Source organism: Hibiscus syriacus, unplaced genomic scaffold, assembly GCF_006381635.1.
Source record: "Hibiscus syriacus cultivar Baekdansim isolate YM2019G1 unplaced genomic scaffold, ASM638163v2 tig00111745_pilon, whole genome shotgun sequence".
In the NCBI taxonomy this organism is placed as follows: Eukaryota; Viridiplantae; Streptophyta; class Magnoliopsida; order Malvales; family Malvaceae; genus Hibiscus; species Hibiscus syriacus.
The window spans coordinates 1-68,614 of record NW_024063168.1 but is presented as its reverse complement, the minus strand read 5'-3'; the positions used below and the strand labels follow the sequence as shown (position 1 = coordinate 68,614).

The following is a 68,614-nucleotide window of genomic DNA, read 5'->3' as shown; positions in this document are numbered from 1 at the left end:
TACTGGTTCCTGAACATCTTCCTCTATGATACCGTCCAGATTTACAATTTGCTTCCAGTAAGAAACCAGCTTTCCCCTCTCTCTTTCTCCCTCCCTGGACTGCTATTTTTAGAGGGGTTTTCTTCTTTTCTTCTTCTTCGAGACAGAAAAGAGAGAAAAAGAACACCTATAATAAAGGGCAAGAGGCCCTTATCATGGCTGGGGTCTGACTATGGCCATTGGTTGTCACTGATAGGCCTTCTTGGCATGATTTTGGGTTGCTCACTGAGATATTGACCCAATGAATCCTGAAATACTTGCCCTTCTAGCCCGTTCTCGATGAACTCCACCGGGTGCCAATTAAATGAGAAATTTTGTAGATAACTAAAGGAGGGATTATCTTAATTTCTAACTCCTTCTCTTGTAGTATGATTAGGTTGTTTGAGTTAACCAGTTCAAACTCGATTTAGTTAAAACTTGTTAATTTTTTTTATAACTTTTTAGTAGTTATCTTAAAAAATTATTTCATTCAAAAAATTACTATTTTATTAATAAAAAATAAAAACATATGATAAATTATTAATTTTATAATAAATAATAAATAATTAAAATACTAAATTATTAATTAATAATTATTGTTTTACTACACGCAAAAATTAAACTCTAATTATTATTTTAATGTATTTATGGATTGTTATTTTGGTGTTTAGACTTTGAATTTGTTTCATACACTCTTTTGATAATTTTTTGGTTAAATTTATTAATTGATGTTTATATTTTATATAGTATTAGTAGATTTTACTTATAGTTAGAAAAATAAAATAAAAAATTCGGTGAGCTTAAAGAGCAACGAGGCGAGCAACAAGCTTAACGAGCAACGAGACAAGTAACAAATTTTCTTAACAAGTATGAGTCGAGCAAAATTTTAACAAGCTTAGCGAGCAACAAGATTAAAGCAAAATTTTAACATGAGTCGAATACTACCCAACTCGCGATCTACTCATTGCATAAACACCCCTAGGTATGATTAATGTAATTCAATGGGTAAATAATGGGTTAAAGACTTAAAATGCCAAAATTAGAGCAGAAAATATCCAAGATTTTTTTTCATCTTTATATTTGTTTGAGATTTTCTTTTATTTCAAAAGTCAAACCTGATGGTATATATCATATAAGTGAGAGATTTGTATGATACTTCAATTTAATGAATTTTGCTGTTTTTGTAAAATAATAAGTGAACGAAGCCATAATTTTTGGGCGCTGTAAAATAATAATTTCAAAGTCAAAATATAATTATTTTGATAATTATTTGTTAAATTTATTAATTTATATTTATATTAAGCTTTATATAATATTAGTAGATTTATCGATTCATATTTTATTCATATTATTAATTCATAATATTAGTATATTTATTAATTCATATTTTCATATTAGTAGATTTATTAAAATTAATTCATATTTTATTACACTCAAAAATCAAATCTTTTTTATTATTTTAATATGTTTATCATTGTTACTGTAGAATTTAGAATTTGAAATTGCATTATACATTTTTTTGATAATTTTTTTGTTAAATTTATTAATTTATGTTATATTAAGTTTATATAATATTAGTAGATTTTACCTATAGTTAAAAAATAAGGCAAAAATTCCGGTGAGCTTAATGAGCAACAAGTCGAGTTGAGCAACAAGTTTTTTTAACGATCACGAGCTGAGTAAAATTTTAACGAGTTTAACGAGCAACAAGTCGAGTCAAGCAACAAAAATTTTTAACGATCAAGAATCAAATATTTTCTAACTCGCGATCGACTTTCTCAATAAACACTCCTAATAGAAAGGATACAATTAATTTTGCTAATATGATTTGGTGGATGTGCCTTTACCCAAGTAAGCATAATGGAGAATTTTAAAAATTTTCAAGTAAATTAAAAAAGAATTATAATGATCTAAATATTTTATTGAAATCACACTTGTGCGATATTTCAATAAGTGGATCAGTTCGATAGACATGCGAATTCTTTCTATCAATGACATCATTTTTAAAACTATTTAAGGAATTAAGTGATTATTTACATGATTGATTTTCTTTCAATTTATTATAGAGATAAAACTGTCTCTGATATTTTTGGGATTAAAAAAGTGTAGACACACTTTTTTGACCGGAACATACATATATACATATTATATATATTATATATGTATTATTATTATTTATTAATGAATATATATATTTTGACATTTACAGGCTCAATACATCAACATCCCAGCAGCCCGTTTGGCAGACCCAAATTCACGTGGGCGGCCCAGCAACAGCTTCCAAGCTAAACCCGTGCAGACTCAGGGTTGCCAGAAACCCTAACCCCACCTCGTCCAAGCCAGCGCCGCAAGCTTCCCTCGCCTAAGATAACGCCTCCCTCATTTCACGGAGCCAACATCAACAACACCAATGAACGTGTTTTAGTAGGATTCCATCACCAACAAACAAAAGTAGTAGAGTTTGATTAGGACACAAAGATGTCATTTTTTGTGTATAAATATCAGACGATGTAGGCATTACGGGGAAGGAGGAAGCAAAAAAGGAATCACACGAAAATCTCAGAGAAAATAGCAAGAAACATTTGTATTTTTTGAGAAGGGGGATTGTCTTAGATACGAAATAAAAAGCAGAAATTTCGAGCAAAATTAGGGGAAATATCAGAGTAAAAATCGAAACTTTTTGTAAGTTTTGAGAAGAACAAAAGGTAAAAGTCCATACCTTGCGTCGTTTTTGTTACTTGCATGTCATTGTTGATGTTCTTTTGAACCCCAAAAAATCATTTTCCGGCCGATGAACGAAGTGAGGCTTTCTTTTCGAAACCTATTTCCCAGATTTGCGTTTTTTTTTAAAAGCAAAACTCCAGAAGATCTACTGGGATTTTTGGTCTATGGGAAGAGAATGGTTTTTAAAGAAGCGTGTTTCAGGGTCGACCATCGCCTATGAGCGGCGGCGAGGCGGTGGCCACCATCCTCAGACGGCTCACGGCCTCGGTTCTTGGAAGCTCAAGAACATTGCAGAAGGGAAAGGGAGATGGCTCGGGCCTTTTGAAATGAAACAAATAAACTTTTTTCTTAATTTTTTCAGCATATGTAATCAGACCCACGTGTTTCTAAATAAATTAGGGTAAACTACCCTTTTGGTCCCTCGTATCTTTTGGAGAGTTATTTCACCCCCCAAATTGAAATTAACCCTTAATATTGCTTTGAATTTTGACCTCTAGCCTGCAGTTCTTTCATTTTAATCCTTTCTCTGGATTTTAGTTTTAATTATCTTAATATATTACATTATAATATTTATATATTTTATATATTATCAGTTTTTTTGTGTTTACATTCGTATGTATTATTATTAGTATAGTATTATTTTACTTATATGTTATATATATATATATATATACATATATATATATATATATATATATATATATATAATATATGTACACATTTTGTATTTACCCTATTTCTTTACTTCTTTATTATTATATTTATTTACATTATTTATTTTTGTTCTATTATTATCATATTTTGTTTTCTCCTCCCTCTTATATTTAGCTATTATATATATATGGTATTGATGTTATTACATGTTTTTATTAATTTTATTTTTTTTACTTTATACGCTATTATGTTACAATTTTTTAGTCTTTCTATTATTGTTATATATATATATATATTTTCTTATTTTATTTTCATTATTTTTATTATTTTACATGTACATATTTGATTATGGTGATTTATTTTAGTTTTTAGTTTTTATTATTTATTACTATTATATATATCTTTTTATTTTTTCCCATTGTTTATATCTTTATCATTATTACCATCATATACATTATTTTATTCTATATTTCCTCATCTTATTGTTTTCCATTTTACCTTAGGTGTTTTATTTGCATTCTTTATCTAATATGTGTCTTGATTTTCTAAGGGTACAATTTAAGCAATCTAAGGTAAGTAATTTGGATCGTCATTTTACATTTTAATTTAAATTTACAACTTTCTTAATTAAAGACAACTGGAAATTATATAGTACCGAAAGGGCAGTTCAAGGGTGTTAATCCTTCCTTAGCTGTAAACGACTCCCGAATCCGACATATCTTTGGTAAGACGCAGATCAGGTAAGGTATAAGGTATCCGATTAACCTATTTATTTTAAATAAATAATCGGTGGCGACTCCAATCAACTCATTTCAAGTCGAAGCCCAATTCTGGGGCCCAACCGAAAGACGGTTGCGACAGCTTGGCGGCTCCACTGGGAACAAGGTAAGCGAGTCAGGCTAAGGTAATTTCCAGTTGTCTTTTTAACGAAAAGGGTAAGTTTAAATTTTAAGGTAAAATTTCGATCCTTATTGCTTACTTTTGATTATATTTTTCGAGTAAATAGTTGTACTAATCGTTTTCTCATGATTTCAGCTTTCCAAACATTTTTCATCTAAGGCTCTAAACCCGAGCTCCGAACCCGTTTTAAGTGGGGGGTGAAAGCGACGCCTTCGTGTGAATTTATTCACCGTATGGGCCTAGCAAGTAGCCTTCGGGATTCATATACCTTATGCCTTCGTGTGAATTTATTCTCCGTATGGGCATAAGGGAATGTGTCCCCTCGAGTTTAACTTAGTCCACACAAGCTTGTGATGGGTTTCGGACTAAGGGTCTGGTCGGTCCAAGGGGACGCCAGCAAGGAGAACTCGAGTACCGTTTTTAGAACCCAAACCGGGAGGCTTTGAATATATAGAGCCTACCCCAAAACCACATTCCAAAACCTAGGACATTTTTTTTCCTAACCTTTTTTTTATATATGTTTTTTTCATTTACCATTTATTTTTATTTATTTTTATCTATTTCTATTTTACTAACGTTTTTACCTTTGTGTTTGTTTTCTAGCATTTGCATCATTACAAGAGGCTATTGATCCCTAAAAAAACGTTTGTTATACACAAAATAATTCGAGTTAATGGACAAAGGTGTTGTAATACAAGAGATTGAAAACGCTGAGGCACGACTATGGTCCGAGAAGGCTCAGAAAGAGAAGGGAGACAGTCTTCAGGGAAACTATGTGTCAGAACTGGTTAGTTATGCCGCTGTCAGCCTGAAACAGAATAATGTCCAGGAGCTGCGAAACATTTGGGACAGTTGGAAAAATGACAGAAAGCAGAAGTTCAGCCAACGATATGGTGATATCGCCCTCTTGCTCCATGTCAAGACTGATGAGCCCTTACTCCGAGCATTAATTCAATTCTGGAATCCGGGATATAGTTGTTTCACCTTTAACCAGGAAGACATGGTGCCTACTATCGAAGAGTATACTACTCTACTACACTGCGAAAGCATCAAGCTTGAGCGGGCCTACATTAAACACATCAAAAGTCAGCCCTTCAAGAATGCACTGGCCAAAGTTGCAGGAGTAGATGAGAAATGGGTAATCGATCGGACTCAGCGTAGAGGCAGTGGAGAAGGAATTGAATGGATACACATAAAGCAACTAATGAAAAACCACCCTGATGAGTGGAAGACTATAGACCTTTTTGCATTGGGTCTGTACGGTTTGATTATCTTTCCGAAAGCTTTGGGGTGCATTGACGTTGCCGTGGTGGAACTATTTGAGCAACTTTCTAAACGAGTTAACCCAGCACCGGCCATCTTGGCCGAGACCTTTCGATCGCTCAACCATTGCCGAAGAACTGGCGGAGGAAGATTTACCGGGTGTATTCAGCTCCTTCAGGTCTGGATTCACAGCCACTTCTGGAAGACTAACGGAGTTGCCTACCGCCGTTTCAGCACCACCTATTCACCTCTAGGTGAATTTATTACCTTAAAATGGCATGAAGGCGCCTCGAAAGAAAAATGGATGAAGGTATTTACGCATCTTCAAGACCGAGATATTGTTTGGAGAGCCCCTTGGTTATTCCTCAGTGATGTTCTTTTTCGGTGTGGTGACTCCGACACTGTGACCTTACTTGGACTTTGGGGAGCAGTCGGGTATGCTCCGCTATTAGCACTTAGACAGTATGGAGCACGTCAGTTTGTCCAAGTAACATGCGGGTTAGCTAGGTCAGAGTTTGAGTATCACGGCGACAGCTATAAGAAGATGATCAAAGAGGCAGCCGATTCGTGGAGGAAAGTATTCCGGATGGATGTTGTAGCTGCCAGAAGCATGCTCACTCTGGATTATATGGAGTGGCGAAGATTGAGAAAGAATGACAATATCCCGGTGCCAGACTGTGATGACACCCGGACCATGGAAGAACATCTCAGGCATGTCCCTTCTGAACTCGAGATAGCCAAGACCGAGTTTGAAGCCGTGAATAATGAGCTGAAGCAAAGAATAAAGGAACTTGAAGCTGAACGTTATCAGTGGAAGCTTGATGCTGACTCTCAGAAAGATCGGGCAGAAAAACTGGAAAAAGAACAAAAAAGAGTCCGTTTTGAGCTCGAAGACTTGAGAAAGGGGTATCAAGATAAGGTCAAGGATAACTCCAAGTTGAAGGTAACCTCTGAATACTGGAAAGACGAAGCTCATAGCCTGAAAAGGAAGTTTGAGGGGCCTGATGAGAAAGCTTGGAAGGAACAGATGAAGACTGCCCAAAGACGCTTGGCAGATAGTCAATATCAGAACCAGCACTTGAGAGTTCGGATAGCTGACTTAGAAAAACAACATGAGAAAGATGGCAAGACAATAGCTGAGTTAGAAGCTATTGTATATGGGTTCAAGAGGGAAGCAAACGAGCTTCAGATAGTGCCTTTCGACGGAGGATTACAATGGCGTTTCCGTTGGGAACAAGCACAACGAAGGGTGAGGGCCCGAGACGCAACCATACGAGATTTCCTGGATCAAGTGCAAAAAGCAGCCCGTCATCTTCACGGTCTAGCAAGGGAAGCTGGTGTGGTTCGACAAGACATTCAACCAGTGACAGATGAAGGCAGAAGACTTGTCAACCTACTGGAAGCTGTTCGGGGTCTAGAGGATTTAGTCCAAATGTACCTTTAATCTGTTTTTATGTCTCTAAAAAGATAAAACATTTTGTCTGAATAAGGATTATTTATAATAATGAACACTTTTCTGGATCAATGCCTCCAATTGCATACATCATACATTGCATTTCTTGCATTTTATATCTCATGTTTATTTATTTTATATTTTCCATGTTTTTACATTCGTATTAACTAACAGAACATGTCTCAGACACCGAGCTTACCACCGCAAGCATCAGATACACATCACCCGCACAATACTCGAGCAAAAAGGAGACAAATGGAAGCCAGAATGGAGAATATCGAAGAACACATGGCAAGACTTCAAAAGGAGCTAGAAGATAAGATGGCTCAGAACAGTGAAAGTACTCTTGAGTCCATCAAGAAAAATCAGGAGTCCTTGGTCGACCAAATCGTAGCCAAGTTGTCGGGTCTACAACAAGCTAGTGCATCAGGGGGCATTCTTCGAGGGGGTGGCCATACCACCAACCCCGCAAGTGGTTCTCTCACCCGGAATATTACCCGGGGACGCATCTGCTACTAAAGGGAAAGCAGCACTACCCGGGGACTCATTCGTTACCAAAGCGAAAGTTGCACCTGCTGTGAAGATACAAACTTCTACAATCATCCCTGATGATCATCTGGATGATTATCACGTCCCAGACTTTGACGAGGAAGATAAAGCTAAAAAGATGGAAGAGAAGATAAAAATATTAGAAGATCAAATAAAGATGGTCCAGGGAGACCATGATTATTATGGAGTGGACGCAATGGAGCTGAGCCTAGTTCCAGACTTGGTGCTTCCACCAAAGTTTAAAGTTCCTGAGTTTGAGAAGTTTGACGGGAACAGTTGCCCTTCAGCCCATATTACTATGTTCTGTCGAAAGATGACATGATATGGCGGGAATGACCAACTCCTGATCCATTGTTTTCAAGAGAGCCTGTCCGGTTCAGCTATTCGGTGGTACAACCAGCTTAGCCGAACTCATATCAAGACGTGGAAAGACTTAGCCAAATCTTTCTTGGAGCAGTATAAACATATCAACGATATGAGACCAGACCGGGTCATGTTACAAAGCCTGGAGAAGAAACACAATGAGAGTTTCCGACAGTACGCACAGAGATGGAGGGATTTATCTGTGCAAGTTCATCCACCTTTGGATGAAAAGGAAACTAGAAAGCTGTTTGTACAGACCCTGAAGGCACCTTACTTCGGGCATTTGGTAGCAATCACATCCGGGAGTTTTTCAGATTTAGTCATGGCCGGTGAAATGATCGAGTTGGCCATTAAACAAGGAAAGATTGAGGGAGGAGACTCCAGTAAAAGGCCTCCCACGAAAAACAAGGAGCGAGAGATCAACAATGTGAACACCTACAACGTCAACAAGGGGGTTACAATCTCAAGCTCAAATTCCACAGCAGCTGTACCATCCGGTACTTCTAGACAGAACCAGAGAGAACCGAGAAGAGAAAGGGAAAGGGAGCAGTTTGACCCCATTCCCATGACGTATAAAGAATTATACCAACAGCTCTTCGACACTCATGCAGTGTCGCCTTATCCTATGAATCCAATAAATCCCCCTTACCCGAAATGGTATGACGAGAGCGCTCACTGCGAATACCATGGCGGTGTGCAGGGGCATTCGATTGAAAGTTGTCTTGCATTCAAGAGACTTGTGCAAAGAATGAGAAACAAGAATTGGATCACTTTCAACTCCGGAGCACCAAACGTCGCTCAGAATCCCTTGCCCAATCATCAGGAGACAGGAATCAATGCCATTACTACTGAAAGGGGAAGGAGAATAAATCAAGTGTTTCAGAGATCAAGTCTCCTTTGGCTTGGGTATGGAGCCAAATGGTGAAGGCAGGGCTTCTTGCACAATATCCAGATACGACAGAAAATGAAGATGGTAACCATTGTTGTTACCACAACAAAGAAGGGCATAAAGTGCAAGATTGCCCAGAGTTCAAATTGTTAGTCCAGCTCATGATGGATCGAAAGGAGTTGGAATTTTACGAAGAAATTCAAGATTCTTGGGAAGCAGATGTTTGTGCCACCGGAGAATCATCAGATAGAAAATTTGGTAGGGGTAGTCCTTTGATAATTACCCCTAAGGCAAGCATGACAGTGACAACACCAGCCAAGGTGGTAATTTCCGCACCGCGGCCTTTTCAATATAAGGACAATCGGCAAGTGCCATGGAAGTACGAGTGTCAGGTGAGCACTTCCGGAGGAGGTAATAGTAAAGTGGGGCAAAGACCACTGGAGCCATTCAAAGAAGATGTGCTAGTCGTCAATGAACCTATAAAGGAGGAAGAAGCTAAAGAGTTCCTCAAGATCTTGAAGCACAGCGAGTACAACATTGTAGAACAGCTCCACAACTTACCTACACGTACTTCAATGCTAGCACTATTTTTAAGCTCGGAAGCACACCGAGAAGCGTTGTTGAACGTCCTTAATCAAACGTTCGTGCCACAAGACATACCAGTCAGCAAGATGGATCGACTGGTGAACAATATTCAAGCTGATAATCTCATCTCGTTTTCAGATGATGAGATTCCATCCGGAGGAAGAGGCCGAACGAAGGCGTTACATATTACTACCTACTGTAAGGGGCACGCTTTACCAAGTGTCTTAATCGATAATGGTTCAGCCCTGAACGTGATGCCTTCGATTACATTGAAGAGGCTACCAGTAGATACCTCTCATATGAGGACTTGTCAGAATGTGGTCCAAGCATTTGATGGGACCAAAAGAGAGGTAATTGGAAAGATTGAGGTACCATTGACCATCGGACCAGCCACCTATGATGTTGAGTTCCTTGTGATGGATATCATGCCGTCCTATAGCTGTCTTTTGGGAAGGCCGTGGATTCATCAAGCAGGTGCAGTACCCTCCACGTTGCACCAGAAAGTTAAATTTGTCATTGATGGGGCCTTAGTAATTGTCAACGCTAAGGAAGATATCGTAGCAAGCGTGACCACAGAGGCTCCATACATCGAAGTAGGCGAGGAAGCGGTAGAATGTTCGTTCCGTTCCCTGGAATTTGTGAATGCCACATTCGTGGCAGAAGGAAAAAGAATCCCAAGACCTCGACTCTCCAAATGCACAAGGATGAAGATCAAGCAAACCCTAGGCCGAGGCGCAAGAACCGGGAGAGGTTTTGGGAAATATTTGCAAGGGATGATCAATCCTGTCATTCCTATCCCAAAATCAGACCAATTTGGGCTCGGTTTTCAGCCCGGTTATCATGAAAAGAGAAAGGAAATCCAAAAGAACCGGGAGAGAAGGTTAGCTAGATTGACTGGAAACGAACTCCAATGGAAGCCTATGACATTCCCGCCGCTTTTCAGAACATTCAAGTCAGGTGGTTATGTGTTTGAGACCACCACATCCGAGTTAGAAACGGCTCTGGAAGATCTGAACGTTAATGCCGTGACCACAGAAGATGTTGACAACGGAGATAGATCCGGGATATGCCTTCTGCCACATGGGTTCGTGCCTAGCAGTTGGTCGGTGGAAGAACTACCTGTGGTTTACAAGAATCTTTCAGAGTAATATTCGAATTATCCCTATTTGCCTATACCCGGGGCAATAGGTGATCTTTTGTAAGGGTGAATAAATATTTTGTTTAAGTTTAATAAAAGATGCATTTTTCTTTTCCATGGCAAACAAACTTTTCTTTTATTTTTGAATTCATTCTCTATCTCCTTCATTCCAGTACTTCATTTCCAGTTACTCTCAAAGTTAATTTTTGACCATTCCGTGTGGGATATTATCCTCTCACACATACACATCTTCCTCCTTTCAGGTTCCCAGATAATGATAATGTGGGCACTAATGACCCTGATCCGGAGGTGGATTTTGAATCAACCATTTGTCTTGGGGAATTTGAAGAATGCGATAATGAAGAAGGGTACAACTTGCCTACCGAATTGTTGAGAATGATAGAAAAAGAAGAAAAGCAAATACTGCCACATGAGGAGGCGATCGAAATCTTAAACTTGGGCACTAAGGAAGATCGAAAGGAGGTTAAAATCGGCACAACTCTTTCGACTGAAGCAAGAAAAAACATGATAGCCTTACTTCAGGAGTACGAAGATGTGTTTGCTTGGTCGTATCAAGACATGCCGGGACTAGACACAGATATGGTAGTTCACAAACTACCAATCAAACCAGAATTCAAACCAGTGCAGCAAAAACTGAGAAGAATGCGACCAGAAATGCTTCTTAAGATCAAGGAAGAAGTCAAGAAGCAATTTGATGCCGGTTTTCTCCAAGTAGCCAAATACCCTGAGTGGGTGGCCAACATAGTGCCTGTGCCGAAAAAGGACGGGAAAGTACGCATGTGTGTCGATTACCGGGACCTTAATAAGGCCAGTCCCAAGGACAACTTTCCTCTGCCACACATAGACACTCTGATGGACAATACGGCCGGGAACGCCTACTTTTCATTCATGGATGGATTTTCGGGGTACAATCAGATCAAGATGCATCCCGAAGACATGGAGAAGACCACTTTCGTCACAATGTGGGGAACTTTCTGTTACAAAGTAATGCCTTTCGGATTAAGAATGCTGGGGCAACATATCAGAGAGCTATGGTGACCCTGTTCCATGACATGATGCACAAAGAAATCGAGGTTTATGTCGACGACATGATTGTCAAGGCAGAGACCGAGAGTGTACATGTCAAGAATCTGAGGAAGCTCTTCCAGAGATTGAGAAAGTTCCAGCTGAGACTAAACCCTAGCAAGTGTACCTTCGGGGTAACATCTGGAAAACTACTAGGCTTTATAGTCAGCAGGAGAGGCATACAGGTCGATCCTGATAAGGTTAAGGCTATCCAGAATCTACCTCCACCACGAACCCAAAAAGAAGTCCGAGGTTTTTCTGGGCAGACTAAACTACATAGCTCGGTTCATCTCTCAGTTAACCGACAAATGTGACCCCATCTTTCGTCTCCTCCGAAAGAATAGCCCTGGAGCATGGGATCAAAACTGTCAGATTGCATTTGAGAAGGTAAAAGAGTACTTGTCTCACACTCCTGTCCTGATGTCCCCTATCCCAGGAAAACCTCTGTTTTTGTATCTTTCCATATTCGAGAACTCCATGGGTTGTGTTCTGGGTCAACACGACGAGTCTGGGAAGAAGGAAAGAGCCATCTACTACTTAAGCAAAAAGTTCACCGATTGCGAGGTCCGATATCCTCCTATTGAGAAGGTTTGTTGTGCCCTGATATGGGCTACAAAAAGACTTCGACAATACATGTTGTATCACACCACTTGGCTGATTTCCAAGTTAGACCCACTAAAATACATGATGGGTGTACCTGCTCTATCCGGAAGGTTAGCCCGATGGCAGATTCTTTTGTCTGAATTTGACATCGAATACGTGAGCCAAAAAGCGGTAAAAGGCAGCGCATATCCGATTTTTTGGCAAGCAGAACTGATGAGAGCTATGAGCCGCTGGACTTTGATTTCCCAGACGAGGACTTAATGGCCATATCTTTAGAGGAAGCAAGCATTTCAACAGACGGTTCCTGGAGAATGCACTTCGATGGGGTATCAAATGCACTAGGACATGGCATCGGGGCAATACTAGTCCCCAGAAGGGAGTCACTACCCATTTACGAGCAGACTGAACTTTGATTGTACCAATAACATGGCAGAATACGAAGCCTGTGTCTTGGGAATTCGGGCTGCACTGGGGCAAATATAAAGACTTTACGGGTGTATGGAGACTCAGCCTTAGTAATCTATCAGCTCCGAGGAGAGTGGGAAACTAAGGATATAAAGTTGTTAGGGTACCGAAAACTAGTATTGGATCTGCTCGAAGAGTTCGACAAAGTCACCTTCCACTACGTGCCTAGAGAAGAAAATCAGATGGCTGACGCTTTAGCTACATTGGCAGCCGCATTCAGGGTTGGTGGGGAGTCTGAAATGATGCCAATCAACATGCAATCGTATGAGTACCCAGCATTGTTACCAAATTGAAGAAGTGAAAGACACAAGCCTTGGTACTACGACATTCTGCAGTATATCAAGCATCGGAGTTATCCAGAAAAAACCACTGAAATTGAGAAGAGAACCCTTAGAAGGTTGGCAGCTGGATATGTCCTTGACAGAGAGGTTTTATACAAGAAAAGCCATAACCAAGTTCTGTTAAGGTGCGTCGATGCTGAAGAGGCAAAAATGATAGTGGAAGAGGTACATGATGGGGTTTGTGGAGCACATGCAAACGGGTATATGATGTCAAGACAAATAATGAGATGCGGATATTTTTGGTCCACACTGGAAAGTGATTGCATCAACTATGCTAGGAGATGTCATAAATGTCAGATTTATGGAGACAAGATAAATGTTCCACCCCATCCACTTCATGTAATGACGTCACCCTGGCCTTTTCCGTGTGGGGCATGGACGTTATCGGGCAAATCCATCCGAAGGCTTCGAATGGTCACCGTTTCATTCTCGTAGCAATTGATTATTTCACGAAATGGGTAGAGGCGTCATACGCCAGTGTCACTCAATCTACTATTTGCAAGTTTCTGAAGAAAGAAATTATATGTCGGTATGGTCTACCTGAAAGGATTATCACCGATAACGCAACAAACTTGAACAACAAGATGGTGAGTGCTGCTTGCGAACAGTTCAACATAAAACATCACAATTCCACTGCTTACAGACCAAAGATGAACGGAGCAGTAGAAGCAGCAAACAAAAATATTAAGAAGATAGTGGAGAAAACAACTGAAACCTACAAAGACTGGCATGAGAAGTTGCCTTTTGCTTTGTTCGCTTATCGAACCTCGATACGTACATCGACTGGGGCAACTCCATTTTCACTAGCCTATGGAATGGAAGCAGTACTACCCATTGAAGTCGAGATTCCGTCTCTCAGGGTCTTGTCAGAAGTCAAACTAGATGATGCAGAGTGGGCACAATCCAGATATGATCAGCTTAATCTGATAGATGAAAAAAGACTGAAAGCCATTCATCATGGTCAAATCTATCAGAAACGAATGATCCGAGCACACGACAAAAAGGTGCGCCCGAGAATATTCCGTGAAGGGGATCTAGTGCTAAAAAGAATTTGGCCAGTCCAGAAAGATTTTCGAGGAAAATGGACGCCAAATTGGGAAGGACCTTATGTCGTGAAGAAGGCTTTCTCCGGAGGAGCCCTTATCCTGGCTGAAATGGACGGACCTGAGCTGCCACATCTCATTAACTCGGACGCAGTCAAGAAATACTTCGCTTAGGATGAAAAACCCGAGAGGGCGTCCTAAGTTGAAAAAAAAAAAAAAAAAAACGTTTGGGGTGAAAACCCGAAAGGGCGCCCTAAATTGAAAAAAGAAAAAAGAGGGAAAAAAGAGAAAATAAGGTGGGTTCAAGATGAAAACCCTCAAAGGGCGTCTTGCAACTAAGGATGGGTCCAAGTTGAAAACCCGGAAAGGGCGATTTGGATATTAACGATGGAAACATCCCGGCACATGAATCTTCTACGAACTCAACAAACCGGAGAAATATTGCACCCTCCCAAACGTTGTCGCTTTTTCAAAGATCCTTTGGCAAAAGCTGCATTCAAAGTCACCAAACGGCTTTTCAACTCAGAAGTGCCCACGTTATCGAGATCTAAGACATTCATTTACACATCATTGTGTATTCGTTTTCTAGAATGTTTGCCATGTATTATTTGTTCTTCTCCTCCTTTATGAATAAAGACCATCTTTCCTCCAATCCCTTTTGAGCATCTTGAATTAGATTTAAACCTAATGGTTTATTTATTTTTATGAAAGATAATCGCATATTACTGTACAAAGATTCATTGAAAAGTACAGGTACCCAGAAGCCGATCAAGGCTCATGCTTGAGATGGTTGAGGAGCATCTTCAAAAAAAAAAAAAAAATCATCAGACATTTGAAGAATTCAAGATCAGAGATTGAAACTTCAAGCTCAAGAGTCAACAACGACAGGCCACCGGAGATCGAGATTACTCTCCAGAGCTCAGAATAACATATGTTGCATATGCATTTTAGGCATACCTAAGAGCATGACATCCATAACATCACATATATGCATATCTTTGCAGGTTTTACCCAGAGCCAATTTTCAACTTCACAACGAAGGATATTGGACTCCAGACAACGTAAGTTCAACTTCACGACGAAGGGACCGCTGGTTGTCAACAAACATTTCTCAATTTCAGAGCCAATTTCAACTTCACAACGAAGGATATTGGACTCCAGACAACGCAAGTTCAACTTCACGACGAAGGGACCGCTGGTTGTCAACAAATATTTCTCAATTTCAGAGCCAATTTCAACTTCACAGCGAAGGATATTGGACTCCAGACAACGCAAGTTCAACTTCACGACGAAGGGACCGCTGGTTGTCAACAAACAACTTCTCAATTTCAGAGCCAATTTCAACTTCACAGCGAAGGATATTGGACTCCAGACAACGCAAGTTCAACTTCACGACGAAGGGACCGCTGGTTGTCAACAAACAATTTCCCAGTTCCAGAACCAATTTCAACTTCACGGCGGAGGATATTGGACTCGGAACAATACTACTCACTTGGATTTCAACTTCACGACGAAGGATATCCAGTTCCCAGGCTCAACCTCACGACGAAGGGGCCATATACAATTCCAACTTCACAAACAGATTGACCCAACTTCACGACGAAGGAGTCATCTGTAACACCCCGACACCAAAGTCTTCAGGTCAAGTTTCACCTTCGCGATGAAGTATCTTGAGCCAGAAGACGGTTCAGAGGCCACTTACCAAAAGCTTTGAGCTCATTTTCAACTTCACGACGAAGGATTTCGTGCTTGAAATATTCGAGTTTTGACTCAACCTCATGACGAGAGAGTCATTTCGTGATTGACAAACCATTTTCAGCATCGGGTTTCAACTCTACGACTGAGGATAGTCGAGGTGGACGAAATATGTGTCTTTTAATCTTTGCTCTATTTTCGTTACACGATAATGAGCAAAGAGGGGCAGCTGTAGACACACTTTTTTGACCGGAACATACATATATACATATTATATATATTATATATGTAATATTATTATTTATTAATGAATATATATATTTTGACATTTACAGGCTCAATACATCAACATCCCAGCAGCCCGTTTGGCAGACCCAAATTCACGTGGGCGGCCCAGCAACAGCTTCCAAGCTAAACCCGTGCAGACTCAGGGTTGCCAGAAACCCTAACCCCACCTCGTCCAAGCCAGCGCCGCAAGCTTCCCTCGCCTAAGATAACGCCTCCCTCATTTCACGGAGCCAACATCAACAACACCAATGAACGTGTTTTAGTAGGATTCCATCACCAACAAACAAAAGTAGTAGAGTTTGATTAGGACACAAAGATGTCATTTTTTTTGTGTATAAATATCAGACGATGTAGGCATTACGGGGAAGGAGGAAGCAAAAAAGGAATCACACGAAAATCTCAGAGAAAATAGCAAGAAACATTTGTATTTTTTGAGAAGGGGGATTGTCTTAGATACGAAATAAAAAGCAGAAATTTCGAGCAAAATTAGGGGAAATATCAGAGTAAAAATCGAAACTTTTTGTAAGTTTTGAGAAGAACAAAAGGTAAAAGTCCATACCTTGCGTCGTTTTTGTTACTTGCATGTCATTGTTGATGTTCTTTTGAACCCCAAAAAATCATTTTCCGGCCGATGAACGAAGTGAGGCTTTTCTTTTCGAAACCTATTTCCCAGATTTGCGTTTTTTTTTTTAAAGCAAAACTCCAGAAGATCTACTGGGATTTTTGGTCTATGGGAAGAGAATGGTTTTTAAAGAAGCGTGTTTCAGGGTCGACCATCGCCTATGAGCGGCGGCGAGGCGGTGGCCACCATCCTCAGACGGCTCACGGCCTCGGTTCTTGGAAGCTCAAGAACATTGCAGAAGGGAAAGGGAGATGGCTCGGGCCTTTTGAAATGAAACAAATAAACTTTTTTCTTAATTTTTTCAGCATATGTAATCAGACCCACGTGTTTCTAAATAAATTAGGGTAAACTACCCTTTTGGTCCCTCGTATCTTTTGGAGAGTTATTTCACCCCCCAAATTGAAATTAACCCTTAATATTGCTTTGAATTTTGACCTCTAGCCTGCAGTTCTTTCATTTTAATCCTTTCTCTGGATTTTAGTTTTAATTATCTTAATATATTACATTATAATATTTATATATATTTATATATTATTTTTTTTGTGTTTACATTCGTATGTATTTATTATTAGTATAGTATTATTTTACTTATATGTTATATATATATATATATGTACACATTTGTATTTACCCTATTTCTTACTTCTTTATTATATTTATTTACATTATTTATTTTTGTTCTATTATTATCATATTTTGTTTCTCCTCCTCTTATATTTAGCTATTATATATATGGTATTGATGTTATTACATGTTTTTATTAATTTTATTTTTTTACTTTATACGCTATTATGTTACAATTTTTAGTCTTTCTATTATTGTTATATATATATATATATTTTCTTATTTTATTTTCATTATTTTTATTATTTTACATGTACATATTTGATTATGGTGATTTATTTTAGTTTTTAGTTTTTATTTATTTATTACTATTATATATATCTTTTTATTTTTTTTTCCCATTGTTTATATCTTTATCATTATTACCATCATATACATTATTTTTATTCTATATTTTCCTCATCTTATTTGTTTTCCATTTTACCTTAGGTGTTTTATTTGCATTCTTTATCTAATATGTGTCTTGATTTTCTAAGGGTACAATTTAAGCAATCTAAGGTAAGTAATTTGGATCGTCATTTTACATTTTAATTTAAATTTACAACTTTCTTAATTAAAGACAACTGGAAATTATATAGTACCGAAAGGGCAGTTCAAGGGTGCTAATCCTTCCTTAGCTGTAAACGACTCCCGAATCCGACATATCTTTGGTAAGACGCAGATCAGGTAAGGTATAAGGTATCCGATTAACCTATTTATTTTAAATAAATAATCGGTGGCGACTCCAATCAACTCATTTCAAGTCGAAGCCCAATTCTGGGGCCCAACCGAAAGACGGTTGCGACAAAAAGAAAGTTCAAAAATAAATTCCTATAAAATGAAATTATATTATTTTGAATAATTAATTTGATCGATACCCTTCGCACGTGATTACACCGGAGGAAATTGAGATTCATCTGGATTTGTCATATGAAGAGAAATCAGTAAAGATTCTAGCACATGGAGTCAAAGAACTGAGAATACGTTTCCACTGGTAAAAGTTCTTTGGCGGAACTATAAAGTTGATGAAGCGACTTGGGAATGAGAAGAATATATGAAAAATGAGTTTCCTCATCTGTTTGCGTCAAATATGTAGATATGTATAGAAAATTCGAGGATGAATTTTCTTTAAGGAGGGAGGAATTGTAATACCTCACATTTTGGCTGGTGACTAAAATGTAAGTTTTGGAAGTTTAGTGGTTAAAGTATAAACTTTGTAAAAGTTTAGGGACCAAAAATGTAGTTGTGAAAAATTATGTATTTTATCCCATAAATGAATAGTTTGGCCTGAAACAAGAACTTTCATTGTCATTAGATTTTCGAAACGAGATTTGTGTTAAAAGCTATAAATCGATAAAGTTCAGTATAGAAATCGGATAATCGGATCGAACCAGAATTTTACGAAAATTTGAAGGATGATGGATAAGGGTTGGAAATGTTGTTTTCATATTTTATATTTGAGAAATTTAGCACAAATCAGTGTAATTGTTCAGATTTGGCATAATAGTGGAAAATTTAGTGACTAAAATGTAATTTTTGAAAATTGCATGACCAAATTAGAAATTCAAAGGTAAGTTGATTCATCTTTGACTATGAAATATTTTAATGGAAGATATGGCAATGATATATTGTAAATATCAAGTTTCATTAATGGTATTTTGAGGATTTCTCAAGAATTGAATTTTAAATTCAATTAAATTATATTTAATGCCAAGTGTATTAGTTGTTAAATACTAGAATAATCAAGAAATTAAGCCAATTTTTCAGCTCTTCATCTACCTAGGCCGAAACCTCCATTGCCATTAAGGTAAGGTTTTATTTTTTTATTTTTGAAGGTACATACTTGATTTTTGGATTAAGTTATTAAATAGAGAATTAATCTACATTAAATTCTCTATCATTTGGTATAAGAAATTCATGTAAAGCATGTTTGGATGTTGAGATTTGATGATTAGCATTTTAGGAGATTGATTGATTTTGATTCAATTTGATATTATGATGGTTGGAATTGCATGAATTTGATCATAGGAGGTTGAATTAATACTTGAAAATGAATGAAGTCCTTGACTTAGTGCATTGATTAGGTTCGACCATAAGGAAAATTTGGGGGGGATAGTGAAAAATTTCTTATGGTCTAGAATTGATATTAGAAGTATTCTATGTGACTTGGAGATCAATTTGGAGCCTTGAGATAGTAAAAGGTCTTGTTTGCAAGTTATGAGAATTGTGGGAATTAAATGTATAAATGTGCAATTTGAGGTACTTAATGTTGATTTTTAATAAGCATATGCTGGAGTTTTAAGTTGGAAAATTAGTTGGAACCAAATTACAATTTTATTAAATTGTAATGGTGGAATTCGAAAGGTCCCAAAACTTAGGGACTTGTTTATGATTTTGCAAAGGTGTTGGTACTGTTATGAACAGTAAATTTCAATGTTGGAAATATTATTGATATGCTGGTTTCTGAGTTTAATTATTGAGTTGGGAGCAAATTACAAGTTTATAAGATTAGGTGGTTGAAATATAAAGTTTAAGAAAGTTTAGGTTGGAATTACAATGTTTTGAATGTTGAGGTATTAATTAAAGTGTTTTGTTAAAGTGCTGGAAATTTAGTAATTAATGTGCAATGATCATAATGATGAAAGATCATTATGAATTTAATGGAAAAGTTGGGGTGAATTCAAAAAAGAATTCACAATTAGTGGCTTGATTGTGTAATTGGCAAAAGATGAAGGGTTAAGAAGGAAAATAAATATTTAGGGATTTGAATGAGTATTTTGAGAAGTTTGAAGTTATATTGGAGATATAGTTTAGTTTGATATCGATTAAGTTTTCGAATTTATTTTATAGACTTTTAAAATATTAAAGTTAGTTTATGTTAGTATGATACTAACATGTAGTTCGAATACTTTGTGTTATTATGTGATATTGTCATATCACGATAAATCTAGTGATTCGAACGATCTGAAAAGGAAGGACCAAGCGCGTAATTAGGAGTATCGTATAAAAAGTTCGATAGTGAGGCAAAGGTGAGTGCAGTTTATTTAATCAATTATTTTTAATTGATGACGACTTGTGATAAGTTAACCTCATATTATTTTAAACGTATGATTTATGTCTTATTTATGGATTATTTTCATAATATCTTTTATAAAATTTTATGAATGATTTAGGATATGAACTACACAAGTTATGATTTTTATGACCGTGAAATAAAAATGATTTTGATTTTTGAAATGTTGGTTATTAAATGATTATGATACGAACTAAAGCTCGTTGTATGTTGCATTGAGAATCATTGGTACAATTGACATGCCATGAGGTGGAGTGACTATGATTCTGATTTGGTACATCCGTATTATGTATAGTATCGGCGGTACGAATGATATGATTGCACTTGTAGTACAAAGACTAACTCTGATAATAACATTGAAGTGCTTATTGTGCATACTCGTTTAACTCACGTACCTTGCATTATCTTAAATATACTTTGGGCAATGAAAATGGAATATGAATGTTTTTTAAATGTGTCTGAATGAAAATAAATGTTTAATGATTACTCTATCTATTATTGCTTATTATGATTTTTGAGAAAATTATAAGTTGATTATTTTCAGGTTATGATAAAGAAATAGCTTGAGCTAATTGGTTTGAACGTTTGAAGACTTTATCTATATTATTTTGAATATTTTAATGTATTTGTGATATATATATATGATGTTACTTTTGGAGATCGTCTATACTATCAGTATTAGTAAGATATCTATGATGTTACTTTTGACTAGCAGTGGCCTGTTTATTTATGTTATCAGTAGTTTATTTGGAATTAAGTTAAATGGTCTGTAATAGTAACTAGGACTATTTTATTTTGACTAGACTAGTCGTATTCGTATCTATGAATGAACAATTTAAACAATGTTTAACCATGTTTTACAATATTTTTATATAACAAATTAAGGTAAAATATTTTTTGGACTTGATTGAATTTGTTCAAAGTTTTCAAAAGTTTTTTAAAAATAATTCAAAGTTTCATTAAAATAGAATTTGATCACAAAACTGTTTTTTTTGGGTATGTAGTACTGATACTGTTCTTACAGTTCCGATACTGCATGAACAATACCGATATTCTTCACGTGGTATCGATACCAAATGTAAGAGAAGTATCGATACTCTCTAGGAAGTATCGATACTCTCTAGGTAGTATCGATACTACCAGTGTTTTTCCAAATTGCTCAAATTCCAGAATGCAAAATAGGTACTGATACCCAAGGGGGGTACCGATACTAGTTTACACAGTAGTATCGATATCATGAAGCATAGTATCGATACTGGTCAAGCCCAACGGTCTTTAACGGCTAGTTTATTTAAAAATTATAAAGATAGTATCGATACTCATTAAAGGAGTACTGATACTCCATGTCCATGGTAGTTTTATTTTGCAGAAAATTAATCTACAACAGCACCAATTTATCCCCAACGACTTGAAACGGCCATAAACTCATTCCAACATATAAAATCAAGTTGAGGAAACTTGAATATGGTTGGTGAACACCTATCCAAGCAATCAAACATAAGAGAAAAGCTTTTCATTTCTCTTGTAAATATTTGTGTTTTGAGCTCATTGCAAATCTTTTATTTGTTTTTAGTGAGCCTAATTCTTGTAAAGACCCTACCTTTTGAGATGTTTTCTTGTTTACTTCTTTTAACCTTGTGAAAAGGGGATTGGTTCTAGCTAAGCCTTTGAAAAGCTAAAGAGTTGTAAATGTTATCTCTTTATCATGCAAAAAGAAAGAACAAATTAGTGAATTGTTAGAAAATCCTTAGTGAGGAGCTAATGTAGTGGATGTAGACTTGGTTTAGAAGTCGAACCACTATAATTCCTTGTGCAAATTGTCTCATTTTTTTACTCCTTACTCCCTAAACTCAAAAAGTCAATTCACCACCTCTTGGCATTATTCGGTTATTCAATTGAGCTTCATCGTAATCCCAACAAACAATTTATGATTATATTCTAAAATGGTTTTTAAACGAAATGGTGATTAGGCAATTATATATAAGTTAGAAAACAATATTAAACTACTTAATTGTTGCTTGAAAACAAATCTATTTTTAATGATTAAATATTATTTTATGTTTTTATAAGTTTAATGGAATAATTTTAAAGTTGGAATAGAAATGTTTTAAAACGAAACAAAATTTTAAGCATTTATGTTTAGTGAAAGTCTGTAAAGTTGATGTAATATCTTTAGCTCGTATTTCGAAACGTGTACGGGCTATGGGTATTACTAGTTGAGTTATTCGAGTTCATATTAAAATTTAGTTGTAAATATTTATAATATTATGATACTATTTGATTCCAATTTAAACGGTTTTCTATAATCATATATTCCTTCATATTTTTTTCATATGTGATATGCATGTATCATACAGAGTCAAGGGAATCGAATCAAACTTGAAAATTAATCTACTAGTTACTAAGAGTTCCGAGTTATTCGAGTTATTCAAGTTATACTTTACAACTCAAGTTGAACTTGAATTTTTTCAACTCGAGTCAAGTTTATGAAATTACAACTTAAAGTCAATTCGAGTCAAATTTTTTCTAGTCGATAAATTGATTTTTCAAGTCGAAATCGAGTTTTGTTCATCCATATTGTAGGATATGTACTGTATGTGGTTAAAAAAATTAAACATATATTATCATATAATCACGATCATTTCAGACTATTAAAGAAATGATTACCAATATTTTTCGTGCCTAGTTTAATGAGTATCTTATAGGTAAATTATATATGACTTTATGTTTATAATTGATTTTTGTAATAATTTGAGGTGATTGTAAGGCAATATCTGTTTAGATAGACACCCTATATACAAAAGTAACTGTTTGAACCTAAGATCTACATGGAAAATATTATTTCCTTTTACCACTTATGTTTATGTATATAATTATGTTATCGTATTTTAGAAAATTATAATTCAACCTAAAATAATAACGTGTACTATACAATACTCCATCTCTTGCATTCATTTTCTACCAAATAGTGTTGTTGCGAAGGTGTGCGCTGCTCTCCTGCCTACCAAACAGTCAAATGCGTTCATAAATTAATAATAAAAAATAAAAGAATAGAAAGAAATAGCAAAAATTAAAAGAAGAAAATCAAAGGGTGTGAAAAGCTCAACCTTAATGAAAAAAAACCTTAATCAAAGGACGTGAAGAATAAAAGTAAATAAATGAAAGATAATTTTATAAATAAGTCAAATAATATATATTAACATTTTAAATATGTTGGGTCAGCTTAGATCAAATATTTTTATCTTAAATATAATTTTTTTTATAAAATTTAATTTAAATTCAAATTTATTAAAAAAAATACAATCTTATAAGGTTAGATTAAATTGAAATCTGTCAAATCTAAATAAAATAATCGTCCTTATTTATAACAGTAATAGAAATTGGGGCACACTCCGCGGATGAAAAATATCAATAATATGAAAAGGTGAAAAATATTTATAACAATAGTTATAATAAATTATTTTAATATTATTTAAAATTGAGTTATTTTTAGTGGTAATAATAAAAATATAAATTTCTTTTACATGAATCAAGTCACCATAGTGATGAAAATGACTGGTTAATGTTAGATGTCTCAGATTTAAAAACGAAGGTACTATCTTATAATCATCTCGATTAATTAAAAAAATATTAAAATGATAAAATAATTACATTAGAAAATTTGTAATTTTGATGTCTCATAATGTTACAGATGAAATTGATCTTAACTTATAATACCAAAATCAGTGAAGGCATGGACGGAAGTATAAATTTATGTCCGGGTGTGCATTTAAGAATTTGTATTAAAAATTATAGGGGTACAGAGTTATAAAATTTTAGAGAGTGTGAAATTAGATAACCAATATAAAATATAAAGAAAAATTTTAATTATAAGGAAATTTTAAAATTTTAAAAGATACGAACGCATCTAACACCAGTCAATCAATCCCAGAGTGATGGGTTGTATGAAGTTTTGATATAGATGATGCGACAAAACAATAGTTACCAACTGTCCAACTTACGAGGTTCGTTAGGAACGGTGAGTTAACCACGTGCGTTGGGAGAGCATTGTTAAGTGGACCTACACGTCAAGAATTGTGAATGAATTAGAAAGTCCTCTGCTTCTAAATTCCATATCACCGTGACTTTTATTACACCTACATGCACACGTCCAAATCTTATATATAGGCTATCACCCTCAAACTTTACCACAACATACATGGAGAACAGGAGTTGCTTTAAGCTAAAATCAAATCCAAGTTTGTCCACTTCCATCTTTAGAAAGCAATGGGGTCGGAATCTAAAATCGTTTGTGTCACCGCCTCACCGGAGCATCCGGGTTCATTGGATCATGGCTCGTCATGAGGCTCCTCGAACATGGTTATACAGTTCGAGCCACCGTCCGTGACCCCGGTTCGTTTCCTTCTTTCCGGCCATAATTCATGTTTCAAATGTATACTTTTCCCTGAAATTCTTTTTCTTTATATATAACAGATAACGTGAAGAAGGTGAAGCATTTGCTTGATCTGCCAAAAACCAATTCCCACATGACTCTGTGGAAAGCTGATTTATCGGAAGAGGGAAGCTTTGATGCAGCCATTAATGGCTGCTGTGGAGTGTTCCATGTTGCCACTCCAATGGATTTTGAATCCAAGGATCCTGAGGTTTGGTCTTCAATCAGTTGTTTACGTATTTATGTATGCAATTAGGTTCATTTCTTTCTTTCTTTCTTTCTATTTATGTATCCAATAATCTATTTTCAATTCGTAGAATTTTACAAGTTCATTCCATTCTTTCTTTCTTTCTATTTTTATACAAATATGGGTTTGGTCCCTGTATGTAATATGGAATCAACAATTAGGGAAGTCAAGGTATATGAAAAAGGATGATATATAACTTTCTTTCTTTCTATTTTTATACAAATTTGGGTTTGGTCCATGCTAATAACAAGTTAGTAAGTTTTATTGTTTGAGATTTTTACAGAATGAAGTGATAAAGCCAACCATAAATGGAGTATTGGACATCATGAAAGCATGCCTGAAAGCAAAAACAGTTAAAAGGCTGGTCTTCACATCATCTGCTGGAACTGTCAACGTTGAACAACACCAAAAGCCCCTTTACGACGAAAGTAATTGGAGCGATTTGGAATTCGTCTACGCCAAGAAAATGACTGGATGGGTTTGTTCTTTTTACCATATTTAAATTGTCCTCCCCCCCAAACCCTGTTTTTAACATCCCTTTCTTTCTGGTTTCTAGATGTATTTTGTCTCCAAGACATTGGCTGAGCAAGCTGCTTGGAAGTTTTCTGTGGAGAATAACTTGGATTTCATCACTATAATCCCAACTCTCGTCATTGGTCCATTTCTCATGCCATCAATGCCAACTAGCTTGATTACAGGCCTTTCACCAGTTACTGGTACGCACTGTTATTCATGGAAACAAGTTTATCTCGTCAGTCGTCGGAAGAAGTATATATGGTATATTAATTATTCTAGAGCTTACGTATTGCAGGGAATGAAGCTCATTACTCGATCATTAGGCAAGGGCAATTCGTTCACTTGGATGATCTCTGCATGTCTCACTTATTCTTGTTCGAAAACCCTAAAGCTGAGGGCAGATACATATGCTCCTCCCATGCCGCTACCATCGTTGAACTCGCCAATATGCTTAGAGAAAAATACCCAGAGTACAATGTTCCTACAAAGTAACCCACTTACAATAAAAAAAATCTTCAATTTTATCGCTTTTCGTCCTTGGGATGGCTAATCATATAAATGCTATTGGTGCATGCTCAGGTTCAAAGATGCAGATGAAAACCTGGGAAACGCGTTCTTTAGTTCAAAAAAGTTGATGGACTTGGGTTTCCAGTTCAAGTACAGTTTGGAGGACATGTTTGTAGGAGCTGTCGAGACATGTCGAGCCAAGGGTTTGATTCCAGTTCCTATTAACACGAGTGTTCCTGCTTCCATTGACCAGGTTGGCAATGGGAGCACCTCTACTTCCACTGACAGAATGGTGAATGGCAAAAGATAGACGAACATCTATTTAACATAAGATCTCATGTTGGTTTTTGATTTTGTTTGAATAAAATTGGATGATTTCTCTTGATTTCTCCGGTTTGATTGAATTTATTATGAGATTAGATTTAGATATTATTGCTGCTGAAATTATTGTTTTCTTAGAGAGATCATCTATTTTAACATAAGATCTCATGTTCGTCTCTGATTTTATTTGAATAAAATTAGAAGATTTCTCTTGATTTCTCCGGTTTGATTGAATTTATTATGAATAAAAGTGCTTTTTTAAGTTTGCAAAAACATTTTTCTGAAGTTAATAGCAGGACATAGCAAGACTTTATATTAAGAGACGAACTTAAATTTAAGGGATAAACATTGTACTGTTTTATAACGGTTCTAATTTAATTTTAGAATTGATCTACTGATATTAATAGAAAAAGGAAATTTTTTTAGGACTCAAATTTGAATACTTATATCTAGGGCGGTTCATGGATAGTTAACAGTATTGTTTAGCCTAAACAATCAATTAACCGTTATAACAGTTATGAGATTTTTCTAACATTAACTTAACTGTTAAGAAACGATTAACCGCTAACGGTTAACCGTTATTAACGGTTCAGTTATAGGTTAATCTACTGTTAACCTATTACAATTATTTGTCAATTTTTTTCATAATTCATACTATAAAAAAATGTAGTACTTAACACATATTTACACCGGTGTAAGTGAATAAAATAAAAAAGTGTAGCACTTAACACATTCTACACCGGCGTAAGTGAATAAAATAAAAAAGTGTAGCACTTAACAAATACTTACAACTTTGTAAGTAAATAAAATAAAAAAGTGTAGCACTTAACACATTCTTACACCGATATAAGTATGTACATCTCCGAATATCTCAGTACCTAACAATAAACATATAATTATATTGATGTAAGTATGTTTCTATATTTTCAAAGAAATAAAAAATTTAAAATAATATATGAAATTATTTGTATATAAATTTTATTAAATATGTATATATATTATAAATAATAGAAACTTATATTAAGTTATTTATGTAAAAATATAAATAAATTAAAAATATAATTATAAATTTAATTTATTAACGGTTAACCAAATCGTTTCTCAAAATTCGTAACCGAAACCTTAACCGTTAACCATTATTTTTAGCGGTTCGATTAATCGAAACCGTTTAGTATTAACGGTTTAGTTAATTAACCTGTTAAATATAATGATACAGATTAACGATTACGATTAACGATTTCAGGTTTTTTTAAAACACTCCTAATTATGTTTATAGGGTGAGTGCGTGTTGTCAATATACAAAGAAAAATTTTAAATATCTTATGATCACTTTAGATTATTAAAAAAAATAAATTCGATTTTATTTTATAATGATTTTACATAATTTTAAGATGATTTATAATTTAATTAAATATTAGTTTCGACAAATCTTTAGTTTGGTTGAGCTGTTTAGCACGTGATTTTTTTGTTTACAAGGTTTAACGGGTTCAACTTTTTTACAATCAATTTTCTATAATTTAAGGGTGCTGTACAATTTAACCAACATACAGATATTAGTGAAAAATCAGCAAATTCCTAGACTAGAAGCCTCTTTGTATTTGATGATTAAAATAAATACAAGAGTTAGGGGACTAATATTGTAATTTACTTTAAGATTAAGGGTAAAGTATAGTAATGATCATTAAACTTTTCTGAAGCTTTCATTTAGATCCCCTAACTTTTAAAACTTACAATACATTCCCCCATCATTTAGTACATTTGCAATATGGTCCCCGACGTTACACTGTCGTTAGAAGACGCTAACATGGTAGTGAGATCACCGTTTGCAGTTATAAAAATTAGGGTAAATTATATAAATGATCATTAAACTTTTTAGGCACTTACATTTAGGTCCCTCAACTTTTAAAACTTGCAAAATAGTCCTTAATTTCATTCTAAACCCCAAATTCCAAAATAATTCAATTACATTCTAAACCCCAAATTCAAAAATAATCAAAATAATATTGAGTTAACCAAGATTTATATATATATTATTTTTTTGATGTTTTGATTGAGTTGTATTCAGTGAAAATTGATTGTTACTGTTCGATTGAGTTCATGTGCAATTGAATGGTGGGGTATGCATGTGTAAATGATGTATAGTTCATGTGAAAATTGATTGTTACTATTCTAAAAATTTATAGATTTAAGTTCATGAAAAAATGTTTCACATTTAAGTCTCAACAACCAATATTTAAATATCATCAATGTTTACAATATTTTATTCAAACTCAGTACCCAATACACATGCAACACAATATGAAAAAACAATAAGAAATTAGAACTCAATATCCAATACCATCAAGCGTCATTTACACATGCATACCCCACTATTCAATTGTAAATGAACTCAATCGAACAATAACAATCAATTTTCACTGAATACAACTTAATCAAAACATAAAAAAAATAAAAGAAATTTATATAAATCTTGGTTAACATGAAATCTTGGTTAACTCAATATTATTTTGAAGTATTTTAGAATTTGGTATTTAGAATGTAATTAAATTATTTTGGAATTTGGGGTTTAAAATGAAATTGAGGATTGTTTTACAAATTTTAAAAGTTAAGGGGCTTAAATGTAAGCTCCTGAAAAATTCAGTGACTATTTATATAATTTATCCTAATTTTCATAGCTGCAAACGATAATCTCATTGTCACGTCAGCATCATCTAACGATAGTGTAATGTCGAGAATCATATTACAAACAAACTAAATGTTAAGGGATTGTATTATAAATTATAAAAATAGGACCTAAATGAAAGTTTCAAAAAATTTACCCTAAGATTAAAGAACCTTTTGAGATGGTGTTGCATGATCAAAACACGGCCCCAACTTCAATCCTAATCTGGAAATTTTAAATGAAGCTTGTAGAAATGAAATCAAATCGGGTCAAAAACCCATCGAATTCAAATTATTTTGCATCAACTGATCTCCCCGATACAGCCAAGAAGTTCTTCATTCGTTTTACAGTCAACTAAAAACTGAGCTATTACTTATTACAATCTCGCCATTTTCCATTAAAAAATTAAAAGTAAAGCCGCGCTCTAATTCTCGAGACGAAGGAGATGATAAGCTACAACGCCCCTTTTTCTCTTATCAACCCATTCTTAAATTTCTCGACTTTTTACAGATTTTGATTTCCTCTACGTTGTTTTCAGATTTTCCGATCAGGTATCCGATGCGTTTCAAGTTTTTGTCCTTTTTGAATTTTCTATTGCCTTTTAGTTTTCTTTTTGGGTTAATTTTCACCGATTAACGAATCGTAGCCGCCGTAGATAAAATGGAGAAAGTGGTTCTAGCCCAAGCGGATTCGGTTGATTGGGTTTATAGAGGTGAAGGAGCTGCTAATCTTGTTCTCGCATACACTGGATCATCTTCCGCGTTTGTAAGTTAATTCGATAATTTTTTCTTTTGAATTTTGAATTTATCCAAAAATTGAAATTGTTAATATATGTTTGCTTATATTCTTCTTTTATTCGTTTGAAATATTGTTGATATGATAATAAGATGGGGAAAGTGATGAGAATACAGAAGTCACAACGTAAAGGCAAGAGTAGAGTTCACGAAAACGAAGGTTTAACAGCACATGAGCAGCTTCTTTGGCGAGAATATAAGGAATTATTGGTGTGGCCAAACCGAGAGATTGTACAGCAGCTTTACGTCAAGCATGTAATGAGCCCATTGCTAGGCCCACTACATGTCGATGCCGGGGTACAGTCGAATTGATATATGTACTGCTTATCAAAATTCTGATTTCCTTTTTTTTATGTGCTTTCTAATTGCCTATGTTTGAAACTTAACTCGTTTGGTCCTGAGCTTGGCAGATGCGTGTTCATGTGACTAAGGAATTCCTCCTGTCTGTTGAGAAGAATGTGACTTGCCGCCGGCCTGCTTGTCGAATTGATTCATCACAGGTTGATGTGAATCGTGATTCTGTTCTAATAATTTCGGATCATTCAGTCTTTATGAATGGTAATTTCGTATTTTCCTGATTTAGTTTGATGCGATTTCTCATGTTTTTACAAATTTAAAGGATGATATATTTTTTCTCACTCTTGTAAATAGCAGAAGATGGGACTTTGTAATACTGTTCAGCAAAGCTTAATTAGATAGGTTTATAGCCACTTTCCGATCTTATCCTTATGAGAGCAAAAGTATTTGTAGCAGACTTTACTAGAATGCAGGTGACAAAATGTTTGCCGGATAGAGTTTGATGTTAGGGAGAGGACTTAGCTCTCTAGATTGTCTACATGGAAATTTGTACATCCAAAGCACTTGAGCGAACTAGCCTTCTTTTTCTTATTGTGATTTCTTAATTACAGTAGAAACTCTTTAAATTAATACTCGGTAAATTAATAAACTCTCCAAAATAATAAATTTGTCCAGTCCCGACTTGGGCCAATGTAAAAAATTGAAAAACTCAATAAAATAATAAGATAATAATTTTTCGTTAGATCCCTTTATAATTTTTGATCTCAAGAAAATCATAAATTAATAATTCATAGAAACTAAAAAAAAAAATATATTACACTCTATTGAAATATGATTCAATAGTTATCTGTTTTCCTTTAAAGTTCAAGTCTATTTGGAGCTCATCTCTAACTTTTCTTATTGCATCCAATAGCTCAGGTGTTGTATTTTTGTATTGTATCATAAAGTTGTGAAGAGTGTTCGACGCCATAAGTGCTTCCTTTCGCGTAACAGGCTCCAAAGACACCGTATCATCTTCGCCGTCATCCTCTGCATTGTTCTCAATGATAGTACCCACAATATCTTCTAAACTCTGAACCTCCGAACATGCTTCATTTTCACCTGGGTAGTTCATTAGATTGTCGATATCCATCTTATTACGATAGCCACATTGATTGATCATAGTCTCAAGGTCTTGAGTTTCTTCATCAAAAGTGGATTCATCCAAATTTCTTGCAACGTCACTAGTTGAACGAATTTTACAGTGTCGGAAGCAATTCGCTATTGTTTCTTTTCGAACATCTATCGTCCAAGCTGGGATTGCCAAATTGATAGCATCAAGGACATTTATCTTCCCTGGATCAGATTGTCCCACCTCATAACCTTCCAATATTTTGCGGTAAAACCTTCTACGGTAATGCATCTTGAAAGCTCTTTATTATCCCAACCTCGCAAGGTTGAATCTTTGATGTCATGTTGGGTGGCAAGAAGAACAACTCAACGTTTCTTAGCCCTTCAATATTTCTTGGATGTGCTGGACAATTATCCACCACAAGTAGAACTCTTCTACCATGCATCATTTGGTCAAATGAACGAACATATTCATCAAAAAGCACACTAGTCATCCATGCTTTTTTGTTAGCTCGATACTGACAATCCAAGCTATTCATGTTGACATTCTTAAAGCAATGAGGCTTTGCATATTTCCCAATAATCCATAGAGGGATTTTTTCAGAGCCATCTTCATTGCAACAAATAACTACCGTTAGGCTTTCTTTTATCTTGTTTTCTTCCTTCAAGTTTTTTTGTTGCCAGTGAATGATCAGCTTGTAGCCTATTAAAACAACCCAATTTCATCCATATTGAAAACATCTTTCATAGGGAACTGATCAATTTTCTCCCGAATCGATACCAATTTCTTCTCCATGTCTTGTACATCAACAGACCCACTCTCGCCAAAACGACGAAATGACTTTATGCCCTGTCGCTGCTTGAATTTCCCAAGCCATCCTATAGAGAAGTTAAAATCTGAATCATCATGAGGGTACACGAGTTTCATTGTATCTCTTGCCTTCTGCAAAATTAATTCTCCTGTGATATTCACACGTTCTTGATGCTGGAGAAACCACTCATAAACAACCTTCTCCATGTCAGGATATTTTGCTGGTTTGTGTCTTTTGATCTCTGCTCTTCCCTTTTCTATGTCAACAGAGAGATAGTCATCTGACCGCTTAAGTGTGTTTGATATTGTTCCTTGACTAACTTTCAACTGAAATTTTCCCTCAAGCCATCTCTGCAAGTCTTTTTGTGTGCTTGCAGGATTATCTCTCTTGTACTCACACAACTCCTTACGTATTTGATCTGACATAGTTGATTTTGCAACACCTTTTAGATGAGAAGCCATCTTGTGAGATATGGTTTGAATACTCTAACACATTCATGTAATTTATATATGCCAAACTTGCTTAAGAATACATTGAACACATTTGTTCCTCTTGTTTACATTTACTGTACTTCAAAAGTCATTATTGATTTCCAATGCATATGAACACAATAGTTACTAATTTACGTTGAGTCCCAAGGTTCGCTGCAACGTAATTCTAAGAGGCATAGACTAATTTGCCTTTTTGTTTGGTATGTACAGTATAATTACTTAAAAACTCTTTAAATTAATAATTATTAATTTATCGATAAATTAATAACTCTCTAAATTAATAAATTTCTCCGGTCCTGACATTATTAATTTATAGAGTTTTAACTGTAGATTGTTAAATGCCAACTTACACTTATGCAGTGCATTTATGTGGGAAAATCCAACAGTGTGAGAAGAGCTCATTGACATTTACACGCTCTTCCTCATTTTTGTTTTGCTGGAACTTAGCTCCCATGTCAAATTACAAATAGCTAAATCTAACTAAACAATGAAACTAGGTTTCCATTGAAATATAATATTTAGGTTATGCAATATTGCAAAGCCTCCATTAGTATTTCATATCATTGCACTTTCTTTATTTCAGGTACTCTTAAAGGTGGACCATGTATAACAGTTGAGATAAAGGTGGATATCTTTTATTTGCCTTTTCTCCATCAATATATGTGTCATCAACCTTTTTTGTGTCCATTATGCATTTTCATTCGCTCTACTAAAGTTTTACTTACTATTTGTTTCGATGAAGTAGCCCAAATGTGGATTTCTCCCAGTCTCAAGATTCATATCTGAAGAAAATGTTGTTAAAAGAACTACAACTCGATTTAAAATGCACCAAGAACTGAAGTTGCATAATCAAGAGGTAACTTTTGGTTCTTCATATTATTATTTAGTGTGTTCTTTTTTTTTTGGGGGGGGGCGCGGGTGAGGTTCTAAGTATGTCCACATAGAAGAGAAGAGTTATCAGGTCTAGCCACTTTCTCACCCAGAGGGCTAATATGTCATCTTTATTGATATTTATTCTCACTTAGTAAATCTCACATTTCAAATTTTTTTTTGCAGATATCAGAATACAGTGAATATAACCCACTGGATTTATTTTCTAGATCCCCATGCAGGATATGTAAAGCTATTGAAGCTCTATATGCCACCCCGCAGAACAATTTCCGTGTATTCTTGAATGGCTCGATTGTATTCGGGGGATTGGGTGGAGGTGCAGGCAACACTACTGTCCTGGTTGGCGAGGCCTTTGAAGATGCACTTAAGGATGTCATTAAGGCAGATGATGGCCTGTGCAAAACTAGCTTTATACAGCTTGTTGCTGAGACTGTTTACACTTCTGGAGTACTAGATCAACTTCTTGAAGTGCAGAAGCTCGATGCTTATGATATTGAAGGGGCAATTCATGCTTATTATAACATAATTTCTCAACCTTGTATGGCTTGTAGAGAATTGAGTAAAGACAAATTATCAAACCGCTATCCTTCTTTGCACTCCATTACTTTGGATGAAAGTTTAAAGATTGTGAAGGACTATCTGATAGCTGCAACTGTAAAGGACTGTAGTATGATGATTAGTTTTAGACCAATGGAAGACGGAGATGTGCTATCAGAATCTTCTCACAATACTGTATATCTAGGATCAACTAAGCAAGTTTTTGAGTACAAGGTACGCTTGCCATTTTCAGTTGCATCTCACTGTCCATTATTAATGCTAAACTAGTGTATTTAGTATTTTTATATCTGTTGAAAAGGAATCTCTTGAAATGCTTTTGGGGATATACTTTGGTCTTGTTCAAAATTCTCTGAGATGTTTGCAATTATATATTTTATTCGAGGCTTTACTAATTTGCTCAATCTTTGTAACAAACCTAGAAAAAATATCATATAGCTCCCTGATTTAATGTAATAAGGAATTTTTTTTGGGGATGAAATCGAAGTCCTCTATGACAAGGTTTGTTGCTTTCTTCTCATTTTACATGTATATCTTATCTAAGCTGCAAATCTCTAGGTGTTTTTCATTGATCTGGATTTGAAACCTTTGACGAAAATGGAGGACTATTACAAGTTAGATAAGAAGATTGTTAACTGCTATTGTCTGAGGACAAAAACTGAGCATAAAGCAGAGAAAGCTGCTAGAAGGGACACATATGAAGAAGTATTGAGATAAACGATGTTCCTTAAAAGAAAGTTTGTTTACCGAAGATTGTACTGGTAAGTGCATTTTTTTTATATGTTTCCTAAACTGTTGTTGTAGGAGTGAAGATGAGAATTACTCATCCTTAGGCTCATGTTCTTCCTTCACCCCATTTTGGAACTTTTGGATTTCCCTTTGAGAAACTACTTTATTGCTGCATCTTTTGCTTAAATATTATGCTAGTTTGTTTCTTTCTTTTTAATTTACCTTCTTTTGTGGAAACCAAATGGTCCTCTATTTTCACAGCAGTTGCATTTACTGGTTTAAATTTGTTTACTTATTTATTTTATCATTACTGGTTTAAATTAGATTTGCCTATGAGAGGGACTTGGTTGGAGTGCTTATCCAATTTGTTCTAGAACGCCCAACATAACATGGATCTCCTTGAAATCAGATAAACTATGCATCAGTCTGAAACTTGTTATCCAGTTTGTCTCACTCTTATCATAGTATAGTTGATATTTACCAGAAACGTTGTTCCCATACTTTGCTCTTTTTAGCCTGTAGATAATTTATCATTTTCTTAAAAAGCTGTACTATTTATCAAATATCAACCCCTGAAGTAATTTCATTTTTACTTTTCAAGTTGTTGAGAATCACCCAACTGGGGTTATTTTGGAACATTTTGCTATTGAACCCCAACTTTTCCTGTGTATATTGCTTCTGATTTCAGTTTTCAAATCGCTAGTATAATTTAGAAAGGTGATTCTTCATACTTGAAAGAGTTATTGCATTTGCATTCTCAAAACGTTATATAGATGTAATGCTTACCATACATGCACATCATCTGGTTTCAGGAGTGCTGGTTAACATTCCTTTGCCCGTGGGAGCTTTACAGTAGAAGAAAAAGAGAAAATGACAGACTGCAAGGTTTGGGCTAACAGGGAAATGATGTATCAACCGTCAACTACTCACCACCGTTAAAATCATGAGGCCTAACAGCCAATTAATTCATACAGCTTGATATTAAAATTGCTGTTTTTAGTGAAGCTTTGATGGGTTTCGTGGTGGTGAAAGTTGAAGTTATTGGCAGACTTATCTTAAATGCACTCTTTGAAACTAATCAAAGCAGATATTTTTTTATTGAAAGTGTAGTTGTGAATTCCATTCTTTTTTTCTAATAGAAACAGCTGGAGTTATGATTGAAAGAAAATTAAAATCATGTGAAGGGGAGCTTGATTTTCAGTTTACATAAATGTTTGCATTCATTTTTAGTGTGCTTCGTTCTGGACTGTAGAAGCATTGTCGTCCTTTTGTTTTTTACTGATATCTTCAGCGCGTGTTTACTATAGTAATATAAATGAAAAAGCAAATGATTTAAGGAAATGACCATGTAATGAAAACTCTACCATGTTTTGGGATTGTTAAAAAAGAACCAAGTTTTGGATATGTGCAAAATACATGATTCTGATTCTTAATTTGAAGTTTATGCTAACTGAAATTATTCAGCTTTGGCTGGTCTTGATTGGACTTCTGTAGACCTTTTGTCCAAACAGAGCTGGAGATGACAGGTGTAAATGCGTGGACCATTGGAGGGAGGTTCCTAGAGTTCTATGTCGGAAATTTCAACACATTTTTGGCTTGCCAGGTATTTTTTCAACACTTAAATGTTGTTTATTACTGTTCAGCTTCATTGGTATGAAGATTACTGCGCAGCTGGAGTTATTAGCCACAAATATTTGAGTAGACTAAAACAGTTTGCACTTCAGGTCCCAGCTTCATTAGTTTAAAATTAGAACTTTTGCATTAGTTGCTCAATATCCATCTCTACCGAAGCTATTTGTCCTTAAGAATATGCTCGTTTTGGGACTGTTGTGTTGTGAAGGCTTGCTTGTACCGTAATTTTATAGTTTAAAGTTGAAGGCTTGAGAGGACCTAAGTGAATGGTATAAAAGTTTTGCCCATTCAGCTCCGAGCAACCGCCGAGTTTGTATTTGGACTCGCACCTGTTCTCCGCACAATAGAAAACACTGCTAAGTCGTACTTAGAAACTCAAGGAATAGAGCTGATAGAATCAAGGTCGTGTATTGTATGATTTCATTTTTAGCAATAGAAAGTATTTTCCTTAATGACTTGGAGTTATTCTAAGAGGTGCGAGTCGGATGTACTGCTATTTTGGTAAGTTCCATTCAAAACTGTTTCAAGGTCATTATGAGTGAGAATTCTTAAGTCGTGTTGTTGCTGCTCTACAACCCTGTCAGTAAAGCTGTTCGGTCCGAAGTTCCCGGCACTAGGTAAATGCAGTTTGTATTATCTATGACCCATCAAAAACTACAGTGGCCATGACCGAAGGAGTCGGCCTAGTCAAAATCATTGAAGTTCAAGAAATTTTGAAGACATGCATAGCCAGTATGAGTTTAGGGGCTGGAAATGAAGGGAGGATGTAAGAGATGGTTGGACCGGAAAGATTATGTGATTTAACCGCCAATTTTATGACATTCTAAACTGTCTAAAGTTATTGTGATCTAAACCTAATATATTCCGATTATTAATCTCTGTTCTGTACATTTAAATATCGGTTCTGTTGGAAGTCTCAATTAGTGGCTATATACAGAAATGACTTTTTTACTGTTTAACCCCACTCATTGTGGAAGACGTGTAGGGCAGTGACAGCTGTAATTACTCCTCTAGGGATAGCAATGGATATTTGCATATATGTTGTTTTGTAGTTTCAGATATTGTATATTTAAATACAATTTAGTTCGATATTTCAGAATAAATATATGATGAATTGATAAAGCCTTAACCAACGTGCTTAATTAAAACATATTACATACCCGTTTTCTTATATGTACATATATACATTCACAGATTTACATTAAATACATATTTTGCAGATGAAGCCATAAATATAGCTGAACTGATTGTTTCGCCGTTGCATGTCACCACCACCAAGTTTATCAGCTTCCAACAATAATTCCTATTTACATTTGAAGTTGTCGACGCAACAACTGTGACAAAACTAAGAACTTGTTATCGTTTCGATTGACCGGAGCTGAAGACTGATATACGAACACAATCACACCTTAAAGATTCAACCTAATTCAAGTTACTAACATCACCTGTTATGCATACTTCTTCAAGTTCCTTTGAGCACGAAACTCGCCAAGTTTGTCTCTCAAGTCGGCTGTCAGGTAGGTATTATAATCTTAAATATGTTAAACATAAGTCGAACAAATAAAGTTCACTTGATCTTGGATCACAATTAAATAATCTAAGAGTGATGTTTTTGACAGTCGATGAAGGGGAAAGTGAGGGACGTACCAGCATCCTTGTAGCGCTCCTGATTAACAGCCTTGTTTAAGTCGGAGACAATGTTGAACTCCTCCGTATCGAGGCAATACTGACCACTCGGCCTGAAACCATAAAGTAAAGCATCTTACATTGTAGGTCTGGAAATTTATAAACAAGAATCTCCTGCAGCTGGGGTTTCAAGACTAACCGATCCAGTTCGGTGAATAATAAGTCACCTGAAGCTGGGGACTGCATCGACAGCTTCCCTGCTTCAATTGCACGCATACCATCATTGTATGCCAAGTACTTGTTCACTTGTATAGGTACCTGCACAACACATCGAGTAGGCTTCCAATAAACTCGCATCTTAGGTAGGAATTTAATACTGGTATAGACGTTTGTGTCAATACAAAACCGTGTCTTTGGTATTCTTTCTCCCCAATGACGAGTCTTTGATATTATCAATTAACAATATGAACCAACTTACGCATTTTAGCTGTTGAAAATACTTTTAGCAATATTTAAAGCCATGTGTCAAAACAATCACTAGTTAAATATGTTAATATGCTTCAACAAGGACCATTACGTTGACCTTAGACTCTCATAATAGATGACCTAGCAGATGCAATTCTAAAACAGATATAATCGAGCCAAATGCTCGAAAGGCCATTTGGCAGAAAATCGGAATTATACTAGATAGAGACTAACACGTAACAGGCACCTTGCATCTCACAGCAATGTTGATGGCATCTGAAGGCCGAAGATCAAAAGTGACCAACTCTGTCTCATCACCCACCTGTGAGAACATCCAACATGATTCAGTGAAGACTTCTCTACATGAATATCTAAGCGTTGCATGTCAAAAAATGTGCTAATAGTGGAAGAGACCTTGGTGAGATACAACTGCGCAAAATAGGCCTCGTGCACTCTCTTAGTAACTCTGACAAGTTTTACCTGCAAAAACAAGAGACGATATCACGAATTCGCAACCGGATCACAAAGGAGCGAAGACAAGTCCAAATATGGAGATGGAAATGAATCATACCGAGTAGCCCATCTTGTCAATCATGTTCTTTACTACTTGATACATAGTAGGTCTAGACTGCACACAATAATCTAAACATATATTAGCATTCACATTCAATACATAACCAAGCGACTCGCAAGTTCAAATCCAATAATCCAACATGCCAGAAACATAAGAATCCCTACTCAATGGGATACAGAATGAAAACATACGATTTGAACATTACACACTGCTGCCATGAGTAATGCACTCGGCATCTCCACTGGAATCAAAACAATAACCGAAATCAAACGTGAACATAAAAGCTGATAAAAGAGTCGAATGGTCGGATGATAGCGAAAGATGGTCACATACAAACAATGATTGGGAGAAGAAGACCGGTTCCGTCTTCCATCTTCAGAACGATGGCAGGATGTGGTTCATAATCCGGCATATGCCCGCCTTGGGGATAGTTATGGACACACCTTAAATGACTACCATCCCTCATTTTGATCATAAATCCACCAGCTCCATTCCTCACCTCAACTATATGAAACAATCACAACATACATATCATATCAACAATTATCTACATAAAAAGAAACAATTTTCTATATCGAATTCAAAGACCCGACAAGACAAAAACGACAATGAAGTAATCATTGGCTTAGAATCCACATACCAGCCTCAACCACACTGGAATTAACATAATCTTCATTGTTTTCATTGAAATTCTCAGCCATGCTTCCATTCCCATCTGAGGATGAACTGAAAATACACTGCACCGTGGTGTTGCACTTGCGTAGCTTCAGGTGACCGGAAACGCCACGCGGCTTACACTTTCCGTCAGTTATCCCTCTATAACCCCATAAATCACTTCCATGCAATCTTGCCCTCGGAGAAGGCCCATTAAACGGCAACGTATAGACACCAACTTGCTTGCTACGAACGGCAGGGCAAATCACCGGTCCTTGCAAAGAAACCATCTTTACCTCTTCTATCACCTGCCACCCAATTTATCGTAATTTCCTTATAATATTTTATGGGGAATTCACCGTGCCACCCAATTTATGAAGTAAAACCATCCAAAAACGAGATCAGAAGATATGTACATATTTGAAGACCGCGGGTGGTCCAATTATAAGAATTAAAGCATCAATTCAATTTTTTAATTAAAAAAAATCAAAACTTGAACTATTATTACTATATAGATGAATAATCAAAATGATCGATTTTCAACATAGAGAATTACGGATCTTTGTAAGTTACAACAAAGCTTGTAATATGAAGAAGCCTTTTCGAAGATCAAATTCAAAACGATTAATGGGGGTGGGGAAGAGAAGGAAAAGAAAAGAGAAACAGAGCTTCAAAAAATGGAGAGCAAGCAAATCAGCGAAGGAATCAGAGATTGGCAGACGATAAGAGATTCCTTTGTATTTTATTATTATTTGTCGTGAATTATGATTTAACCTTTAATTATATTTATTTTACCACTTTAATTCCTCAATTGTTTGTAATTCATTTTGATCCTCCATTTTTTCTCAATTTACCAAGAAAAAATGACAATAACAGCAAAAAGGAAAGAGAAACGTATAACGTAGCAAATGACCTCTTCATAACATAGACAGACTTACTTGAATATCATGTGTATAATTAAAGGATCAGATTGTGTATGTAGTATAACTATCTTGATGTATTAAATATTTAAATTTGTAAATAGATTTTTTAAAATTTTAAAACAAGTTGTTTGCATTATTGCTTTGACGAATTGGTTTAACACATGGTCTTAGGAGTTAGTAATATTTTACTTGTATCATTTTTTTAAGAGAATTCTGTAAATTTTAATAAAATTTAGATTGATAGTGATCCATCTCAATTAGAATATTCTTTTGAGATAATAACATTATATATATATATTTTTTAGTGCAAGCGAAGAACAGCAACTTTACTCGTCTATGCCAACAGCAGCATCAAGCTGAACTAGCGCCAGAGCAGGCTCAGGTGCATCGGTATAACGCTGGAAATTTTCATTCATGCTCCACGCCAAACGCGCGAGACCATCCGCTACCTTGTTGCATCCCCTTGGAACAAAACGAAACCGTAACCTCCATTCCCGGTCAATCAGCTCAAAAATATGAGGTATCATCGTGGAACTTCCATCTCCCATATTCCGACATGTAAGAAATGCATCAGCCTCCTTACTATCAGACTCAACAATGACCTGTCGGAAGCCACACTCCCACGCCATCTGCAGCCCCAAGAAGATGCCCCATAGCTCTGCATCAAGCACCGAACAAATTCCTATACGCTTAGAGAAGCCCCTCACCCAAGCCGCAGACGGATTTCGAATAACCCCTCTACAAGTAGCCATTCCAGACGAACATCTGCGAGCTCCATCAACGTTTAGCTTCCACCAACCACTTGCCAGAACTACCCACCTTGTTTCCTCAGTAACGACTAACGACTGAACACCGCTGCGAGCGTAAAGTTTTCCGAATCAAGCCATTAACCATTTCCTCAGTCAAACGACCACTCTTTTGGATAATGCTCTCGTTTTCCATGAAGTCAGCATCAAAGTTCAGCTTGTTCCTTCGGTTCCATAGACACCAAGCTACTGCTTCAAAACGGATATCCCAGTCATCCCCAACTATCGGATATAAATTCGCCTGGCGGAGGTTCCTCACCACCCACGTATGTAGTTTACCATTTAGAAACTCCGGCATCATGCTAGGTTTAAATAAGGATTTCCACGTACTCAGCGCCAACTGGCACTCCCTTACGACATGTGAGCTGCTTCCAACCGGCGCCCCACAGACTGAGCAACTGGGGTCTCCAGTGAGGTGACGCCGCTCTCTCTCCCCAGTTGTCAGCGATTTTATTCTAAAGCGATTTTGTTTAAATGTTAGTCAAATAATGGTTTTGACTCTTAATTTTTATATTTTAATGTTTAATAAATTTTTATTCTAAAGCGATTTTGTTTCCCTCAATATTCGATCATAACTATGTTCCCGAAGGTAGCCTTGCTAAGGATCAATCAATTGCCTCCTCATCATTCATCAAGTCCTCCAAATTCTATTTCACCACAAAGGACAATGAACAATGACAGTAAGCTTAAATAATATTAGTGAATACCCTAAGCCATTGAAAACAATCACAATAACAAAGGTTAAAAAAGAGCATTCCACGTGTAACCTTATTTACTGCTTAACATGTTATATGCTTCGTATTTATGTTTCCATATGGTGGGATGGCAAATGAGTGGGGGCGGGTGTGAATATATCTTTCTCCAATTTTTATACCCATTTAATAATTTTATTTCACCATCTATCCACTATTCACGATGGGTAAATATTTTAAATCCACACCCGTCCACGAGAATACACTCTCAAATCTACTCCCACTCCCACAATCTAATTGGATGCCCATCACCCATCTCATATATGTATGTACTCACTTGTATTTGTCCATAACCGTCAAATTAAGATAGGAGAAACAACGACCTTCAATTCTAAAAATGTTTATACCCTAACATTAGGTTAAATTACAAGTCATGTCCTATAAAATCTTAATATTTACAAAATAGTCTCTAAAATTATATCTAAATTCATAATGGTCTAAAATTTAAATGGTGAGTAGTTAGTGGTCAGGCAGATGAGGGGCGTGTAGATGCAGGGCGAGTAAGGTCTCAGACCCATCATCTACCCACTACCCATGACGGGTATGACTTTTTACATCCACACTCGCCCACTACCCACTAAACTTATACACATCTTCACCCCAATTGGAGCGGGTACAGTGTGAAACCCATAAAATTGTACCCGTCTATCATCCTATTATATTGCAAACGGAATGACAACTTGCTCAAAATTCATAACTTAAATAAGGTATTTTGGGGAAAGTAATGATGAGCAAAAATGATTCAAAGAAGTGACGAGAAAAAAAAAGAATGTAGTAAAAAATGAATAAAAAATAAAGTTGAGGGATTGAATTGTAAAACATTATTATTTTTTGTTATAAATAAGAATTGAAATTACATATGTACTTTATAAAATGTAAGAGAAACGTGCTATTCAAATTTGATCAAAATGAATTTAAAATGACAGAGGAATTAGAAGTAAGAGAAATTATGAGCGAGTTTTGGAGTTAACCAAATTGTTGAGTCATATTTTATCATTCAAACTTAATTTAAAAACTTTTGAATTGAACCAAATACATAAAATTTAAATGGATTTAATTTTTTTTAATCGAATCATGTTTTGTACACCTCTATGCATTCTAATTCAGCCATAATTTATTTTTAAGTAAAATTGTCTCGATTTATAAAAACTGAATTCGATCGGGTCTGATTGGGATTCATTGAGGTCGAGGGAAATTGAAATCTTTGAACTTTAATTTATGACATGTTGAATCAAATAACATATTATTTTAAAATGAACTGAATATTAATTTAAAAATAATAATTATTTTAATATGAAAACTTAAAATTATAAAATCTTAATTATCTACCGCTCATTTTCTTGTACCCAAAAAAAAATCAATGAGACAGACCACATGTAAGCATCAGAATGCCACTCTGACTGAGACGGATCCAAAATTAAATATTAACAACCGTCGAAATATTAAATTATTTAAAAATATATATAAAGATTTATTAGATATTTAAATTCGAAATTCATCATGAACCAAGCGACCTTAGTGATTAAAAGATTGTTGTTATCCTTGAGGTCCCGAGTTCAAACACTTATGTAGGGGTATGAGCATTCATTGTTAAATAGTTGAAAGTCTTTGTATAGATATTATCTTGTATTCACCCTAAATTTAAAAAAAAATTCAAAAACTTAAATGATAACTTCTAATTTATTTAATATTTAAACTTACAATGACTTAAATTGTAATTAAACCAAAAGTTGAGAACCCATACTTATCATTATTTAGTTCGACCTTAATTGATTAAATATTTAATAAATTTTTATATTTTTTAAATTTAAATATTTATTTTTACATAAATCAAAATACTATTAAACTAAAATTATATTAAATATATAAATTTTAACAGGGTCGGACCTCTTGACCCTAATGGAGCTCCGTCACTGCCCAAACAGGAAACAATGTTCTTCAAAATGTTTGGTCAATTCCTTCATTTGGACTCTTTTTCAGTCTTTTTGTTCTTTATCCTGGCATATAGTCTGTTCTGTCCTTACAAGCAAGTCTATATGGACCACTTTGATGGCCATTCAATGATTTATTTGATATTTTAGCAATAGTTTAAGGTAAAAACAAAAATTTACTCAAATGTTAGTGACCACTGGTGTAATTTACCCTTCTTTATATTCATGTCACAATTTTTTAAAGGGTAAACTACAACCATGATCACTTAACTATGCAGGAATTATAATTTGACCATCGATCTTTTATTTTTATCAACCAAACTAGTTAATTATATAAATGATGTCAATCATATCATGTCATTAAGATTTGACATAGAAATTGATGTGGTAGTTAATAAAATTGATATAATTATAAATTTTTCCCTTATTACTTACACATTCTATCAGTTTTATTCTAATTTTAATTTTTTTAATAAAATTAATCATTTAAGTAAATGTTGACATGTATCATCATAACTTATATGGCTTAATTGTAATTATAGAATTTGTAAATAATGACAACCACATATATAATTATATCAATTTTGTTAATTGTCACGTTAGCTCTTCCATTAAATGTTACAACAACAACAACAACAAAACCCTATTCCCATATGTAATGGGGTAAGATGGAGGTATGGTAGTAGGCTGCCCCAACGTCAGGTTGAGATAAGCTTCCGTGGAAGACCTCCGACAGTCAGAAAATTAAAAATAAAGATAAAAAATACAATGCATGTATAAATAAATAAATAAATAAATAAATAGTTGAACATTCTTCATATGCAGTCTTCATATGCACGTCTGTAGTGGAAAGTAATCTCTGCAAATAAATCCTTGCGTAAAAAATCTCTGCATATAGACAGAAACGTAAGACCCGGCTAAATTTAAAAAGAGGAAACATGAAGAGAATGATACACAGAAGTCAGCGATAGCAAGCTACGAGAAGGAATAAAGTCAAATGGGTTAAAACATGAACTAAGACAACACTACTCCGCTACCCTAGTTCTAAGCCTTCATAAATTCCAATGACAGAAACGTAGAAAAAGTAGAAATCATGGTAATTACTACAAATGCATTAAAAAGAATACAGATATGTTATACCCTATGACTGTGACCCACACTACTCGGCTACCCTGATCTTAAGTCTCCATACTTTCCTATCAGAGGTCATGTCTTCGGTAATGGCTAAATCCTTCAAATCATATCTCAAGCAGTCTACCCACTTCCTCCTTGGTTGTCCTCTCCTTCTGGCACCTCGACTGTAATCGACTCTACCCTTATGACCGCATCAGACGGTTGTCGCCTAAGTACATGCCCAAACCACCGTAGTCTTCCATCTCATAATTTTTCGGATACAAGCACCACCTTCAAGGACATCCTAATTGCAGTGTTTGGTGTCATGTCCCACAGAGTCCTACCACATGCCCATCGAAACATTCTCATTTTTGCGGCCTCCATCCTCCTTACGTGATTCTTCTTGATTGCCCAATATTCTGATCCATACAGCAGCGCTGGTCTTATTGTCATTCTATAAAAAATTTTCTTAAGTTTTAGAGGCATCTTCTTGTCACACAAAACTCCAGTAGCAGCCCCCCACTTTAGCTATCTCGCTTTTATGCGGTGTGTAACGTCTTCTATTAAATGTTAATGACATATTATTTAAATAATATCATTAAATAATTAAGTGATCTGATTGATAAAATTAAAAGATCAATAATGATAATAATTTTTTAATAAAACAGTTTAAATTACTTTATCAATAAATTGAAAAAAATAACAAATCCAGTTTTGACGTGTCAATGTCTAAATGAAAAGGTGCTCAACAAGTGGTAATCAAAACCAAATATAAAATTAAAGAAAAAAAGCATAGGTGTGAGATTATTATAAGCACACATCTCTGAGCCCTCCCCTATAGGAATCTGATGGTACTATAACCATACCCCTCCATAGATCGTGGCCTACCACACTGTACTTTCTTCCCCCTCTTCTTTTAACCCCCTTCCTCTGTCTTTCGATCATCGTTCTTTCTAGCAAAGACGAAAGAGACATGTTAAGATCCGAAGAGCTCCCAGATTGCTTTTACCAGAACAAGCCAACCTTAATCTATCCCAACACCGCTACCCCAAAGCATTCTCTGCATCTCTCCAACCTTGATGATCAGAAGTTCCTTAGATTCTCCATTAAATATCTCTAACTTTTCCAGAAAGCTGTTTCCGTAGATATCTTGAAATATTCCCTCTCCAAAGTTCTCGTACACTACTGCCCTTTAGCTGGGAGGTTAAGAGCCTCCGGCCTCCACGATCACAAGCTCCAGATTGATTGAATGGCGAAGTGCTGTTTTTGCCGACGCTTTCATGGACATCACTTGTCATGAGTTTCATCAGCTTTCCGGGAAACCAAACAGATCTGGGAGAAAGCTCCTTTACAGGGTTGAAGCCCATTCATTCCTCGAGATCCCTCCCCTTGTCGTTCAGGTACCGTAAATATCCCCACAAATTAAACTCTACAAAAAAAAAAAAAAAGCTAAAGTAGTTTTGATCCTCATTCTATGTTAAAGATTTAATATTTAATCTAATTTATAATTGATATACTTTTAATCGTAAAATAGATATTTAATATTTTTTATTATATTTTAATTATCTATCGTTAAAAAATTTATTAAACAAGTGTCATATTTATATTTTTTATTTTTTATAAAAAATTTAAAAATACTTTTTTTTTAAAATTAAACGTTACATATATCATTTAATAAAATTTTTAACGATATACATCTAAAAATATAACTGAAAAATATTAAACACTTATTTTTAATAAAAAATTCTTCATGCATCAAAAATTAACTTTAAATATAATTTAAATAATTCGAACACTTATTTTAATTTTAAACCCATCAAAATTTAACTAAAGCAAAAAAAACATTCAATTTAAGTGTAAATTACTTATTTGATCAATTACTTTCTACTTAATTTTTATTTTTATCATTTAATTATTACTGTTGTAAAAAATTATTTTTAATTTTATGTTTTAATTTTATTTTGATCATTCTCGTAAAAAAAATTAACAATAATATTAATACATATCACTTCATCATTAAAAATAATTTAAAAATATCATGTCAAATCATTAATTTTTAATACAAAATAATTAAAATTTAATTAAAATGTAAAATTAAACATAAATTTTAAAAAATATAATTAAACTATCAAAAACAAATATTAACTAATAGGTAGTTTACTCTAAATTTAATTTAATTTTGAATATAATACATATTTAATACTTAAACAATCAGTTTTAGTTTATTTTAGTATATAAATTTTTAATTTTTTTAAAAAAATCATACTTAACATTTAGATTTTGTTTCATTTTAGTATGTTAAGATTTTATGCATTTTAGTACTTAAATTATAATTTTTAGTCTATTTTATTACTTAAATTTTCATTTTAAAAAAAAATAATTTTAAATTTTAAACGGATACTAAAATGAAATAAAAATTAAATATTAGGTGTGAATTTTAAAAAATTAAAAGTTAAATATTAAAACGGATCAAAATTAATAGTTTAAATACTAAACGTGTAATATATCCTTTAGATTTTAGGCAAACTACATGTTTAGTACTTATAGTATCACTTTTATTCTCTTTTAATACTTAAATTTTTAATTTTTTTAAAATCATATTTAATATTTATTTTTTGGTTCATTTTAGTACTCAACTTTTATTTTTTGTTTTATTTTAGTACCACATTGTTAACTTTTTGTTTCATTTTTTTACCTAAAGTTTTAACGACTGTATTAAAATAAAATAAAAAGTAAATTTTATGTATGATTTTAAAATAAATTAAAAATTTAAGTGTTATAACGAAATAAAAATAATAGTTTAACTGCTAAACATGTAGTTTACCCTTAATTTTTTTTATGATGCAGGTAACAAATCTCCACTGTGGAGGTATGATCCTCTGCACCACGATAAATCATTGTATATGTGACGGCTTAGGCACATCCCAGTTCTTGCACACGTGGTCGCATGTGATCACCAAAGCCAAACTCGATTTTACGCTCTTTCACTCTCGCCACGTGTTGAAACCTCGAGATCCTCCTCAAATAACCCACACCCACCTGGACTATACCAAAACTACCCTCGAAGACAACCCTACCCACGTGGACGTCAACCAGTATTTACAGTCGCAACCACTAGTGCCCACGTCGTTTACCTTCACCTCAGCCCACGTCCTCCGCCTCAAACGGCAGTGCTCTCCGTCCCTCAAATGCACCACCTTCGAGGCATTGGCCTCGCACACGTGGCGGTCGTGGGTTCGATCCCTGGACTTGTCGCCTCCGTCGCTTAAGGTCAAGCTCCTATTTTCCGTCAACTTTAGAAAAAAATTAATCCCGGCATTGCCACAGGGGTATTACGGGAACGGGTTTGTTCTAGCTTGCACCGAGACCGCAGTAAAAGACTTGGTCACAGGGAATTTACACCACGGGATAAAGTTAATCCAGGAAGCCAAATCGAGTTTAATCGACGGGAATGTGAGGTCAATGATTGATTTGTTGGAGGATAAAAATGTGAAAACGGATACTTGTTCGAGCTTGGTGATTTCTCAATGGGCAAAGCTGGGATTAGAGGATCTGGATTTTGGGGAAGGTAAGGCATTGCATATGGGACCCTTGACAAGTGATATTTACTGCTTGTTTTTACCGGTGGTGGGTAATTTTGATGCGGTAAGAGTGCAAGTATCAGTTCCAGAGAGAGTCGTTGAAATGTTCGAGTATTACATGATGGATGGCTGTGACAGATTCAGAAATTCGAAAATGGGATTTAAAATAAATATTATAATATTCATTAATAAAAAAAAGTTACATAATCCATAATCCAAAATAACAATTCATTCAAAAAGTACAAAAAATTACTATTACTGAAAATAATTGTTCTCGATAAGCTTTTAGTCCTTGAAATCATTTCATGATTACTTCATCGTAGATTTAGAGAAAAACATCTCTTTTTATATAAGTAACCAAACAATCATTTAAAAATTGGCCACCTATTCTATTTTACAACCTATTCTTCTCGATGTTCATTTTATAAAATGTTCTTTCCACACTTGCGGTTGCTACAAGAAGAATCAACACCAATTTTATGAGCAAATATACTTATTGGTATACTTGATGATTCTTTGTCTCGACTAACTTCATGAAAAGTTCACCCATATCTTTTAATATTCAAAATCTATCATCCCTCTGCATATCAACAATTTAATTATCAAGATGATCATCAAGGGCTAGTCTATCAACACTTGTAAATTCATATATAATTCAACAAGTTTAAGTATATTTTGTCTGTCAAACGAAGAAAACTTATCAAGTGGACTCAAAGAAGCCATACAAGTCAAAACTTTATATTAACCTCATCAACTTGATTGTTTAATTCTTGAAGTTGAAGATCAATAACTTCTAAAAACACTTCAATTCGGAAATGATGACTATTAGTAGTATCCAAACGACAAGTTTCTTTCTTCCAAGAGGAGTATACACAACATTCATATCAAGAATATCAATGGCATTCTCGTTACAAAAGGAAGTGGTTGTAGCCAAAAAAGATTCCCACTCGTTTTCCTTCATGTTTTGCGATCTTTCCTTAGTTAAAGTGACAAGAGACATAGCATTGATGATATCTTGATATTTTCTCTGCAAAGCTTTGTTTCATCTATAATCCCAAATATTATATTCACCAAGTGAATCATGAAAATGAAATCAAATGACTTGATTGCAAAACTCACATTATCGACTTTTCGAGTATTATCATCATTTCGGGCATCATCTTGGCTCTCGATCTCCATATCCCTTGATGCAAATACTTGCTCAGCTTGGGTTGTTGAAGGTTGAGTTGGTGATGAGACACAAATTGACACTTGGGAATAACTTGCATAATCCTTTTTAGACTTTTGAATAAACCAATCCAACGTTCCATTCTTCTTCTTTTGTTGAGGTTTAATCTCTTCATCATTCATCTTCTCACTACTACAATTACAAAATTTACAAATGACAATAATTATTAATTAGACAAATATTCATAATTTAAATTACACAAATTTAATATAATTTTTTCTCATCCTCAAAAATACATATTCATAATTTCATTTTCATGTATCACAATTCAATATTCAAATATTCTTCACAAAATCACTAAAATCTATCAAATTGAATCTAAAATTTAATTTAATCTCTTAATTTAACTCACTCAAATTAAAAAAATAAATTAAAAAAATTTAAAAACTAAAAAATAAATTTAACTTTATTTAAAAGAGTAAGAGGATAAGTGAAGAACGTACAAATAAAAGATGAGCAACAGCTTGCTGGAAACTTAGATGAGGAAGTTCACCGGATAATAACCGGTAAATAACGCTGAAACATTGGTTCAGATTAAAACAAAATGAGAAAGTGAAGAAATAAAACAGAAGCTTGGCAGAGTGTAATTTTTTTATTGAAGAAAAACAAAATAGAAATTTTAGAATTGGAAGTAAGAAAAGTAAAAAATTAAAAAGGTGAAGAAACGATGATATAAAAGCAAAAAATAAATAATATTTTAATCATTATAAGCTTTTCATTCACGTTAAATAACATAACACTTCACAAATAAGGGTGGAAAGGATTAGTAATGCATCTAATAAAACAAGAGTATAGTCATGCATTCAGGATGCAAAATTTGAACCAAAATAAGCTGAGATAGCTTAAGGTCCCAAAACTTCTCTTAAACCCATTTTCAAACACTTGCATCTCTCTAAGATATTTTGAGCTTAGAAGCAAGCTCCTCAAGTGTAAATTAACATCTTTACCTTCACAAATTCGTGATAACTCAGCTACACAACAAAGGTGAGGCCTTTTTAGCTCTAACTTTGCTTGGGAGGAGAAAAGAAATAGAGGATGAAGACAAATATGGGAGATAACTAGGGAAATGCTTGTTCACCATGTTTTCCTCTTTTTGCCCGATGACCTCGTCTCTTTAATAAGAAAATAACCTTTTTCAAATCCTCAGTAGAGTAATTACACAATGGGTCATCCCATGTTTATCTCTAACTAAAAAATATTCTTCTTAAAGTCTTTTGAGCCCAATTAACACCAAACGTTACCCAACAATTTTAATCACTCGAGCACGTAAGTTTTAAAAATTACAAATCGATTTCTACTGGTGTTTTAAAAGCTGTAAATCAATCATTAATATTATTGATTGATTATAAATTGGTCACTCAAATAATAGCGGTACGTTAACAACTTATCTGGATTGGAAGAACACAAGACTCTTAACCTTGAGGTTGTGAGATCGAATCCACGGAAGACATTTCATAATTCAAAAGTCTCCCACGAAAACTGTTCTCACCCTGACGTTAGGGTAACCTACTATCATACCTCCTATTATCCCGTTACATATAATAAAAAAAAGTGTCAGCTAATTTTTACTTAGACCGCCGGTCACCCCACTTCCATCACCGTCTTATTCTCCTCTACCTCTGTTCACTCTCTATTCTCTCCTCCTCTCTCAAAATTTAACAGTAAAAAAAAAACTTGTCTGTTTTCGCCATGGGAGAACCTCGAAGTTTACCCAAAAGTTGACTCATTTCCTTTCACTAACCAACAATCAACAACCAAACTTGAAGGAATCGTTTTCTCTTGTCTTGTTAGCAATTCTCTGTAAAATCTTTTTTGACTGAAGTTTGTTTATCTGATCAAACACCACCATGTGTGGGGGTGCTATCATCTCCGATTTCATAGCACCGCCGGCGCATTCTTCGCGACGCTTGACGCCCGATTTCTTGTGGCCCGATCTGAAAAAATCTGGGTTTAAGAAGGGTTTCGGTAAAAGGTACTCTAAGTCGGTGATCGATTTGGATGATGATTTCGAGACTGACTTCTAGGAGTTTAAGGACGAAGAATCTGGTGTAGATGACTATGATGTCGATGGTGTTCCGGCTGATGTCAAGCCATTTGCTTTCTCTGCTTCAAAGAAATCATCTTCTGACGCCTCACATGGTAAATTACTTGGTTCATCTTGATATTTATCAGGCTATATATGTATATAATTTCCTACTGTAGTGCTTTGCTTCATCTATTAAAAAGTTAATCTCCTCCTTTTCCATTTAATTTTTTATTTTAAGCTGAAAACATGACATGAGAAAGAAAATTCCAGAAGTTAGATTATGAAATCTTAGCAGTTTAGTGCTTCTTCGACTTGAGTAAACAAAGGTCTGTCTGGAATAATACTGAGATTTTCCGCAAACACGTCAATTCGTTTCGTTGTTAGTCTCTTGAGATTGATATATTCCCTTTTGTCTACTGCTGATTGTGATCTTGTTTTGTTGTCCATCTGCTGTAGGAGAAATCAAGTTTATTTAATTGATATGGAAGAAATTCAATTCGACAATTAACGCGTGGAGTAATGATTTCTGGGTGTAATAACTAGATTTCAACAATCCATATAAGCAGTTGACGTCTCAGCTATGATTTTCGTCACATTGGTTAACGGTTATTAACGTTTAGTGTGATCAAACGTTAATGATTAATTTGTAACTTTTGAAATATTAGTGGAGAAAACGATAACTACACCAAACATTAGTGACCAACTGTGTAGTTTGCCCTATTTTTTAACTATAGGTAAAATCTACCAATATTATAAATTAATAGATTAGTCATTTATCATATTTTTATTATCTATTAGTAAATCAGTAATTTTTTAATGAAATAAATTTTAAAATAATTACTAAAAAATTATATAAAAAAATTAATGAGCTGCATGCGAACTTATCGAGTCGAATTGGATTTTGCTCGATACAACTTGTTAAGGTCTCAATCTTTTACCAAACTTTGACCGAGATTAATAAGCACCTTATAATATAAGTATGCTTGGATTCATGAGTAAGATAAGCATGTCCCCTATAATAATTGAATCTGTGACGGTGGGTGGAATGCATTCCTCTCGCACTAGAGACCCGATTGAGGCCAAAACGCTATTGACAGTCTCGCCTAACGAGCCCGTGTACAACTCAGAAAGTTCAATGAAAAACACTAAACGAAACTAAGTACACAATCCATAATTTTTTCGACAAATTATTTCACAACTGCACCTTATTATTATTTTTGGATACATGGCCTAATCAACTCGGGGTACTCCCAAAGTCAATTCTCTCAAGTAACATCAAATTTATCAATAAATACCCCACGAAACAAATCAGCTTCCCAAAGCTACCCTACTCGCACCAAGCATTTATGTTGCAAATAAACCAAAACCTCTTCCTTGAATCCCAAACCATCCCATTGTAACCATAATTTATTTGTTAGCTATTTTTTGTAGTTTTACTTGTAGGTGTGCATGGATCTTTGAACCTGTACTGTATTATAATAATGTCTGTCGTCGGTATCCTGGGAGGGACCGCTTGCATTCATTTCGCACCCGTATAAAGAATCACTCGGAACAACTCTATATATACAGAGTATACGCCAACAAAAACTTTACCCTTCCCAAGGCAATAATTGAGACGAATGTGATATATTTTACCCTTCCCAAGCCAGTAATTGGAATCGTGGTAAAAACAGATGAATTTTCCTTCATTGACGTCTTTTTCTTATGTTGAAAGTGAAGAATTGAGGACACAAGTTATATAACAAAACAAAGTTAGGTCCTCGGTCTATATCGTTTTGACAAAGCGCTATTAAGCATCTAGACTATACAATTTATGGACTTCACAAAAAGGTCCATACATTCTATCTTTCTCTACAATGTCGCAGTCATCATTTTGTATACATTACAACCACGATTTTCTTTTGTTGTTTATATATCTCCTGCGTTTCTTATTTGCTTTGATTAAACAATTATTTTTGTTTGTCATTTTGTGGCCACCCTTGAGTTAGACACTGCACGTACTCTGCTACCTTCTTCAAACTCTTGGGGCTCACCTCGATAGTGCCTGTAACCTAACCCATTGTTTTTATTTACTCGGATCGTATAAGTCGATTATTATAGTTTGAACTACTCTAATTTTGGTACAATGATAAAAAAATATTCTAACATTTGATTAAATAATTACTTTGATTATTTTTTTAGTATTTTAATTCTACCATTTCATTTTGGGATAAAAAATTCTTATGTTGTTGAAATCATTTTTTCAACAAATGGTAAATGCTTTAAAATAAACTTTTCAAAATGCTTAAAAAAATAAACAATAGCCAAATGATTATTTAATCGAAGGTAGAAAAATTTTTACCCTAAAATAAAATTTGAAGACCTAAAATACTAAAAAAATAATTTAATTCTTTTAAGTTTCTTTTATCATAGCTCTTGACAAGGCACATCATGCATATTTGATCCGCACTATTTAAGCTATGAACATGTTTGATCAAGTTCCAATGTTGTCGGCAAACCAGTCAAAGATCACATGCGTTCTAAAAACAAGTCGTTCGCCGATTCGAACATAAAAAAAGGTGGTATAGGATAGTGTTGGGTTAGTGCATTTTGCATGATCAAGCATGGGAGAACTTTCATGCTCCATTTGCGTTGTGATATGAGATAAAAATAAACATGGATGTTCCATTTGTGTGGCAAAGCAAAGCAAAGCATGGGATTGGATGGTATTACTTCCACTGACATGAGCTACCTCATTTATAGTAACACCAAGGGAAAAGCTGGACATCCATTGGCCAACTAGTTTTACTTTTAGATGATGCATGTCATATGCTGAAGTATATGTTTAACCTAGAGTCGGTCGTAAAAATTTATATAAGATGATGCGAGTTGAAATTATAAAATTTCAGGAATAGGAAATTAGATAATTTATATAAAATATTAGGAAAATAATTAAAATATAAAAAAAAAATTAAAAATTTTAAGGGTTGCGATCACAAACCAAAACTCCCTCGTTACGTTTTATTTTTCTAAAAAATTGATCAGTCTGGATACATAATAGTTCGGGTCACTATCATGTTCAAATAATTTGTTATAGGCTAGGTGTTTCCAGATTCTTCAAATCCAAAATAAAGTCAGACCCTTGATGGTTACTTTGAGGTTCAACCAAGGATTTAGCACCGTCCATTCCTGGAGCTGCACATGGTGATTTTTGTTTTATATATAGACTTAGAATTAATAATCAAGTTGTGATAGTGTTTCTGGGTATTAAACAAATTGAATTAATGCGATTAAAGGAACTTGGTAACATGTTTCAATAACCCAACAAATTGAAAGAAAAATTGAACTTTTAAATTTAGCACCCAACACTTTCTGCATGAAGCTCATTTTAAAATGCACTTTCTGTGAGAATCATCTTCTGCTAACGTAACACAAAAAATCAAAATTCTTAAAATTAAGCTAAAATGAAAAAAAAAGAAAATAGAGTAAAAATATGAGAGAAAATAATATGAATTTTATTCAAAATGATTAAACATCTGTGATATGTATCGAAGACTCGTAAATGTATGAGTACAAGCACGAGCCAGGGTGGACGATGACAGTTATGCATATTTATTAGCCCATTTTGTTTAAATCTATGGGTTTTTAAGTGTTTAAATATAACATTTTAAGTTTGTATTTATTGAATGATTGAACTAAAATTAGTACACACATTTCGTCGTTTTTACTTGGCTCATGTAATTGTGTGTCTTTAATAGACATTACATGTAGTTTTTTTAGAAAATTTGTATAATTTTCTTTCATAACCTTTTTGTTCATATTTTTCTTTTTATTTTATTTCAATCTCACTTTAAATACTTCTTACTATTTTGTGCCATATAAGAGAAAAACACTTCTTGCAAGAAGCGATTTTTACTTACGTGGCAAAAAAGGATGCTAGATTAATAAATAATCTACAATGAGTGTTAAAACAATAATTAATTATTTTTATAATATTTGAGTAAAAATTAGCGATATCTGATTTATTAATCGCTTATTCTAGATCGAATTTTACAAAGACCCGTTATAGATATGACCCTCAAGTGATAAACTTAGAAATATGTTTTAGGTTGAACACACTTATGTTAATAGCACAATTTTTAATGGGATGAGGACAATAAATTTCAAGAGTGAACGCAATTAGTAAAAATATAATTAATTGAAGAAAATTCGACCTTCAAGGTGAGCACGTCCCCACCCTCGGATAGCTATGGATATGCCACTCAGACTTCTCAATTTAATTTGTTCAATCCACAAATACTAAGATTCATTCTATTAACCTTATTTAAAACATATAGTGTTTCATATGACTAAATTAACTGATTAATAGTAATTTATACATGAATTTTTATCCTAAATTCGTTTATAAATACTAACAAATGCAATTAATTAATGGTAAACAATTAACAAGTGTAGAATTATTTTATTTTCAGGTCGATGACTAGATTACCCGTTGAATGGCTTGAAATAACATAGCCATCCCTAAGATAAGATTCCTTTTGGTTTTAAGTAACTGTCACTTGTCAGAAAATCAACTCTGCTGAAACTTAAACGGTTAATTCTGGTACAGGCGGTGAAACTGAGGTGAACGTAAAAATAATAATAATGAACTACATCAATTATTTATCTTTATTTTTTTTATATTTTTGAAGTTATAAAATTTAAATTTATTAGAAGTATATCATTTTTGTAGGTTCTCATTCTCTTTTTTATTGGGTAAGATTAAGGTTAGAATTAAAATTTATCAAAAAGATTATTCTAAATTATAATTAAATTATTTATTTTACCTTTACGATTTGAGGAATGAGATGTTTACTTTTATTTTTTATTGTTTCAAATTTATTATTGAATAAAAAATAATGGAGTTTTCTTAAGAAATTAAATGAATTAATTCAGAAAGACTAAAATTTCATTAAACAAAATATTTTAAATGGTAAACGTTAAACATACAAATAATTTTAAAAAAAATTAAACGTTTACCTTGCTCAACAGTTTTGACAATTTCACCGAGAGTGCTACCAATAATCAAAGGAATATGATATATAATATTATTATAATGAATGAGATAAATAATACAAAGTTGAATGTTTAAACTGATATTAATGTTTCTAAACGCACGAATCAAGTGACTTCCGTAGTAAACGAATTATTGTTATTTTTTTAGGTCTCGAGTTTGAGTACCGGAAATACTAAGAGTGAGTATTCAATGTCAAATGGTTGAAAGTTATCTTTAAACAAATATTGCCTTTTAAATTACCCTAGATTAATAAAAAAAAAATTGTTTTTAAAGGTTGATTACATTAGATGATGATTTTTTAAATGATTAAATAAAAGGGAAATCTTTTTAAATTAGATCAAACAAAATGTTATAGCATGCACACGAGAGTTAAGTGCATAAATTAGATTTTTTCCTTTTCGGTTCCAAGATTTTGTCTAATCCGAATCGACCAGAGTCGTACCCCTGGTTTTGGTGAGTGAGTCTCCCAGCGAAATTATTCTACATACACAATAACTCGAACTCGAGACTTACTTAAGCGTTCATTGTCAAACGAATAATTGTTATCTCTAAAGGTTTTGAGTTTGAACAGTAACAATTACAGGATATTTAAGTGTTTATTATCAAATGATTTATAATCTTTAAAACAAATAGTACCACTTATAATCATGATTAATAAAAAAATTGCTCTCAAATCTCTAAAGAAAGAGAGGAATTAAAAAACAAAAAACCCTGAAATAGGTATATGGTTAAATACTTTGTATAGTGAGTGTAATGGCGACCAGCTGGAATGGGACGTATATGGAAAATCCGTGTCCACCCCACATACCTAATCAACACTCATGAAGGAGATTGCAATGCTTTCTCACCTTTTTCTTTTTCCTTTTAATTAATTAATTTTCCAATTTCCACCATATTTTCTTCTATAAATTCCCTTCTCGTTTCACTCAAAAACCTCTTCCAGTTTTCCTCTCTCCCCCCTTGTAGAAATCTAGCTTTTTTATTCTTTCTTCTTGGTTTTCCTTTCCCTTTGTAGAGATGAAGCTCTGGTTCATCACTGTTTTTCATTCTTAGATTTGGTCTCATGGTGTAAATCTTGATGTTTGAGATTCATGTCTCCAGTCGTGAGTGAAATACTCCGTTCGGAGTTTATGATAAATTCCTCCCTTAGACGCAGGACCCATCTTGTTCAATCTTTCTCAGTTGTTTTCCTCTACTGGTTCTATGTTTTCTCATAAATAATCTCTCTGAATCCTTCATATTACTACTATTATCACAAATAATAATCGAATAACTCTCTACAATTAGTATCTTATTATTGTTATTTTTTTCAAGATCTAAGCTGCGATTTTGGTGTAAAAAAAATATGGCTTCGTCTAGTGGAAACTCCAATTCCTCAGGTTTCATGGTGCCGTCGGGATCTGAAGAAGACTTGCATCAGTTGATGGATCAAAGGAAAAGAAAGAGAATGGAATCCAACAGAGAATCAGCAAGGAGGTCGAGGATGAGGAAACAAAAGCACTTAGATGATTTAACGGCCCAAGTTACGCAGTTAGCCGAAGATAATAACCAGATCCTCACAAGCATCGCCTTCACCACCCAACACTATCTGAACATCGAGGCTGAGAACTCGGTCCTGAGGGCTCAGATGATGGAGCTGAGTCAAAGACTCGGCTCACTCAACGAGATCCTCCGTTTTCTCAACAATGGGGCGTATGAAACAAGTGATGAAAGCTTCACCAACCCTTTTAATATCCATCATCTTAACCAACCCATCACGGCCTCTGCAGATTTGATGTTCGAATACTAAAATTTCATGGTGTTGGTTGTCTCGTATTCTCTTTCTTTAACTAGTAAAATGTTATTTAGTGTCGTCGGCACCAACGGGTAGGTGGTGTAAAAGAATTGGCAGCCAAGGGATTTTAAACATGGGGTTTCGAATTTAAAATATGACACAGGTGTTATGCATGCATGTGGCCTTCTTTATTATGTAGTATTAATTAATTTACTTCATTGGTTTGTTGTCTTCTTCTTCCTTGAAACAATCATTCATTATGACGCCTTTTGTTCTTTTGGGTGAAGAAATAGTGGCACAGAAAAGGCACCATTGTTGCTTGTTCATCAAATCCATTTTATTCAAACTTGAACTTTTTATTTTATTTTATACCGTCAATTTTGATTTCATTTTGAAATTTAATTTTATTAATTCGATTTGATTTGATTATAAAAAATAATAATTTAAATCTGTTCAATTTATTTGAAATAATAAATTTAAATGTAAAATGATTTAAATAAATAATATAAAATAGATATTATTGATGTACAAGTGAGGTGGTGCTTCAGACGACGAGCAAATGAGATATTTTGTGGATGATTAATGATGTATTCCATTTAGTTTAACTACAAGTCACAGAACAATTGATATCCATGAGAAGATGAGAAATCGGATCTGAAGGGGTCAGAGAGAGAGAGAGAGGGAGGAGACTGAAGAGTCCCCTTTGTCTTAGAAATTTATATTATATATACTTGGGTAAACTACGCATTTAATACCTAAACTATCAGTTTTAGTATTAAAACTTTTAATTTTTAAAAATATCTAATGTTTAGTTTCTGTTAAAAATCTAAAAGAACTTTTGCACGTGACATTTTTCATGAGTAAATTACATCATTAATCCTTTAATTATCTTCTCCCTCCTATTTGGTCATTAGAATTTAAAAAATTTCAATTTAAATTCTCAACTTTCAAATTGCTCATGTCTTAATCACTCTAATTTATTTTATTATATTTTTTGTGACATGATATTTTTTATTATTTCATTAATATATAATTAAATAAAAATTAAATTTGAAAGTTAGAGTGATTAAATTAGGAGTAATGTGAAAGTTAGTAATTAAATTAAAAAAAGTAAACTTCAATGACCAAAATAGGAGTGAAAAGATAGTTAAGGGGTGAATGATGTAATTTACCCATAAAAGTGTCAAGTTGTAACAATATATTTCCGTATTTAACATATACTAAAATAAAACAAAAACCAAACATTAAATATGATTTTTAAAAATTAAAAATTTATGTGCTAAAACGAACCAAAAACGATTGTTTAGATACTAAACTCGTAGTTTACTATGTATACTTTGAATGTCCAACACATACCTACTGACATATGTCAGTTTATTTTAATTATAATAGTTAATTACACCACGCATTTCCAAGCTATTATTTTATTCTAAATTAATATTTAAATTTTGAACATTTCAATTCATACTCAACTATAACTCTCATTTTAAATTAATTTCTAAATTTTGAACATTTTAATTTAATCTTTAAACTATGACATCATTCTAAATTAAACCCCAAACTTTTAAACACTCTAATTTTCCCCAAACCATTTATATAGATATATTTATTGCGTCCCTTATTAATAAATTCGTTAAAAGAATTTAACTTTCATTCTAAACACTAATTGCTATTATGTATATTATGATGTGATAAAAATGAAAATTAATGTTATATTATGTCTCACGAAATCATTAGTTAGAATGTGTGAGAAAGCAGCCATGAAATCAACAAATGTGGAAGGAGGAAATTTAAAGAGAGTAATATGACATAAATTTTCTATTGAATATGAATGATACTCTTCATCAACCTCATACAAAGGTATGACTTATATAGTCTAAGTAAGCAACACACCATAACAAGCTAATAACAAACCATAACAACTAATAACAAGCTGATAACAAACCATAACAAACTGATAACAAACTAATAACAAATACTAACTAATCTTATTAACATTCTAATATTCTAATATTCTCCCGACTTCTTCAACCTTCTTGATGAAAAGACGAACACTCGAAACGAAAGTGTGATACATCTTTCCGTTCGACTTGAATCGGAAGTGGCGATGCTTCCTTCCGTTTGATTTGAATCGAAAGTGTCGATGCTTCCTTCCGTTCGATTTGAATCTGAAGTGCTGATGCCTCCTTCTGTTCGACTTGAATCGAAAGTGTCGATGCCTCCTTCCTTTCGACTTGAATTGGAAGTGCCGATGCCTTATTCCGTTCGACTTGAATCGGAAGTGTCGATGCCTTATTCCGTTCTACTTGAATCGGAAGTGTCGATGCCTTCTTTCTTTCGACTTGAATCGGAAGTGTCGATCCCTCCTTTCGTTCGACTTGAATCGGAAGTGTCGATGCCTTCTTCCATTCGACTTGAATCGAAAGTGCCAATGCCTCCTTCCGTTCGACTTGAATCGGAAGTGTCGATGCCTCCTTCCGTTCGACTTGAATCGGAAGTGCTGATGCTTCCTTCCGTTCGACTTGAATCGAAAGTGCCGATGCTAACTTTACCATCAGAGACTGCATGACCTGAAACAAGGTTTTCTCATTATTTTTAGCATCTTCAATGACCTCTTCATGTAGATCAATTCTGCATGTTTGACTAGACCCACTAACAACAGGATTGACGGTATCATCCTCAATATCGCCTATATCACTGATGGGGTCCTGCTGGGATTTCAGTTCTATAGAACCTTTTTCTAGTTTCTCAGAACCAGTAGAGTGGTCATTGATTTCAGAATGAAGACCAGCTCTGAGTGCTTCTGCCATTTGTTCTTGAGAAGATGATGGAACAAGAAGAGCCCCAACATTTTTTCCCTATCAAGATTCTATTGAATAAGTTGTTTCTGCATGAAACCGCATTCAGATCTAAAGGCCCATATAACTTTAAAATATCATTATAGCTGCCAATGCTACTAGTATTCTCCAGAAGTGAGGTAAACTTATCAGTTGTGTCTGGTGAAGCATGAGGAGTCCTCACAATCCCATCTTCAACGTCTACGGATTGGTCTTTAGATCCAGACCCCTTAATTTCAAGATTCACATAAGGCAGAAGATTATCAATCCCTAAAGCACTCAAGCTGACACTAGATTCAGCTTTCCCAATTTCAGAACATTTTCTGTGTTCCCCAACAAAATTAATTCATTGGTTTCAACATCAGCATGCTCATTATTGTTGTTCTCATGGATTTTTGAAGTACTCGCTGCACTTGATGCCTCAATAGAACCAACATCGGTAGCAGCACCTGTAAGAACAACGTCTCTGAGAACTTCATTTGCTTCCAACAATGGATCTGCAGGAGAGCATGTTGTGTTCACCAACAATAACTTCTGCTGCTTTAATTGATTGCCTTCTTCCTCATCCAAAGCTCTATTTGGAGGCACGCGGGATTCGGTCTCCGTGAGGAGAACTAGCAGCCACCGTTTGTTTAGACATGTAAGGCAAAATCTCAAACAGAACAATCTCTACAGCTGCATCCACATCCTTAGAGTTCTCAATAGCAATAGCTTTTAGAATACGCGAATCAACCTCTCTTTTCAAGCGAGAAAGGAGAACGATCGGAGAAAAATAAGAGGGAGGTGAGAGTTTTGGAGAAGGAAGAAAGTGAGAGTAAAGGAACTCAATCGTCGGTGCAACGGCGAAAGAGAAAATGACGTCAGGATCTTTGGCGAATGATACCATGTGAGAAAGCAGCCTGAAATCAACAAATGTGGAAGGAGGAAATTTAAAGAGAGTAATATGACATAAATTTTCTATTGAATATTGAATGAAACTCTTTATCAACCTCATACAAAGGTATGACTATAGTCTAAGTAAGCAACACACCATAACTAATAAGCAACAACCATAACAAACTAATAACAAGCTGATAACAAACCATAACAAACTGATAACAAACTAATAACAAATACTAACTAATCTTTATTAACATTCTAATATTCTAATAGAATGAATTCGAAAGATTTTTTGTTTTTTTATTCTTTCAATTTGTTTATAATTATTTTTACGTTTTCAAAGTTAAATTATTATTTTAATTAGATATCATTTATACCGTATCATATAACCACATAATGTTGATCAATGTTTTACATCACAATTAACAACTTTTATGACAGTTTAGTTTTATTAGCAAAGGGCATGATTAATATATAAGGATAGTTGGGATGAAATAAAAATATTTAAAAGCCTGGAGATCCATTTGAAATGTCAATTATAATTTGGGGATGAAATAAAATATTTAAAAGTTTAAAAATTAATTCAAAATAAATATCATAATTTAAGGACATATGATATAATTAACTCTAATTATAATTTATTATTGCTATAAACAAAGTTTAAGCAATGCTAAGGATGGACATAGGTTGAGTTCGGGTCGGATTGATACCCTCCAGTCGAAATCCAACTCGAACATGCATCATCAAATCATACAATATGGTTCGTCATCGTCAGTGAACATGCATGGTAAAATCAACCATCATCTACCTCTTTCCCGTCAGCAAAACACTGGGAAGTTCTGCCATACGACAGCCTAATACACGCTAAGAAAGACGCTATCAGAATTGTTATTTTTTTAACATTTTCGGTAAAAATACCTAAAATATTATTATTTTTAACTAAACATTAATGTTTTCACAAGGAATATTAGGCATCCATTTTGGTAAAAAAATAAAAAATCGAACACTTATTTTGATATTAAGCATTAATAAATAGTCAACAAGAGACTTAATAGAAATGCTTTTCAATTATTCATTGAGATATGATTTTTAAAAGTTTGAATTCGATTGGAACACTTACAAAACCCTTTATGCTTGTTTTTCTTTTATTTTCTTGTTGAACGGAACTTATTCTGAAACTTTCCATCCTCTTTTCTTTCCACCAAGCATTATACTTGGAAAATGAATTATTATTTTATTTGAAGATCCTACTTTGACTCATAAATGAAGCAATACTTGAAACCTAAAGCTAGAAGCAGAAATTTGATGTTACCTTATTGTGCGTTAAAATGCTAATAATCCACCATGAAGGCATGCAAGCAAAACTGGTAAAACTTTAGAACGGTATATACCTAAAGTCTCAATATGATCCGAAACCCCAAGAAATCAAAATTCAAAACCCAACATAAGCATGAAAACGATGGAAATGGTGTCGTTTTTCTTGCTTTTTTGTTCAATGGAAGAGGCAGTAGTTTTGAGTAGCTTTTCATTGATTACTTGAATGATATTTTTCGTAGGCATTGGTGGCTTTATATTTTATTTTTTCAATGGTGGAAAGTCTTCCATGTTAGAAGAAGACAACAGGGCTGCTAAAAGCAGCATTCTCTGCTACATTTATTTGAAAACTCTTCATAAATTACTTCAATCGTTATCCATTTACGTTCATCTACAGTTGAAAACCGCACAATTTTTTAATATTATGGTTTGCCCTAACGTCGATGGGTGCGATCTGATTGAGGATATGACCTCAGAATTATAAAGATGAGTTGAACCTAGTTATCTCTTTTTCTTTTAGTTGAGGTGTTATTATTGTTTACTTTTCGGTGGAATGGAAAGGCATAGAAGATGATGCAAGACTAAAATGACATTCCCACCTACACATAAATAAATCCCAATAATTGAGGCATAAATTCACCCAAAGACTATTAGGTTACAATTGCATCATCTCAAATCAGCAGTGTGATAAGTGATGCTCCCACAAACATCACTGTAAGCTTAGTAGGTTACATGCAATCATTTAAAATCATAATAACAAAGTAGGATTTGCCTTTTGTTTTTGTTTTTAATGCAACAGTTAATTAATGCTTATAAGTAGTCGCTGAGCACGAAATGTTGTAAAAATGAACCCAACATCAAACCTTTTTTATCTTCTGATTCCGTGGTTCAGCAATAAAATGCTGAAGAAATAAGGCTGGGCGGATGCATTTGGTAACGGGCATCTAATTGTCAAATAAATTGTAGAAAATTAATTAGATGAGATTGCCTTCAGATTTGCTTTGTCTCAATCCGTCTCGATCACTGAAATAAGTTTTACTTCGAATACTCGCAGTTACAGTCTAAAAGGCTCAACCCTTGTAACTTGCTATTCTCTCTGGTGAATTAATTTTTCAAAATCAATCATTGAAATTTATCCATTGTTTGGATTAATATCGACTATTGATGTTAATGCCAATACTAGTTTAGGAACTAAAAAAGCTCGCACTCGAATTATGGTATCTCAATGAGAATGGAACTAAATAAGCTCGCACTCGAATTATGGTATCTCGATGAGAATCGAACCTGATCTTGATTTTTCTTAGCGGACCGTCGCTAAGTTTGTTATTAGATAATTGGATTTGTTACAAGCCGACTCTCCTCCCCAACTATAGATCACAATGTCGATCAAGCCAATGCACACTATTTGAATTGAAGATATTGAGATGTCTAAGGAAAAGGCCGATTGTCTCTCTCTGTCTGTCGAAAATCAAGAAAGAATTTGAAGATATGAATCGCTTTTGCAATTCTCACGAGATCGGATCGAGTTATACCTTAGCTATCGACTGAGAAAAAGTTTAGCCAAGTATGATAGAGTTTATATTTGACGTGTGGAATAGAGAAAAGATGATGAAGAAAATAATTTTATTGAACTAAAAACCTAAAACCTAAACAAAGACAAAATCATTACTATATGAATTCTAAACGTGTCTAGCTTCAACTATAGTAATTAAAAATTCTAATAATAAATAATTAAAATCCTAATTGAAATTCTAAGCAAACTAAAATCCTAATTAAATAAATAATAAAATCTAAGATGTTTGAATTTAATTACAATTTTTAATTCTTAAAGAGTTGAGGTCCGCCTTGCTTTCCTCCTTTGACCTTGCTGACTGGATTATTTAATCAGAGTTGATGTCTGGATTGGTATCCTAATTAGAGTCGAGTTGATTTCTACCGGAAAATAAGAAATCTGTTTAATTTTCCCTTTTATTGTAGTTTCTTTGAAAATAAAATCACACATAGATTCGAACAAAAATAACTCAAATTAACACTATAAAAGGGTAACATGGATTAATTAATAAAAAAATATTAACAAAATAAAACACTCATCGCTCGGTTACTAGGAGCAAGTTCTATCCATTGTTTTGCAAAGTTATTAAATATAGTTCAGTATATTAAGAAGAGAAAAAAATAAGAAAATTCACATACTCATTTTGTGGAAAAAGAGTTGCAGGCTTTGATAAAAAAAACATACGTTTTCATGGCCCAAATTTTATAGTATTTCTATGGTTATTAGCTATTAAGAGCTTTTGGGATGCAATGTATCTGTTATTTACAAGATCCCCAGATACGCAGCAAAGAATATGCCATCAGGAACCAGCTTGGCAAACTTCCAATGGCTCCAAGGAAAGGATAGGTCAAAACTCCAAGTCTTCCAAGAAAGGGTGTAGATGATATGCCGTCTCAGCATACATCCATGTCTCATGAAGAGGCATTAAATAGGGTAGGCATGCTAAAGACCTCCACCACCATCTCGGCTTCTTAGTCATTGGAGGAAAACGAAAACTGTACGGAACATCCTTTGATGCTCGAGACACCAAATTAGATCTGCGATGCATTGGTAATGATGGTAAAGCTTGTGACAGACTACCTTGGTCCCCACTCAACGAGGGAGATGATGCAGCAGAAAGCAAGAAAGGCACATCTACAAAAGAAATATGAACTTTTGTTGGAATTGTGACATTTATCAATCCAGAGCCACACGATGGTCATGGAAACTAAAGCAAGCTGAAATAATTTGATTTGGATTCTTATAAGGTGTGAGTTTTAATCTTCTAACAATGTAAATCAAGACATGGAAACAAAAGACAAACCATTCCTAAACTTCAGAGAATGCAATGTAGACAAATGAACCTCGCCGATTAGATCTGCTCATGGGTTGCAATTGCAAAGAATCAACTATGAATAAAGAAAACTCTGTGAAATTGAACCAACAAATACAGTGAACTTCATTAATTTTGAGTGAAAATGGAGAACAAAAGTTAAGAGTTAGAGCCTTAGAGGTAGGAGAGGTATATGATTAACTTTTCAATGGAGATCCTAAAATAGAGTTTATATTATTTCGATAAATATTAATTCATGAAGAAACTTGTAGAAATATAAATACTATCATATTACCAATTTTTAAATTGCCTTTTGAGTTTTGATTTAAGTTTTTTCAATAATACAAGACCAAACTTAAAACATGATCTTAATTCAGTTTGGCTTTGAAACCAAAACAAATTTTTTCTGTTTTCAAACCAAACCAAACCAAATTAGACAATTCGGTCCTCTCTTTTTCATTTTAACCAAATAATGCCCAGTCTACTTCAAAACAATCTACAAATGATGTTTGATATTAACCTATTGCACTCCAAAAGACGTCTTTAAAAGAAAAAATGGGTAAGCCGTTACTATACCTCCAGCTGACAAGGATTTTAAATCCCAATAAGACCCTGAAAACCTAATGCTGCTGCTGCTGTTGCTGCTCCGAAATAGTGCTGTGGCTGTCAAATGATGATAGAATGCAAAACCAGAGCTGCATGGCACAGGCTTATGAAGCCTTGAACTGACGGAAACAGACCTGGAGGGAAAGGTGAATCCATTCAGAATCATGGCAGCTACATGTTAAAGACAATGTACAGAATTCTATCAGAATGATTAAGTAAAAAAGCCAAATTTCAAAATAATCAGACCAACTATGCAATCACACCCATTCAGATAATGTAAACATAATAGGCAAGAAATAACATGGAGAGCTCTGAAATAAAAAAACATGGAGTGCTGGCATTTTCCCTGGATAATAAATATCAGAAAGTTCAACCATATATTAGGCACACAAAACCAAACTATAACACAATGAAAGTTTCATAACGGAAGATGTTTCGTCATGCTAATTGAGGGATATCTCCATCCCAAATCGTTATATGCACATAAAAAGCTCCAAAGATTAAAAAAGACATTCTCTGTCAGATTAAATTCCCAGTACCAGTAAAATCATGTGTTTCTGGCTCAACATTGTTCAAACATTATAACCGGTACTTAATCCGTAATACCAGCTACAAAGCCTATAGCTGTATGATCAAGATTACAGTAACTGATCGCTGCTAAAATAACTACACGAGGAACACGTTTGCTTAAGCATAATTCTAAATACTAATCTACATTCCATTTCCTGAACAAGTAAACATGAAACTAAAAAGAGAAATCTTCCACATAACTTACGCTTGAGCAACTGAAAGGAATGTTTCTCACTAAAAATTTATCAACCCAGCAACTAAAGGGGGGAAACCCCCACATGGTGAGTTAATCTCAAGTCTCAGCCATCAAATTTAAACTTAATAACCACCTTGTGAACCCAATGCTAAGCTCGATTAACTAAAAAACCCCAAAAACTAAGATGTTGAAGTATAAGTGTGTGTTCATGTGCATGGTTGGTAGCTGTGCATGCGTGAGTTGTATGAGTTGGTTAGAGGCTTAGTTGTGTCTGTTATAGGTTGGTTATGAGGTTGTTAACTAAGTTGGTTAAGGTTGTTATACAAGGTGTTAAAGACTGTTATACAAGTGCTCTTGTATATAAGCATACTGTACTTGTTAATGAATGATAAGTCTTACTACTCTCTTCAACTCTTTGATAAGTTCTTGTTTGAACTTCAACATGGTATCAGATGCTGGTGGTCTAGTGGCGTGGTGAAGAACCGTTGTCGTTAACCGAGTATACATCG

General features: G+C 34.3%; 4 protein-coding genes and 2 pseudogenes across 6 annotated transcripts; 4 read left to right on the top strand and 2 right to left on the bottom strand.

Annotated features, from left to right (window-relative positions):
* The window catches only part of LOC120169029, a 2,251-nt pseudogene extending 2,110 nt beyond the window's left edge, over window positions 1–141 (bottom strand).
* Window positions 142–24,621: 24,480 nt separating this feature from the next.
* Window positions 24,622–26,367, top strand: LOC120169034 (bifunctional dihydroflavonol 4-reductase/flavanone 4-reductase-like). The gene is given in 7 exon segments (XM_039177266.1): window positions 24,622–24,657; window positions 24,660–24,747; window positions 24,829–24,998; window positions 25,318–25,512; window positions 25,591–25,750; window positions 25,846–26,038; window positions 26,130–26,367. Coding segments are annotated over 7 exon segments (1,080 nt in total).
* Window positions 26,368–29,351: 2,984 nt separating this feature from the next.
* Window positions 29,352–35,819, top strand: LOC120169119 (inositol-pentakisphosphate 2-kinase-like). 3 transcript variants are annotated; one of them, XM_039177341.1, is made up of 8 exons: window positions 29,352–29,591; window positions 29,696–29,805; window positions 29,928–30,131; window positions 30,245–30,392; window positions 33,128–33,168; window positions 33,290–33,400; window positions 33,601–34,206; window positions 34,549–34,707. In XM_039177341.1, exons 2-8 carry the CDS (start codon window positions 29,701–29,703, stop codon window positions 34,705–34,707), a joined length of 1,374 nt encoding a protein of 457 aa, XP_039033272.1. In that variant the 5' UTR covers window positions 29,352–29,591; window positions 29,696–29,700. The 3 variants fall into 3 exon arrangements, with proteins under 3 accessions (XP_039033272.1, XP_039033271.1, XP_039033270.1); XM_039177340.1 differs by having other exon boundaries at window positions 29,687–29,805; XM_039177339.1 differs by lacking the exon at window positions 29,352–29,591 and adding an exon at window positions 35,532–35,819 and having other exon boundaries at window positions 29,701–29,805; window positions 34,549–34,751.
* Window positions 35,820–37,515: 1,696 nt separating this feature from the next.
* On the bottom strand, window positions 37,516–40,357 carry LOC120169068 (bifunctional nuclease 1-like). The gene is made up of 11 exons (XM_039177294.1): window positions 40,227–40,357; window positions 39,657–39,978; window positions 39,350–39,520; window positions 39,208–39,257; window positions 39,014–39,070; window positions 38,857–38,922; window positions 38,690–38,764; window positions 38,177–38,295; window positions 37,999–38,090; window positions 37,797–37,861; window positions 37,516–37,685 (listed from the first exon to the last, which is right to left on the bottom strand). Exons 2-10 carry the CDS (start codon window positions 39,958–39,960, stop codon window positions 37,800–37,802), a joined length of 996 nt encoding a protein of 331 aa, XP_039033225.1. The 5' UTR covers window positions 39,961–39,978; window positions 40,227–40,357; the 3' UTR covers window positions 37,516–37,685; window positions 37,797–37,799.
* Window positions 40,358–46,062: 5,705 nt separating this feature from the next.
* On the top strand, window positions 46,063–48,990 carry LOC120169033 (annotated as a pseudogene).
* Window positions 48,991–57,996: 9,006 nt separating this feature from the next.
* On the top strand, window positions 57,997–59,071 carry LOC120169095 (bZIP transcription factor 44-like). Its single transcript, XM_039177317.1, has one exon. The coding sequence runs from the start codon at window positions 58,411–58,413 to the stop codon at window positions 58,852–58,854; it is 444 nt and encodes a 147-aa protein (XP_039033248.1). The 5' UTR covers window positions 57,997–58,410; the 3' UTR covers window positions 58,855–59,071.
* The last annotated feature ends 9,543 nt before the right edge of the window (window positions 59,072–68,614 follow it).

Bases quoted from the DNA above. Each gene is read 5' to 3' on its own strand.
- LOC120169068 (XM_039177294.1), bottom strand. From the start codon at position 39,960: ATGGTTTCTTTGCAAGGACCGGTGATTTGCCCTGCCGTTCGTAGCAAG. The intron at 38,923-39,013 runs GTATGATTCATT...TTGTTTTTGCAG, and splicing joins TTGACAAGATGGGCTACTCG to GTAAAACTTGTCAGAGTTAC. The intron at 38,091-38,176 runs GTTAGTCTTGAA...TTATGGTTTCAG, and splicing joins TTATTCACCGAACTGGATCG to GCCGAGTGGTCAGTATTGCC.
- LOC120169119 (XM_039177339.1), top strand. From the start codon at position 29,701: ATGGAGAAAGTGGTTCTAGCCCAAGCGGATTCGGTTGATTGGGTTTAT. The intron at 29,806-29,927 runs GTAAGTTAATTC...TATGATAATAAG, and splicing joins CTGGATCATCTTCCGCGTTT to ATGGGGAAAGTGATGAGAAT. The intron at 33,401-33,600 runs GTAACTTTTGGT...TTTTTTTTGCAG, and splicing joins TGAAGTTGCATAATCAAGAG to ATATCAGAATACAGTGAATA.
- LOC120169095 (XM_039177317.1), top strand. From the start codon at position 58,411: ATGGCTTCGTCTAGTGGAAACTCCAATTCCTCAGGTTTCATGGTGCCG.